Source organism: Sinohyriopsis cumingii, chromosome 15, assembly GCF_028554795.1.
Source record: "Sinohyriopsis cumingii isolate HCF-2022 chromosome 15, ASM2855479v2, whole genome shotgun sequence".
Classification (NCBI taxonomy): Eukaryota; Metazoa; Mollusca; class Bivalvia; order Unionida; family Unionidae; genus Sinohyriopsis; species Sinohyriopsis cumingii.
Genome location: NC_142975.1, coordinates 60923423 through 60984370, shown reverse-complemented (window position 1 = coordinate 60984370; position 60948 = coordinate 60923423). Strand labels below are relative to the sequence as shown.

Below are 60948 nucleotides of genomic sequence, written 5' to 3'. Positions count from 1 at the left end.
TCTTCGAAAAGAGATCGTTTCGTCTTGACTATAAAAATTTAATTTGACTAAGTTTTACGCACTACTTGAACTCATACATTTACGTTGTAGGTGTAAGCCGTCGTTCTCAGTTTTCTGGAAGTTCGTTTTTGCGTTTATCAGATGTGATACTATTTTTTATGGACCGAACGAAATTTCTTTTGGCATGAATCAGGACTCGTGGTTTTGTGGCAGCAATGGAGAGCATTGATTAAAGCCCAGTTATGTCGTCTTCGAAATCGCTGACACGGATTTGAACTAACACTTCAGGTTTTGTGTGAGGCGATACGGTACATCATTGCCTTTTACTTCCTCAATGAAATCGTTTCATCTTATTGCAAAATTACATTTGACTAGGTTTCATGCGCAGCAGGTCTCTGTATATAAGGAGAGTGTCTTAACGTCAGAGTATTCATTCCGCTCTCAAACGATCAAAGATGGAAGAGTCAGCATAGATCGACCTGCTGGTCAAATATTTGCTAAAAGTCATACGAAAGCATAATTCACAGGCGAAAGTGGCAACAAAACTTACTCTTTTGATCGTTGATTTGATGAGAGTCATACGAAAGTGTGTAAGTGCTAATGAAGTTTGCTATATCTGCAAAGGTAAATGGGTATTTGTCTCCAGAATACCTGCTTCGTCTAAGAAAGAGAGACAAAAGTCAAGATACCTAATATCGTTGTCAGGAGAAAGGACACTGGAATTCAGAGTGCCCTACGAGAAAAGAGAAGAAACAAAAACAAGACGAAACAGAGAAGAGGGATTCAGAAGAAGAAGAAATTGAAGATGATGAAGAACTTGTGCCAGTAAAGACATGGAAATGGAAAAATTGACAATGTGAGCCGATGCGTTGGCCCTGATGTGAAATTTCATACTACCTTCTAAAAGAGAATAGACCAGAAAGAAAACGTAAGTGTCTCTTGGTCTTGACATTGTATAATAAGGATGGCGTGTTTTGTTTTTTACTCACACTTTATGAAATTGTGCTCTTTCACCTCTCTCTATCCCTCTGGATCATGTTTTAGTCAGAATTGAAATGGAAGGATGTTTTCCTTCACGCACGCTCTTTAGGCATGCAAGTCGGTAAACAATAGTCAGTCTATTCATCCATCATTTTGTGTCTTGATGTTTCTTAAATCACACACTGATGCCATAAAATAACGGGTTAAATGGGTTTTGTAGTGTTGGGAGTGGGGGTGGGGAGGGGTGGGGTGTAGGTGTTTGGCAGAGTTGGTCATTGCAGGTGAGGGCTTAGGTGCTTTCAAAAAACTTTTTCTTCTTCACTCTGTGTTGATAGTATATTTGGGGTTTGTATGCGTTCGCGTACGTTTGTGTGGATAGTTTATTTGGGGTTTGCATTATCTCCCTTCTGTGTTGATAGTATATTTGGGGTTTGTTTTTTCCTCTTCCCTCTGTGTGTGTGTGTGTGTGTGTGTGTGTGTTCTCGTACGTTGTGTAGATCGTATATTTGGTTGTTTTTTTTCTTCCTCCCGAGTGTGGATAGTATATTTGGGGTTTGTTTTTTTCCTCTTCCCTCTGTGTGTGTGTGTGTGAGTGTGTGTGTGTGTGTGTGTGTCTGCGCGCGTATGTCGTGTGTGTGTGTGTGTGTGTGTTGGTCTCTGTTTGTCCCTATAAAACTCACTTTATCCCTATCAGATGCACTCTACCTACCTACCTACAGTAGCGCGTATTCAGGTCAGCCACTTGCAACACTGTTGCCATTTATCCCCTAGTGTTCAGTACAGTGACGTCACTGACGCTGGAAATTTTGAGACTATAAATATCGACTTGGGGATTTCCACATTTTGTAGCTATACAGATATACTAGAATTCATAAACAGGAACGTCACTCAAGCTGAGGCTATAAAAAGATAGTGGGATTTTCCAAAGGAAAAACCCACAAGTTGGAGCTATAAATAGATAGTGGGATTTCATAGGAATTTCAGCTGATTATAGATACATAGGTATTTATCCACGATCGTCACAGAAGTTGATATTGTAAGTAGTTACTAATTTTATCCATTTTAGTCTAAACCATTGTAACTTAATTTTCGGGGATATGTTTATTTTCCTTTAAATTCTGGGACAATTTCGTCATTTTAACGTTACTTTTAGTCACATCCATTTTGTCGTTGAGCATTTCCTTGATTATAGCTATTTATAGCATCATTACAATTATGCAAATTTTTGAACACCCCAGCAAAATTTCAGGTCTTGGTAATGCTTTATATATAAATCCCACGCTTGTACTAGTGTATGTATGTTTCTGTCTCTGTTGTGTTTGACCCTCTACCATCATTGTCCCTAGATAGTCCCACCATGTTCAATTCCCCTTGACGCTATACAGATCCACCATGTTCAATTTCCATATGTTAAATTCCCTTGAGGCTATATCCCCCAGGGGTTTCCGTAATGTTAAATTTCCCATTGTCCCTAGACAGTCCCACGATCTATTCCCCATGTTAAATTTCCCTTGTACGTAAAGTGACCCACGATTTATTCCCATGTTAAATTCCCCTTGTACGTATACTGACCCACGATTTATTCCCATGTTAAATTCCCCTTGTACGTAAAGTGACCCACGATTTATTCCCATGTTAAATTCCCCTTGTACGTATATGTTCCCACGATTTATTCCCATGTTAAATTCCCCTTGTACGTATATGTTCCCACGATTTATTCCCATGTTAAATTCCCCTTGTACGTATATGTTCCCACGATTTTTCGCCATGTTAAATTTCCATTGTACGTATATGTTCCCAAGGGGGTCTGTAATGCTAATTCCCATTGTACGTATAGTATCCCCCTTCACTACTTACATTTCGCTCGTAGCTAAATGTCAACAATTATCAGCACAAAATGAATTTTGCTCGTAACTAAAAATAAACAATTGTCAGCACAAAATACATTTCGCTCGTATCTAAATGTCATCAATTTAGATTTGGAGGGAAGCTGCAGAACATACAAATTATTATATTAATATTGGATGCGTTGAGCAGATGGTTCACACGACCGCCATGGAAAAGTTCAAAGGGGCATGTTCTCACTTAGACTGAGCCAACGAAATAACTGTATAAATGGCGATTCAGGCTTACGAAGAATTAATTCTTTGCGCCAATCAGAACAGCTCTGTCTTTTCCATACAGGTAAGAATCGTCTGCGTTCGCAAACCTCTTTAAAGAATGGATACTTTTTAATATTTGAGACTTTAACGGTAAAGTTAATATTTTCCAACATGTTTTTGAGTTCTTTATATTTTATATTATAATATAATGGAATATTTAATTGTATTTGTGGTGTGTATTATTGGAAAAGATGAATTCGCTACCAACTTCACGTTTAGATTTAATTTGGAAATAAAAGATTCTTTAGTAATATTGAGTAATGTTTAGTAACCTATTCCAAAGTAGTATCCTATTTTATATTTAGCACGATACATTTCTTCAAAATGATCGTTGCATTATTCGCAACTATTGAATTTTATACTCGTTGGAAATCATTAAGTTAATCGAGATTTAACTATCTATATTACATTCTAAAAGTTACCGATCAATATATACAATGAAGTAGGTAAGCACGGTGGGAAAGTGTAAGTTTATATGTATTTCTTGTATTTTAAATATAAAGTCTTATAAATGTATCTTCAGAATTTAGCACTATATATATAAATAAAGAATTCGTTGCTCCAGTCAGAACAGCCCTGTCTTTTCCTTACAGCGATTCCGTACCACATTCCCCAAGATGTAGTCATATCTTCACGATTGTTGATGGCACCCTTGTTAGAGAGCCTGAATTCCTTCTTTTCTCTCTCTCTCTCTCTCTCTCTCTCTCTCTCTCTCTAACCATTGGCAAAGACATTTCTTAACTTATGAGTAATCCCTTCTCATAGCAAGAGATGAGAAGAAGATTATGATGAAAACCATATCATAAGAGATATACATCGTTACGTTTCCATAGCAAGTATAGCAGATAGCAGCTGTGGGTGTTTGGGGACAACTAGGAGTTTAAATTCATAAAAGAAAGCATCTCTTTTGTTGGCCAGCGCCTTAAGCAACATAAGTATGTAGGTTTTAACATTGTTCCATACGTGACTGCAGATAAAAGGAAAGTATTATGGTTACACACACACGCACGCACTCACTCACATAAACACACACACACACACACACACACAGATATATATATATATATATATATATATATATATATATATATATATATATATATATATATATATATACAAATCTATAAAGTTCTATCCATTTCATGGTTTACAGATATTAATGTAGGAAGTAGCAAGTTACGAATAAAAGTTTAATTTCACTTAGCTGCAATATTTGGTGTAGGTTTAACGACAGAAGAACAGGTAAGATAAATATCGTCATGTAACATCAGATGTCTTAAACCAAGATTATACAGATTCCATAGAACAAAAGACCTCTTTTAAAGGAACGTTTCCTGAAATGCCATGTACAAGAAAAATGTAGTGGTCATACTAGTGGTTAGTGCATTTTATTGCCATGCAATTCTTGTCGAAAATTCGATGATACAATAGTAAAATAAAACATAAAAACCTCATAAAATCATAGCGTCATTTTACATAAAAATTACGTTTCTTAAAAGTATATTATGATTATTTTCCGTATGTCTTTTCGGTGGCTAACGATCCACCAAAAGAAACATACATGAGGAAAACGCATCGCAGCTTGACATAAATTTTATCTCATGCAAGAGTTGTAACGAGTCATTATCAATATAGAAAATGGAAGAATTTTGTTGTGCCATAATCAACAAGAGACTTCCATATTGTTTCAAGTACGGCTTTCATTTAGCAAGAAATCAAAATACTTTAAATTAGAATTATCTGCAAGAGTAATATAATATATCGTGAAATTGCATGCACGAGTGGGCACGCGCATGAGACTAAAATGATAATTATGTCACTCTTCCATCAGCGCATGGGCGACAGAACCATGCTTTAGTACAACTCGTCATTTATTAAAGGTAACAAACTTAAACAACAAAATTAATGTTAGATCAATACGCAGAATGTCTCCCAAATAGTAGTCTCATAGATCCAGATTCGTCATTGTAAACGATAGCAATAAAACAATGCGTGAATAAAATGGAAATGTAAGGCTAAGTATCCCATCATAAAACGCAAACCCAATCAAACTCTACACGTTGGTATGAAATAATATACAAAACAGACATTCAGATCATTACTTCATGTTACATGGACTTTGAATTATATATAGAAACTCGACAACATGCATATTGATTGTCACTTGAATACTGATGAGCACATCAATTTTTATAGGTCGTGAATTATATTTTCAAATCACAAAAGACTAAAGTATCAATAGGGACTATATGAACCTATATTCGTAAAAAAGCAAATAATAATATAGTTAAGTATCACGTGACTTTGATATTTGCCAGCTGGAGTAACAAAACACTTTAAGTGGATGACCGACCGACAGACATACAAACGGACATCAGCTTTGTCCGAAAAGCTGGCGTTGTGAAATTTTCAATTTAATTACACGGATATTACTATCGAGAAACCAGCGTAAGACGTATTTGTACAAAGCTTGATAAAAATAAATAATGTTGCAGACTCATATCTGAAGCAGATATGTTCTTTGCATATCATTGTAAGAAATACACGATAATTCGGTCAATAAATAAATAAATAGATTAAAAAAGAGGTAGTCCCAACACAGAAATAACACAAACTATACTGCTGAGTAAGACAACTACACCATAGACTGGTTCAAACAAGATTGTTTCGTGATCTTCATCATTATAACATTGTATTGTCCACACATCTGTGTTCCAGATCATTATAAAAATACATTTATTGTCCAGGCTATCATTTTAAGGCACATCATCTTACTGTTCATGCTTCCATGATCAACATCATTATAAAACACATCAATTGATCTTCCATGTTTCCGTGATCATCCTAATTATAGAATAATCAATTTAGTGTCCCCGTTTCCATGATCAAGGTACATCATATAGTGTTCATAAATCTGTGATCCACATCATTACGAAATACATACTTTTATTCTTCCACGATCCACATCCATTTATTTTTCATACATTCGTGATCCACATCATTAGAAGAAAAATTGGGCAGTGCTTCCTTGCTTTAGTAACCTGGCAACCCCGTTGTCATGTAAGAATTTAGCTTTTGGTTACAAATGTCACGTTCTCTCCTCAGTTCTCGTATCAAAGTTCTCAAGGATGTATTGTCAGACTCAAGTTTCTGCGTTGTCTGAAGTAAAATGAAAAATGAAATGGTCATGTAAAGTCACTCCATATCTATCTATCTATCTATCTATCTATCTATCTATCTCTTACATACAACATAATTATTCGATTCAAGTTATTTGACGATATTGACGTTATTACTTATGAATCAGCCTTCCGCATCATTATCCTCGTTGTCCAGTTGAGGTTATTATATCATGATGAATCGGAAAACTCTTGTGCAAGCCACAAACTTGATTTTAAACAATTTTCTAAGGAAATTCCTGCTTATTACCAAATTTATTTTCACCATTTTAGCCAGGTTGATGTGTTTCAGTAAATCGCTAATCTGTAGAAAATTTTCTCTTAAATAAATTAAAATCTGTTCTCAGTTTAAGGTTTTGTCCCTCGTATTTGTTTACACTTTGTCCGAAACATATTTAGCTTGATACATTCATAAACCTCCCCATCAATATTCTGTCTTTAAAACTACAACTTACCTTTTGCAATTTTGCTTCTAGTGTCTTCTCCTTTTCCCTAAATCTTCTTGCAGCCAGTCTGTTCTGATCTCGTCTCCTTTCCACCTTTACTTTATGTTCATCTGTCAACTAATAAAAATATATTATATCAGATAGTGTAACGTTCTGCAAGAGAGGATATGTTGAAATAGTTTATATAACTAAACCATGAATTGGTGTGGAAAACTGAAACGGTTATTAAATATCTGATACGGCGTTTATTTTATAGCTAGGTTCAAAACAAAATAAAAGAAGTAAGAAAATTCCATTAAAAGACTTCAACACCAGAATATGTGCATGACAAATGTAAACTGTCTCTTAACATTGCATACAGTTAAGATACCTCAACTTTCGGCTTCTCTGGAAAGCCTGCCGTCAGCTCCTCCTTTCCCTCTGTCGTCCTCTTGAACTGAATCATGTTTTTCAATTCCTCCTTTATTATAGGCATCATGTCGTTGTTTTCTATCGCCGTCATTGCTGCGGCACTGACACCTGGGTCAATTGTACTGAACCCCGTAAACACGGAGAATTCGTGCAATATTAAAGGCAGCGCACTTGCTGGTAGTGCTCCGGTGTCTCTCTTACTGTCCATATAAAGATTCAAGTTCACAACGGAATGAGATCGTTCGTACATGGTTCTGGCTGAAACAAATAAATAAATATTACATAAACCAATCCATTGCTCAACTGAGAAACCAATACGTAAAAATAGTAATAATAATTGATCAGAACATCTAGCAGGGAAATATATTGTTACCTTTTTAAACTTCAACATGTACGATTTTTCTCTTGCTTTCATCCTTGTTTGCTGTCTCAGTTTTCTTTCTCTGTGCCAAGAGTCTTACAACACACGCACAGCTGATTTAGCCTCTTATATTGTATACAAATCGTATTGACTTTGATTCGTGAGTCCATTTTTCATGTCGTACCATTGTTTTTGGTAATTTAAATGTTTTTAGTTTTACAAAGATATATATTTGTCTTATTTGTGACCCGAACCAAGATATATATTTGTCATTTTTGTGACCGAACCATAATATTGAGACAAAATTTAAGATACAAAAAGGGATTCACTGATTGCAAGGACAGTGTAAAGAAAGAGAACAATTGACTTTATGCCTGCAGAAACGGCATTGGGTCCATCTGAAATCAAGTGAACCTGAAACAGTTATTATGGATTATTTGCTGTATGTACATATATTTAACTCTTTCTGTCTGTGTGTGTGTGTGTCTTTCTCTCTCTCTCTACATATATACATACATACATACATACATACGTCGTTTTAACGATTTATATGACAATTGCTCTCCGCTCTGCTATCAGATAACATCGTTAACAACTCGTTCAGCTTTAAAATTATAAAGTTAAAATACAAATATGTAAATTTAGCCAACTTTTCAAACATAACCATACTTATAATTTTCACACGTGTATAATTCTGTATAGAACCACAACCCAGTTCATATGGATCGACTGATTTTGGCCGCCTAAGTAATAAGCCTCGTACTATGTTGTATGTCAATTGACTGACAATATCGAAGCTATCAGCGCTTTTATACCTGGCTTGAATCTAAATTTAGCCGGTTACGTACAGTCACGCCACTCTCTATATATAAGAAAGATCAACGATATCAATGCGATAACATGTAGTCAAATGATGGAAAAAGTAAAGTAATGGCAGCCGTAAGCATGTATATGTGCACGTATTCTTCTTATTATTATTCTACGTCTTCTTCTTCTTGTTTACATTGTCTCTGTTTTCTTTTTATTTTTTTCCTGTACCTGATGGATTATTAAAGGACACGTGCTATGTTACTGGGAATGTATAACATTATATAGATGTAATATTTAGGTTTATTATGTATTGAATCAGGCATCCGTCAGTCTCACGAGACTATGAACCAACGCCGATGGATGTTGACATTTGTTTTGCAGTATCTATTGTGTTTACATAGTCCATTACGACAGTGGCAGTCTCTGCCACACTTGATGCACTTGTGATCTGTAGTTATTTTATGTTTTGGTGCTGGACCTTTCTGTGGATTCTTTTTTTCTTCTGCTTCCCGCCTAAGATCCCTCTCGTACTTTGTGAGTCTCTTCTGTACTGCCAGGGGCGCTCACTAAATTATTGGGGGGGGGGGGGGGTAAACATATAGAGGTAATCCATTAAGAGTTACCGAGGTAAGCCAAACTATGTTAAAGTTGAATTCTGGGGGTGGGGGTAATTGCCTTCCCCCGCCCCTATTTGCGGACTTCTATGTGTACGTCATGTTGCAAGTCACGTATATCTGAGGAAACTTCTTCACAAGTGTCTATTGTAATGCCAAGTGCTTTTAGGGCACGTTTGCGTGTATCTTTATAAAGTAGAAGAAATAATTCAATCGGTCTGTTTACAATTTCCTGTTCCCCATTTAGGTAGTTCTTTGGAATGCGGCCGTCCTACATTCTGGACACGTGGCCCAACCAACGCAAAGGTAAGGTTTAATAACTTACTTTAGCACATGTATTTCCTTTTTTTATAAATTGTACGCCATTTTAAATAGACATTAACTCTCTGTAAACACGTAGTAGCTTTAGCTGACTTTATATTTTCTAAAGATTTATACCGTACTCCTTAACATATTTTAGTCCTTTCATGATCAAAATAGACTTTTTTCCTTCAGCTTTATCGACATGTTCCTGCAAGAGAGAGAGAGAGAGAGAGAGAGAGAGAGAGAGAGAGGTGGGGTGGGGTGACGTGGGCTTTGTACCAGTTAAATAGTGCTTAATATTCTGCACTTTATCTCTCTTACCAGGTCAGTCCTTGTCCAAGTGAATTAACACACTTTGGTACAACTGCCTTATTGTATATCAATGCTTTATTTAGAACTGAAAGGTCATCCTCCACGACGATGTTGGCTTTGAAACCCAGCAGATACCCCTAATAAATAAATAAATTACCAGACATCAATAGTTGATAATTATTTAGGAAACAATAAACCTTTATCGTATTTCTGTTATCCCACATATTCAAACTGGATCAATTAACACACCATCTTGTTTTTACGTCTGATTAATTCACTTCAAAATAATATAGGGAGATGAATTCTCTCACTCATAGCTATGTTTTAGTCAATCGAGATCTCGAATTAGTAAAACAGTTTAAAGTGCTTTGGCGTGTACTTGCTTGTGTGATAGCATGTATGGTATGTAACGAATGGTTCTGAATTTAAGTTTTAGCATTCTGTTTTGGTACCCCCAATATCACCTTCTACACACCCTATTCAATGAAACCAGTTTGCTTTTTGTACATCGTGGCAGATGGCAGTTCGTGAGACATCCGTGTCCGATTGTAAACCTTTGTAGTCTGAGTTGGTGAATCTCGCCGTGTGGACTAAAACGGGTCTGTACGATGCATTATTACACGCGAGATGCGATTGGATACGTTGTTGGTTATGAGTTGTCCTCTTGTGTCGAAACATATATGTGTGATTGTGTGATGCATTATGTTGTAGGTCAACTTACCTGCGACGATAAGCAGTTGATATATGTAAAAATAATAAAGTAATTAAACAGTTAGAAGTCTCAAGGAAATATAGAAATATTAAAGAGATCATTTTAAAATATAGAGACAAAAAGGAACTATGGGAAAAAGAAGAAAATCTAACATATAACTGGATTAGAGAAGAAATTACAAAAAATATAAAGAGCACAATAGAAAAAGAAAATATATATGATAATTGGGATAGGGCATGGGGCAATTGGACAAAATTAGGATCTTTGAAAATTCAAAGCCTCTGCTTCAAATACATGCATAATGTATGATTGACAGGAGAGGCTGCAGTGAGACAGCGTATGGTCAGAGTACCGCCGAAATGTCCACTGTGCAAAATAGGACCTTTTTTCTAAAAATCATGTTATACTACAATGTAAAAAAACACTTGAAGACCGTATAAAAATAATAAATGAAATTCAGAAAACTAATGCATATGGGAAACAGAATATTCTATATCTAGATGGTAAATTCACAAAAAAGACATTGTATGAAATTAGTAATTACATTATAAAAACAATGAGGGCCTGCGGTCAGGTGATAGTTATTGGGACTTAAGGCGGAGGGGCGAGTGCAATGAAAACTATCCATCGGATAGTTACCTTAAAAGGACTTGCACTCGCACCGGCTGCCCCTACCCCCCTCTACGCCCCCCCCCCCCCTTTTATTTTGTATACGGACACTGTTATAAAATCATATCCTGGAAAACTTTTGACTTTGGAAATAAAGAAATAAATAGAAGTAACCTATTCGAGAGAGTGAAGTATAAAAGATTAAGGAAAATATGGACCTCTCTCGAACACGGCTAAATTTATACAAAAACCTGCGAAGGACGACACATATATAGCACACATCAAAACGCTAACAGTATTTATTTTGAATAAAATGTAACACACCGCCACTTCGCCTAAATTCCAAAATGTATTAAATTAATTTTTGAATAATTTTATAAGATCCGATTATGAGGATCATAAGACAACTGGGTATGATGCGACATAAGGCTATCTTCACATGAAAACATGTATAGCACAAACAAACATATAGCATAAACACCTATAGCAGACACGGGATATAGGGACCTCTAGCCAAGGTCACAAAATAAAAATAGGAGCGGGACTCCAAGTTAGGTGATAGAAACCTACTCGGAAGAACAAACCTACAGAATACACTAGGAAGTTAAAATACCCCGTCAAAAATTCATTAAATTCTGAGCGAAATTCTTTTTATAAAAACACATTGCAACATATCGGGGGAAATCAGTAACACATATAAACATTTACTCTTTGGCTAGGTGGTGGTGGTGGGACATCTGTCTGGTGCCCCCTCCCCCCAAAAGAAAGGATAAGCAGTTGACATTGACAGGTCTTGAATCCAATGCCAACTTACAGCTTATAACATCTGTGTGGTAGTTACCAATGACTAGCAGTGAATATAATTAGGATTAGGAATATGTTTCCCAGGAAGCAGTTCAGTTCAGACTACACCATATAGATATCTACTTAATTTTAAATGGCATTCTCAACATTTAACACATAGAGACATCGTTGAACTAGATATTGAAGGGGCTCGGGAACACGGAGTCGGAAATTTTCCTCTGGGCAAGATATTGGTCAAAGAAGCACACCATTTATTAGAGGCAGAGGTTACACCAATCTTTCCCTTCAATCAGGATGTGGTATTGTGGCAATACACAGTACAAGTTTTTGCACCAAAAGATTAAGCTAATCGTAATTTATGACACGGTAGAAATGCAAACCAATGAAAACAATGAACACCACTTCGAAATTTTGAACCACCGAGCCAACCTTTGGTATTATTCTATATCACAAGTTAATAGATAATATGTTTTCCTTTAACAAATTGTATACTCCAGTGCCGAGGGCGCCACAATGAGAGTGTAGTTTGGTGATGGTAGAGAATGCTATACAATGGGAGTGAGTGTAGTTTGGTGATGGTAGAGAATGCTATACAATGGGAGTGAGTGTAGTTTGGTGATGGTATGGAATGCTATACAATGGGAGTGAGTGTAGTTTGGTGATGGTAGAGAATGCTATACAATGGGAGTGAGTGTAGTTTGGTGATGGTAGAGAATGCTATACAATGGGAGTGAGTGTCGTTTGGTGATGGTTGAGAATGCTATCTTAGATGAGGCATGAATAATGCTCACTGAGTGTTGTGCTGGTTACAACCTTAAATGTCAGTTTTTAATGATACACAAATCTTGTACAGGCATGCGACTTTTAACTTTAAGACGTATTTAAGAATGTATAAGAATAAGCCTTTTATCATGTCAAATATGTTGCTTTTTTCATTATGGACACACCGTGCAAATGGTAAAGTGCTATACGATTCGTATCATGTCTATTTGCATTATTCAATTATCTCATTTTTTAAAGTTATTTTGGTATATATATATATATATATATATATATATATATATATATATATATATATATATATATATATATAATTTGGGTCTGAAATATATATATTATTTGGAACTGAACCATGACTATTAGAAGTAATCTTATCTTCAAATACTTATTTGACTCAGTGAAATAAAAGGCAGAAAGGGAGTAGAAAAGACATATTTTGTCCGCAGCGGGGGTCCTTGGGTCAATTGCTTCCCAAAGGTACTGAAAACAATACATTTCCAACAATATTAGGATTATCATGGTATATGTATGGTGCGTGCCGAGTGTTTAATCTATATATGTGCTCTTTTCTTCAAACGCTCTGCTATCCGATGCATTTATTGCGACTGATTTGGATTGATTATGATAAAGTCAGAAACCAAATTAATAAATTGATAAAATTCAACAAACTCTTTGTATTGTCTTTTGAATCTGTTTTTCATAGACACCCTGCCGAGTTCGTATATATCCGAATTTTTAGCTGACAAAGCGCACGTGTCGAACACTCTTTTATAACGTACTGAGTGAACATAATTGAAGCTATCTTACCTGTACATTTTATAACAGACATTATCTAAATTTAGATCGTTACGTGTATTGACGTCACTATCACATACCCAAATATAGGCCTCAACTATCTTTCGTCATGAGTTACTAGATATTAACAAACTTAACAAGAAGATGGCGGTTATGGCTTGTAAATGGAAGAGGCAAAGACTGTGTTTATTTGAGACATTTTTGAAATAGGTCTCACACAAGAAAGATATTATAAAGGTACACAGAGTTGTGAGGATAAAGTCATTTGTCGTAGGGTGACTATGTCGTAAATGTCATATCTATTTTACCTGTGTAGATTGTTGCAGGGCAATAGTCACACAATATATTTTTCATGTATATGTTCTTTTGCGTATTATTATTCTAATTCTCCCTTTGCAATTATCTCTGCATTTGGAGAATGATTTGATATATACCATACTATTTAGGATGTATTTAATGATACATTCGTTAACTAGGATGTACTGGTGTATTGACAAGTAGCATATTATATTTGCTGTTCTAATCAGTTTACAAGGTGTAACACCTGTATGATATTACTATGAAACAGTAGCACAGAATAACCGCTCCGATGGTCTATTCGTTACTGAGTTTGGGTCGGATGCGAGAGGTCGTGGGTTCGATCCCCGGCTGAGTCATACCAAAGACTTTAAAAAATTGTACTAATACCTGCCTAGCTAGGCGCTCAGCATTAAGAGGTTAGTGTTATCACTGGTCGGCTTGGTATCAGGATAATGTGATTGGATGTGACATCATGCTACATGTCTGCGACATGATGACCAAGTGCTAGACATCATTATAAACTGCCACACTGCAGACATTGTAGCGATGTGACTGAAAAATTGTTAAAGCTACGTTAATAGTCCAAACCACACACACACAGACACACACACGCACAGTGAATTTATCAAAGAAAAGATCGCCATAGTATAGAATACCCATAAGTTCTATCTAAACCCCTTTTAACTTATGCTGTTTATATTTCTATCGGATACATTTGTATTTATTTGATTTATTCTGTATTCCTATTGTAAGTTGAATAAAGACGGTGTTCAAGCACATTTTCTTCCAGACCGTCTTTCTCCTCTTCCAACTGCAGCGAGGGACATTTTTAAATAGAGCATGAAGCCCGAACCAAAATACCTATGCTCAGCACGAAAAAACATATCCCCATCATGAAAATAAATATGCCAAGAATGAAAATACATATACCCAGCCTGAAAAGTGATGAAAAATATTATACAGAAACCTTATCCAGAATTTTAGGTCCATCGGTAGCTTGAAAAATTATTGATCCATTGGAATTCTTAATATTTCTGCATGTTAGTCTAGCCTTTTATGTACGTCTCAAAGTTGTACTTTATTCTGCTTTGTCCTAAGTCTGTCTATTGATAAGGCAAACGATTGTGACATTATTTTCAGTAATGTCCCTATTCATCTATCCAGTGCAGCGCTGCTTGAAATTCACAGGATGCGGCGGCTTTTGCACAGAAAATAAAATGCAACCTTCGTTGAACAGGTTAGATTTAAAATATAAATTTTTACAGTATATAGTATGTAGTCCAGAATTGTTGAACCGTAGATGATGAACGATGCTATAACGACGGTATCGATTTTGCCGGTATCACACCATCTTGAGAGATACACACACACACGTACAGAAAGTACGGGTTTTAAGAGGTAGAAATTACAACAATATGTGTTATTTCGCACTTTATGCCAGCAAGCAACTCTCTTTTGTCATATAATTTATACCTGACCTTTTGTATAACGTCACATTGCTAACAATTCACAATGTCATCTTTTACAATTATTAGGAAACCAAACCTATAAATATGTCTACCAATAAATGGACAAATAAATAAATAAAAAAGAAAGAAATGAATACAATAAATTAATAAATAATTTAACGTCGTTAGTTGTCCCTTTTTAAAAAAGAAACTGCTCAGTCGAAATATTAGATAAATGAAATTTAACTAATACGTTACATTATTATCCGCCCATAAAGCTAGCTAGCTAGCAATATATATATATATATATATATATATATATATATATATATATATATATATATATATATATGTATAGCGAGAGAGAGGGAGAGAGAGATTATATATAGATGGATAGATAAACATAACTGAAAACACTTAAACAGGAACATTATGTTCATCTCAAGTATGTATATATGTATATACTTCACTCAGATTCATATCTGTTTCATTTCGCTGAGTCACGCTAGCTTTGTTTTTGGGGTTTTGTGGGGTTGTCATAGTTGTACTTTAAAAAACTCCCATTGAAAGAGAGGGATGGACTCATTATTTCCGTAATTATCATTGATTGATTGATTCATTCATTCATTCATTCATTCGTTCATTCATTCATTCATTCATTCATTCATTCATTCATTCATTCATTCATTCATTCATTCATTCATTCATTGGTTCTCGTGTTTTCATGGTTTCAAGTGGACATAGTCACACCTATTAATTATCAAATTATTAGATTAATAATATTTATTTGTGCATTTCACTTTCTTATTCCTTAGAACTACTGCTGTATATTAAACTAATATATTATTCAATCGACATTTGCACTATTTTACTATTTGTTTCAATTAGTATTAGTCAAGAGAATGATTCTTGATTTAACGATTCGATTATTTGATGTCCGTTGTCATTGAATTGGTCGTTACAAATCTTGCTTGTGTGTAGATATAATTTACTAAGAATTAACATATCTGTTTGAAGAAAGAGAGAAACGTGGTAACATAAAATGACCGGCAAACTGAGCAACAGCTAACCAAACAAGTTAATCAGTCAGTCAGTATTCAAATAAATCGGTAAAATAATTTTTTTTATATCAAAGAGTCTATCTAGCAATTTAACTACCCAAACATAGTTGTTTTATAATATTTGCTCTTGTCTTGTTGTAATAACTTGGTCCTTCGACACCATGAATTCTGATGAAATCTATATTACAGTATTCGGATAATTTTATATTACGATCCATGTCAGTAACAAAATATACCCTACTTACAGCCATATGTTCCTGGTGTTTCAGTAAATGAGGCTGGAAGATAAGAGCTAGCAGTTTTGCATTATTCTCTCCCGTGGCCCATGATTTGGAGTTGTCTCCTGGGATTGTTTTCAGTGGTTTACACAAATATATAAGCGGATTTAGTAGTGACCGTGACTGCTGATATTATAAGTTCTACCATATTAGTCATTTTTTTTTATTCATTCACGACAAATTATAATAGTGATAAAGAGTTCAGCGTTTAAGTTGGTTATTTCAATTTCTCAGCATAGAAGTTTGTTATTTCAATTTCTCAGCATAGAAGTTGGTTATTTCAATTTCTCAGTATAGAACTTGGTTATTTCAATTTCTCAGCATAGAAGTTGGTTATTTCAGTTTCTCAGTATAGAAGCTGGTTATTTCAATTTCTCAGTATAAAAGTTGGTTATTTCAATTTCTCAGTATAGAACTTGGTTATTTCACTTTCTCAGTATCGAAGTTGGTTATTTCAGTTTCTCAGTATAGAACTTGGTTATTTCAATTTCTCAGCATAGAAGTTGGTTATTTCAGTTTCTCAGTATACAAGTTGGTTAATTCAATTTCTCAGTATCGAAGTTGGTTATTTCAATTTCTCAGCATAGAAGTTGGTTATGTCTATTTCTCAGTATAGAAGTTAGTTATTTCAATTTTTCAGTATCGAAGTTGGTTATTTCGATTTCTCAGCATAGAAGTTGGTTATTTAAATTTTTCGGCTCCGATTGGGTAATATTAATAATCATGTATTGACCATGACCTACAGAGGTGGTATAATACTGGCCGTCATGTATAGCCTATCATTTGCTGAAAAATGGTGCTAAACCCTACAACAACAGAGGTGGTATAAAAGACAGATATATATATATATATATATATATATATATATATATATATATATATATATATATATATATATATATATATATATATATAATGGGGTCTAACGCTTATGATTGTTTTCGCCAGTGCAACAAATGTCATGTGTCAGTGAAGTGTTTTTTCCTTTATGTTTGTCGAAATGTTTAATACTATTTGATAGGTTCATCTCATGGTTGGATCATTATCGAACAGTTAGAATTCAAATAGGTGCATTTCTTAATTTGAGTATTGACCTTCCATTTGTTCTATATCTTTGTCCCTGTCCTATATTCAGACGAACATCCTTCCTAAGACCCTCCCCCGATCCCACTCTGTTTTCGCTCAAACTAGTTGCACACTTTTGTATCACAGCACGGGGATGTATAACCTTCCGTTCGGATAAATATTATAAAGTATGTATTAACTGTATGATCTATCTGTACCCTGTCATCAGGGAACGGTCAATCGATCGAGAAATCTAAGCGAGTATTATAATCAATAGCATATCTCATATATTGTCTAGCTTCTGTAAATCGGCTAAATACACTATATATAAACAAAGGAATGAGAGTCAACAATCTGTTGTATGACACTATTGGCAATATATTTGCAAGTTATAATATCAAAAGTAAATTGGGCTTGCAGGCACTGAAGAGTTTACGTCATGTAAATACCATGACAGTGTTACATCCAGTTACTTGCACACAACGAAAGGTTTATGTCATGTACCGACCATGACAGATTTACCTCCAATTACGTGCACACAACGAAAAGTTTATGTCATTTACCTACCATGACAGATTTACCTCCAATTACGTGCACACAACGAAAAGTTTATGTTATTTACCTACCATGACAGATCTACATCCAATTTCTTGCGCACAACGAAAAGTTTACGTCATGTACCTACCATGACAGATTTACATTCAGTTCCTTGCAAACAACGAAAAGTTTACGTCAAGTACCTACCATGACAGATTTATATCCAATTACTTGCACACAACGAAAGGTTTACACAGTCTACTTACCTTGACAGTATTACATGCAGTTAAATTAATGCGACTTGTCTCGTTCAACAATCGTATCGAGTGTTTCGTTTACAAATTTAACATTTATTAGTTGTCCAGTTACATATGTTGCGAGAACAAAATAATGCCAAGTATATTAAATAGTTAGTATTTCCGGTGTCCGGACAAAATGGTAGCGGACAAAATGGTACGGACAAATTGGTATGGACAAATGTTAAGTGGAGATAATGGTATTGGACAAATTGGTATGGATAAAATGTTAAGTGGAGATAATGGTATGGGACAAAATGGTACAAGGATTAAATGGTATAGACAAAATGGTATGGATAATATGTTGCAGACAAAATGGTACGGGACAAAACGGGATACAATGGTACAAATATTAGAATTTTGCTTGCTAATTAAAATAATAATTAGCTAAAATCATAATATAATTTAATTTTTATACACATATTAAAATATTCACGCATCCATAAACTAACTGAAAAAGATACCAATACAAATGATTTTTTTTATTAAATTAGTGTAACTTCGGAAATGTTAATTGTATTTTATATTTTTAAAAACTCAAGTGAAACTGCAAATAACTTATGCCGCATCTACAAAATGCAACGATACCAACGAGTAATTCAATGCAATTCTAATGACTGAAAAAATTCGCAATAATTAAAAAAGCGATTTATGTCAATATACATGTGCATTCAACCCAGACATAAACTAATGGACAATGGTTATTCATATCATCTGAGATAGAGTTTGTGTTGGTCTCATTTTAAATCAGACAACTAAAAAGAACTTTATGATGACCTTCATCAAAAAGGCTTTCTGGCATTGAAATAATGTATTTACCATGAAGCCTAGGAATAACTTGATCTAGTGTTGTGTCTCGCTTCCATGCTCTTCCTTGCCTTTAAAAAGGCTTTCAAAAAGTCATTTTTTATATAAAATTTGTTTAGTTCTTCTAACTACACTTAATATTTGGTGTCCCGTCGTTTGCGCGCCTATCAAAAACGCGCTGACAATATATTGCAGCAATTTTGACATTTGCGATCAGCGGAAAAGTGACATCCTAGAAAGCCTGGTAAGACTTACGAGACCTGTGTATACTGCGTATATTTAGTGACGGTCTGCCGTGCAAAAGTTTCCAAAACGAGCAACCTTATCACGAGATGTACGAAGGCATCGTCAAATGGCTGGACCGAACCATCAACAAGACATGACGGTTTATTCTCAGACACAGAGCAACGGACCATTCATCCGTGCCATCCGAGATAACATGATCATTTTTGCAGCCGACAATGATCAGGATTTCCTTTCGAGATGCCAATATTGCTTTGCCGATGGCACATATCGAGTCAGCCCGAGTGGTTAAAATCAAGAAGAAGAAAACATATGTTCGCATCAACCAATCAATTCACACCACAATGGTCGATTACAATAACCGAGATCCGGTTGTATATTTGGGAGATATTGCTAGAGTGCTCACTATAAATGTTAACTGACTGCGACTAGGTTAAAAAAAACGTTTGATCTATTTCTAAAATATTTTATAATAGTCAGATGTTTTGTACTTGTCTTTAGGTAGGTAGCTTTATAGTTTGCGCTTTATATTTCTTTAATTGCTTTTTTCATTTTAAAATTTAATTTTTTTGTTGTTGATTGTATAGGTAATTATTATAAATCATCCAGGGTCAATCCACAATAACAACCTATTAATGTTATTTAGTAAAAACTTGTCTGTTGATTTTTTACATTTCGTATTAATAAAATTGTAGTCGTTCCATTTTGTCTGTACTATTTAATCCTAGCACTATTTTGTCCCATACCATTTTGTCCGTACCATTTTGTCCGCACCATTTTATCTATACTAACTTGTCCTATACCATTATGTCCACTTAACATTTTGTCCGCTACATCTTTTCCTAGTACCGTATTTCCAATTGTATTTTAGCAGCCTGTATTTTAGACTGTCTGGAATACCATCTGGCAGATTTACAAAATCTTTTGATCTTCCTTTTTAATTTGTCCTTTATATTTGTTGTGTTCAAATGGCTATTGTATTCTTCTCTAAGTATGACTTGGTTTCCTTTAATCTTTCAGACAAACGATGTAAGGGATCGAGGCGATGAAACAGTGGCAAAGAAAAATCTCCTTTCTTAGAAAATTAGTAATCTATCTGTAAAACGAAAGTTTTTTTTTTGATTGTGCACTTATTATTCCATAATAATACAAAAGGCTTGAAAGCCTCATATTTACGCCTTGAGCTGTTTTATAATTCCAGTTTTTGTTTTAGTTTCTTAGAAATTTAATAATTTGTTTAATGATGTCTTGAATTAACAAACAGAGGTCATTCTGCTTTTTAAGGGTTTAGTATGTTCATTCAGTGTTTTTGGCTGTATGTTTACTAACTTTGTACATATGACCTACCTTATCTTGAAAAAACAAGAACAGACACAATACACAAGGTCGCGTGAGCAGCGTAACTCAAATAAAATTCCCCACAACATTGGGGTTTCATATATTTGGGAGTATTTTTCCGCTGGTGTAATTGCTAAAAAGACCAATAGAAACTCGAGGGAAAACGTGCGATAATAAGTTATGTGTGTATTCCCAAACGTCGTGAGGAGTGGAGTGGCATGCTAATGACTCACCTATGCTTCGTACCCCCCTTTCTATGTCTGTCTGTCTGTCTCTCTCTCTCTCTGAGACATATAATGGTAGCAATTTGTTATTGTCGATAAGATGAAAAGGTGTAATTTGTGTGTGACATCTGGACAGTGAATATTGCAGTACAACTAAATACTCACCCTTAAACGAGATAGCCTTGAAAGAGACATGCTACGTTGAAAATTTCACAAATATATATACATAAATAAAGAATTTAAATCAGCCCCAACCAGGAAATATATTTTTTAGGAGTCTTTTCGTTTTACCTTATAAAATAACCAAAATTTTATTGAAACAAAGGAAATACACTATTAAAACTAGGAAAGCTCAAAAAGATGGTAATGCACACTCTTTTCAAAACAAATTTCATTCAACAAAAGCACTCCATTTTCTTCTGTTGTTTTTTTTCTCCTTCAAGATTTAAAAATTCTGAAAAGCGTTTGAAATGTGATAATACTTGGTTTGGCGAGTTGATATATTTCAAAGTTTAAGTTTGATATGTGAGTGATAAACCAATATAATATAAAAACATTACAAAGATTACAGTCAAAATTTTAATCTTTGAACCTTTTGCGTTCGCCATTTCCGCAGGTCTTTGTGAATTCAATGGCTACATATCACTGATACTACAACATTCTATTAGTCCAATCTTTATATCTTCGATGATCTATACTACATCGGCTTTCAAAATGAAGGATGCGTCTAAACACAATCCACTATATTATTATTCTCTTGGTTTGCACTAAAACACGTCAAGGTCTGCTGTTAAGTAACGATTTATCTTTATATCTTTATTTTGGGCAGTGACTTTTAATTATTATTGATAATCTTTCTGTTTATACATGTTTTGAGACGACTCTTGAAACAACCGTTTCTTCTCAACAATTTGGTACGCCATGCTCAAAAGAATACAAGTTATCAAGTTTAGGGTACTGAAACACGTCGGTATAATAGCACATAAGTCGCCTTCTTTATACGGAAGAAAACCACTTAGAAATGTCGAACTACCGAGTCAACCTTTCGTAATATTCTATATCACAAATTAATAGATAATATCATTTCCGTGAAACAGTTGAATACCCCAGTCGAGATGTACATTTAGTCACGTGTGCAGAGGGCACTACAATGGGAGTGAGTGTAGTTTGGTGATGGTAGAGAATGCTATACAATGGGAGTGAATGTAGTTTGGTGATGGCAGAGAATGCTATATAATGGGAGTGAGTGTAGTTTGGTGATGGTCGAGAATGCTATACAGTGGGAATGAGTGTAGTTTGGTGATGGTAGAGAATGCTATACAATGGGAGTGAGTGTAGTTTGGTGATGGTAGAGAATGCTATACAATGAGAGTGAATGTAGCTTGGTGATGGTAGAGAATGCTATCTTTGTTGAGTCATGAACAATGCACACTTAGAGTTGTGCTGGTTACAACCGTGAGTTCGAGTTTCTAATGACACAAAAACGTTTTACAGCTATCCGACTTTTAACTTGAAGACGTCTGTAATTTTTTATCGGAAGAACCTCTTATCATGTCAGATATTTAACTTTCATTTATTATTGACATGTCGCGCACAGAGTAAAGTGGTATATCCATACATTTATCAATCTTTTTAAAACTATGTCAATGGTAAAAACTGTGTCAGTAGTGAATGGGGATACCGTAGCCTCAATGGGAATTAACATTACAGACCCCCCCCCTCTCGGGAACATATAGCCTCAATGGAAATTTAACATGGAGAAAAATCGTGGGAACATATAGCCTCAAGGGAAATTAACATGGAGAAAAATGGTGGGACTGTTGAGCCTCAAGAGGAATTGAACATGGGAATAGGGGACTGTATAGCGTCAAAGGAATTTAAACAGGGTGGGACTGTATAGCGTCAAGGGAAATTGAACATGGGATTTTTTTTAAAAAAAATTTAAAAAAAAAAAAAGGGTAGGCAATCGAAAGTCATTCTCTTTTCGAGACCTATGAGTGGCCCTGAAAAGGGCCTTTGGGTTTATGTTAATATTAACATAGATGGCATCTGTCACATCTTCTTCTTAAACTCCTTCTAACTGCAGGTCCATACACAAGTACCCTCTTGAGACATCCTTGTCTTTCTATGTAAACTCTTCTCATCCATAGACTAGTATCTGTCCTATCAACAACAGTCCACTTGGACCGGACATACATGAGCATGTCCGTCCTAAACATCATTGAAGACACAAGGGTGGATGATTCAACTGTGGTCCACATCTTGAGGCGACGAGAACAGGTGAATCAATGCAGTGAACTGCGCTTATTTATAGGTAGAGGAACGATTGAAACGGATTGAGTTCATTCACCAATCCGAACACGCGTTACAAAATTCAGTCAGCCCGCATCCAATCCGAAGAGAGCAGTCTGTGACGTCATGTGGTCTATATAGATTCGCTAGCGCCTGCGTGCAGTCAATCTATGCGACAGTGATTCAACATGACGGAAACTCAGAAAACGATCCATTGGGGTGCACCAGCAGTGGAGACCGCCCAAGGGAACCCGGACTTACTTTCAGAAGAGGTAAATTGGGATTTTGTGGATTTTCTTACCTCGCAAGAATTTGTTCCGGAACCTTCGTTACCTTCTTCATTACCGCAAGTGGAGAATGGAAGCGGAACAAGCTTTTTTCCTGCAGCAACAGCAACAAGAAGAAGAGATAAGAAAAAAACAACAACAAGAAGAAGTAGCAGCAAAGAAACAAGAGGGTGAAAATGAAACGGTCACGGTACTGTTGGACATTTTAGCGGAGTTAAGGAGTCTGAAACAAATGTATCAGACTTCTTTATTACGACCGAAGAGAATACGACCTTCCCGAGCTAAGCACGTCAACCCTGTGACTAAGCCTGTCGTACCACCCTTAGTGATTTCAACCAAATCATCATCATCAAAAGTACGCAGTCCAGAAGTAGGCCTTGGTCGTGGCAAAGGCTTAAGGCAGTTAAAGTTGATTGCTTAAACTCACCCCTACACCAAAAAAGGCCCTTTTCAGGGCCATCCACTTCTCTCGAAAAGAGATAGCCTTTCAATTTGCCAATAACTCAAAAAAAAACAAAACAACATTTTACCCTATAGTACGTGTCTGTGTATGAGTGCGTGAGTGTACGTTCTTATTTTAAAATCAAAACTCAAAGACACTTACCTTATATAATTAATTTATTCTTTTATCCATAGTTACAATCCAATTCACAATTCATAACAGAGCACTTTAAAAAGTTCATTTACTTCTTCTGTCTCTTTGTTTAGTCTCTCTGTTTTTTAAATTTCTTCACAGTCACAGGCTTTTCCTCTTCTTCCTCCTCACTTTCTTCTCTTCTTCTTTTCTTCTCCTGTTTCTTTTTCTTCACCTGTCTGCTTTCTTCCTCTGAAGAATCCCTCTCTTCTTCTGAACAATCCCTCTCTTCTTCTGAAGAATCCCTCTTTTCTTCTGACTCCTCTTGTTTCTTTTTTGGGCAATCTGGAGACCAATGTCCTTTTTCTTGACAATAATAACAGGTATCTTGATTTCTGTCTTTTCTAGCCCCTGTTATTTTTTTCTTTTTTGACGGTCTGGACACTCTGAAGACCAATGCCCTTTCATCTGACAGATATAGCAAGTATCTTCACTTTTATCTCGAAAGGAAGGAGAGTAGTCCGTCGGCTGGTCTGAAGAGAATTTTCTAATGACCCCTCGCAAAGCTCTGATGAAACGTTCGATTTGGCTAGTCTCTTTCATCGTTGTGCTCGGTTAGAGAGTGAAATGAATAGTGAAAGGACAAGACACACACCCTTTTTATATACGCTGGTCTGCCATGACTATAAATTAGTCCATGGTGTTTAAACTTGAGTCATTTGACGTTTTCCACTCAAGATGAAACGATCATATTTATTCGAGAAGAAAGAAGAAGAAAGTAAGAAGCAGAAACGTGATCTATCGCCTCGTACCAGAGCTGAAGTCTTGGCACAAATTCATGCCAGTGATTTTGAAGAGGACATGAGTGAACCAGAATCCGAACCCTCTAAACCAAATTCGCCACCCTTAGTCAACCCTGAAAAATACTATTCCATTCGAGAGACGGAAAAGCGCTCCTCTAGAAAATTTAGAACCACGGCTTACAAATACACAGTGAAGTTTAAAGATTTCAAGTCCGAAGTACCATTAGAGAAAGCAGAAGGGTTCATCACCGGGGTGTGGGATTCTTTGCTCACCGCACTCAAGCGACAATGTCAACCCAAAGAAGACGATCGCTTGAGACTTTCCATACAACACGACGGTTTGAAATCCCCTGTTTGGATCGAGTTTAGCACCACTGCAGAATTGACCGCTTCCAAAGTCATGGACAAGATTCAACACGTGCAACAATCCAATGACCAGTTTGACATCACCGATGGAAAAGACACACTGGACATGACCCACGTCTCTCCTCCTCAAGGGACTGGACGCAAAAAGATGTTATTGGTGAACGAGCTCAGCAGCATTAAGCGTAGCCTCGTCCAAATTCACAATTCTCAAGACGAGATGTGTTTAGCCCGTGCCATCGTGGTGGGACGAACCTATGCCAACAAGAACGACACGGTAGAATGGAAAAGAGCCTGGAAAACTATTCGACAATCGGACCGAGCCAAACAACGAAACGAAGCAGAACTGCTGTTGCAACAAGCCGACTTGCCCAAAGACAAACCCTGTGGCATTCCTGAGATGCAAAAATTGCAAGATGTCCTAGCTCCATGCTACACCTTGAAAGTGTACCCTCAAGAAATGCGTGGGCCTCTGTTGTTTCGAGGCCAAGATTTTAAGGACGGAAAATACATTCATGTCTATTATCACGATGACCATTTCGATACCATTACCAGTATCACTGCATTCCTGGGATACGGTTATTACTGTGAGAAATGTGACTATGGTTATAATAATCGAGAGCAACACAAGCATTGTGGATTGAAATGCTCAGGATGTTTGGCCTCTCCACCCTGTCTGAGCGAAGGACCAGTGCCTTGTTCAACTTGTCTGCGCACGTTTGTCAGCCCTACCTGTTACCAACAACATCTGAAGACGCAAGGTTCACAGCAGAAATGTGCTTGTCAACTCCTGAGATTGTGCCCTACGTGTGGACAAGGCCTACGTACCAAAAAAGCCAAGGCACACGTATGTTCAGGAAAGAAAAAATGTCACATTTGTCACCACATCGTGAACTTGGAACACCAATGCTACGTGCAAAAATACCAACCCCCACCAGAGAAAGAGGACGGTCACAAGAAGAAAGGCTATTTCATCTTTTTTTATTTCGAATGCATGCAAGAGACCGGTATTCACATTCCTAATTTCTGCGTGGCTCATCGAGCGTGCGAGAAGTGCATTCAGGAACCTATCTTCAGTCATTGCCCTCACTGCAGTAAGATTCCCGGAGGGCGCGAAAAAATCTTTCGAGGACCGAACACGTTAGCCGATTTTGCCCAATGGGTCTTAGACCCCATCAAAAAGACGTGGAGCCAAGAGGACATCGAACGTTACGGAGATTGTCATCGTCATGCCACGGTGATGGCTCACAATTTCTCCGGATACGATGGACAGTTTCTTTTGAGGTATTATACGGAACAAGGCACCGAGCGTCCTAAAGTGACTTTGAACGTAGCCAAAATCATTTTCATGCAAGTGGGACAAGTACAGTTTAAAGATTCGATGAGTTACTTGGCCATGCCTTTGAGTCGAATGCCTAAAACGTTTGGAATGACAGAAATGGCTAAAGGGTACTTTCCACACTTTTTCAATACGGAAGCCAATCAACACGCCGTTCTACCCCATTTACCTGAAGCTCACTATTACGACCTCGACAACATGCGTACCGAACAACGAGAAGCTTTCTACGCTTGGTACCAGGCTCACGCCTCGGACCCTTTCGACTTTCAGGAAGAAATGTTAAAGTATTGTCGTTCCGACGTGGACATTTTACGACGTTGCTGTGGAAAATTTCGAGAACTGTTCATGGAACACGGAGGGTCGATCCCTTGAAAGAAGCTTGCACCTTTGCCAAAGCGTGTTCCTTAGTGTACAGACAACGATTCATGCCTGAAAACACCGTGGCTGTCATCAGTCCTCAAACGACCCACTATGTCAAACGTCAATACTCGGTCAAAGCCCTAGGCTGGTTACATTACTTGTGCGACAAGAAAGACAAATGGATTCAGCATGCCCGCAACGGAGGGGGCGAAAAGACCATCGGAACGCATTCGGTCGATGGCTGGGACTTAGAAAACCCCAAGATCGTGTACGAGTTTAACGGTTGCTTATTTCACGGATGTCCCGTCCGTTACCCTGATCGTAGCACTAAAAATCAGTTTTTACAACGAACCATGGAAGACTTGTACCAGGCTACTTGTCAGCGACGCCTAAAGTTGGAACAGGAAGGATACCAAGTGGTGGAAATGTGGGAACACGAGTACGATCACCGTATGAAAACCGATCCCGAGTTTAAACGCCTCGTGGAAAGTTACCAGTTCATGGACCCCCTGAACCCGAGGGATAGTTTGTACGGAGGAAGGACCAATGTCACCTGTTTGCTGTACCAAGCCGACGAGGAGAAAGGAGAAGAAATCAAATACTTGGACATGTGTTCGCTGTATCCCTACGTGTGCAAATATTGTCGCTTTCCTGTAGGGCACCCGCAATTGTTAACGGAACACATCGACCTGAAAAACATTCGACAATACGAAGGCTTGATCAAGTGCAAAGTTTTGCCTCCCACGAACCTATACCATCCCGTCTTACCTCACCATTGTCAAGGCAAACTGATGTTTCTATTGTGCCGTACTTGTGCCGAAACGTGCAACCAAGACCAACCTTGTCAGCACACCCAGGAAGAACGGGCTTTGACGGGAACCTGGGTCAGCGTAGAATTGTTCAAAGCTCTGGACATGGGATACCAACTGTTAGAAGTGTACGAAATTTGCCTCTTTCCCAAGATAGAACAATACCACAAGGGTGACCCCAGTCAGAAAGGCATTTTCGCCGACTACGTGGATGCCTTTTTGAAACTGAAGCAAGAAGCCAGCGGCTATCCGTCCTGGTGTCACACTCCCGAAGACCAAATACACTTCAAAGAGAAATACTATGAACAAGAAGGCATCTCTTTAGACCACATCGAGAAAAACGAAGGCAGGCGATCGTTTGCCAAAGTGATGTTAAATTGCTTGTGGGGTAAAATGGCACAACGACCGTGTTTACCCAAGACGGAATATTTGACAGAACCTTGCCGCTACTTCCAGATGATTCACGACAAAACCAAATACATGAAACACGTGGACGTCGTTCGCGAGGATTTGATCTTGGTCAATTACGAAGAAGATCTGGACTTTGTACAAGACGACCCCTTTGGAAATGTCATCATTGCGGCTTACGTGACAGCTAATGCTCGCTTAAAATTGTACGAAGCTTTAGAACTGTTAGGGGAACGCGTCCTGTACTTTGACACGGACAGTTGCATCTACATCCATCACCCGAGTCAACAGCACCCTGACATCGAAGGAGACCGTTTAGGAGCCTGGACAGACGAGCATCCCGACGACAAGATTCTAAGTTTCGTCAGTGGCGGTCCTAAAAATTACGGCTACGAATACCGGGACAAACAAGGAGAAGTGCACACGACGTGCAAAGTGAAAGGACTGACTCTGAATTATCGTACCAGTCGTGTGGTCAACTTTGGGGTATTGAAAGAAGCCTTGCAATCAGGAGAGGATGCAAACTTTAAAGTGACCACCTATCAACCTAACAAGATTGTACGTTTACGCACTCACCACATCGTCAGTCGACCCTTGGAAAAAGTCTATCAAATCGTGTACCAGAAGCGAGTTCGACTTCCCAATCATTTCACCTTACCGTATGGACACGTCGGTATTGGTCTGTATATAAAAAGGAACCCTAGACAAGATCGATAGTTCATTGTGACTACCAAGACCGAGCGAACAAGATGAATACTTTCAGAGAAACAGAAAACAAGTTTAGACAGGCTCAATTCAAGTGTGAGGCTTCTGAAGTGGAATGCGATTGTGAGCCTTGCGATGGGTACGATGCTGTACGTTGTGACCTTAGCGATGCTGTAAAGCATCGTGGGAACTTTGTTCTCACTACCCCTATCATGGAAAGTGATGCTGTGCGTGTCAAACCTGAGGGATGCGAAAGCGATGCCGCTCGTCCTCTTGGACATTTTACTGGGTTTCGTTTAAAAGGGGAATGTTCACCTTCACGTCTACCCCCCTACGGATGTCATCCAGCCCTGAGCAAACTCCTGCCCATGTCACCCAAGCCTCATCGAAACGAACCTGTGAAAGACGAATATTCGTTTCCTGTGCGTTTGTCGGAATACTGCGACTTTGAAAATCGTCTTCAATCGTTCAAAGGAAAATGGCCTAAGTATCTGGGAGGACCGACCCCCGAAGAATTAGCCAGAGCCGGATTGTTCTACTTGGGCGAAGGAGATAAAGTCAAGTGCTTCAGTTGCGGTGTGTCACTTCATTACTGGGAACCGCAAGATTCGGCCTACGTAGAACATGCTCTATGGTCACCGAATTGTCATTACTTACCCTTAGTGGGACCGAGACATTGAAGTACCTTACCATAATCTGTTCATGGATACTTTACACGAGAACATTCGTGCTTTGCCTGTGGAGTTGAGAGAACGCATTTACCGAGAGCTGGTCAAAATACAAGTGAAACGTAAAGAACAATTGCATCCGTTACGTCACCGGTGTTTGAAGCACTGGTACCTGAATGCTATACAAGGACTGATTCAGTCGAAAGTGTTCCATTGGATAGACATTGATCAACGACCCCCTGGTTTTAAAAAAGAATGGTTTGGTATTGACGATTCTATCTACTACATTGTAAACTTACTGCATCGAATTCCAGAGGAAGAGTTAACGAATTACCAACATCTTGTACACAATGTCAACTTAGTGAAAGAGGAAACTTCTGAACGAATTGTAATGTGTAAATTAGTAACTAAACGATTTAAATTCGACACTGAAGTAAAACCATGTCTGTGCAAACGGTACATTTCTTGTGTCAGACAAAAGAGGATTTAGTATGACCTATTCATGGACACTTTGCTAGAGAACATTCGTGCTTTGCCTGTGGAGTTGAGAGAACGCATTTACCGAGAACTGATCAAAATACAAGTGAAACGCAAACGCAAAGTTATTCAACCGTTTTTAAATTATGCTCTGTTTCAAAGTATAAGAAGACTGATTATGAGTGGATATTACATCAGGCACAAAGGTAAACGAGGCTATTGGCCACCACCCAAGGATTCCAAAAACAGTGTATATACTTATGGATACTTAACAAGAGAACATTTTGGGCTTGCCTGTGGAGTTGAGAGAAAGGGTTTACCGAGAGTTGGTCAAAATACAAGTCAAACGTAAAGAACAATTGCATCCGTTACGTCACCAGATCTTTAACCACTGGTACCTGAATGGTATAAGAGGACTGATTCGTCAGAAATATTTTCAGTGGTCAGACCTTGTTGAACACTTTCAGTTTGTGAATGATGAACTAGACGTTCGTAATTTTGGTTACTTCGAGATTCACCTACTGCAACGTATTGAGGAAGACGAGTTAAAGGATTACCAACATTTGTTATGTGGAATCTGCTTAGAGGAAGACGAAACATCTAGACAAACTCTGACGTTTCGGTTACAGTATGTAACATCCCTACTGGAGAACGAACATGTCTAGTTAGAAATTACCTTTATTGCTTCCGAAACAAAGAAACTATAAAATCAGGCTGCCATGCCACGGATTATGTCTCATATTATTGAACAGATTCCGTGGAAGGAACTCAATGACCATATTCAAACCGTGGATCATTATCATCGATTATTACAAGAACTGTATCCATTCAATTTGGGTCGACAAGTGGTGTGTCTTAGTGACTTGTTTTCTGGGATTTCGTTTACCAGCCGATTCTTTGTGGACTCTTTACGATCAGTACTTACCACCTCAATGGCCTTAAATGGTCACGAAAAACTCCTTTTGCTCAAAGCCTTGCGGTTTCATCTGGATACTTCTCGACCTCTACGGGAAAAAAAGATTCGTCAACTTTTAGCTACCCAAGACGTGTATGACGATGTGTGTGTAGCTTGTGACTTACACCCACATTGGACAGATGTCCGTGCCTGGAAAGAATGGGATTTTGAGGCTTGGACCCAAGACGTGGCCCAGTATGCACGAGAGTTGTTCAAGGAAAAAGTTACTTTTCAACCTGTGTTAGTGACGGTACCAGAAGAACCCGTCACCCAGGACGGGACTGTCGTGGACAGACCTGAAAGACCCTTTCGGGAGGACACTTTTGTGACCTTACCCCCTATAGAACTGGTCAGAACTTTACCCAAAACATGTTGTACAGACACTTGTGTTTATTCCACGTTAATGGTTATCATGTGCCTTTTATCCTCGTACTTAAGCCTTTGGCTTTTATGTATTTTTGTCTTTCGTATTAATGTTTAAAACATTCAATAAACGTGTTCTGAAAAAAAGTATATAAACTCTCGTCTTGTTTGTTTTCGTGTCACAAGTGACATTCCTAACACTATGGCTACCTCTGCTGTCGCTGCTCCCTCTTCCTCCACTGTCAAAGTCATCGACGAACACTTAGATCGTGCCAGTTGGGAGGCTTTGTATCTTCGCCATCCCTTTAACATGCTCATTGCTGGAACTAGCGGTTCAGGCAAAACCGAATTCGTCAAACGTTTGATCGAACATAAACATCATTTGATCGATCGACCACCTCAGCGGATCGTGTGGTGTTACAAAGAGTGGCAATCGGCGTACAGCCCCTTGCGAGAAAGTCAAGGCGATTCCATCGTGTTTGTGGAAGGCATTCCTAAAGAAGACGACGGCATCGTCTCTGACTCCCGTCAAACCCATTTAGTCATTTTTGACGACATGTTAGGAGAAGACGAAGAAGAAATTAAACTGTGGTTCACGCGCAAAGGGCATCACCGTAATGCCAGTGTCGTTTACATCACCCAAAATTTGTTTCAACAAAGTAAAGCCCATCGCACCATCAGTCTCAATGCGCATTACGTGGTCTTGTTTAAAAGCCTTCGAGATAAATCGCAAGTGCAAGTCTTAGCCAAACAGTTAGGAACGCCTTGGCTGACTCAGGCTTACGACGATGCCACTCAAACGCCACTTGCCTATTTACTCGTCGATTTGAAACCTACGACCCCCGAGGATTTGCGATTTCGTACCCACTTGTTTCACCACTGGGGCCATGACGGAGGGCCTGTCCTGTACACGTCTCCGTCCTCGACTTAACTTCACTCCACAAAAAAAATCTATAAAAACCTCAGACCCTTTTCGTCTGTCTCACACAAGGTCAACATGACGTGCCTTCAGTCGCATCTTCCCGTCAAATTGATTCGTGCCTTGTATGGCATCAGTCGAGAAAAAAATCCACAAATACGAGCTCGTGTCTTAGAAGCTAGTCTCAAAGAAGTCTTACGATGGTTCACGGTGACGGCACGTCAATTACTCCAAGGAATCATTCAGATTCCTCATCAAACCAAACGCTTTTTTGATCGAAACAAAGTCGCTTTGACCCAACTGGCCGATCCCCGCATCGACACTCAAACCAAAAACCAAATCATTTTGAAGCCTGGAGGGAGCGGTACTCTAGGAGGGGTCATCATTTGCTCTCTCTTAAGATGGGATCCTAATGCCCCCTAACTTCACCCCAAGAAAAAAGTCAAACGATGCCCCAAAAAGAAGAAAAAGGCCAGGTCCCCAAGGAGAACTTCTCCAGTGGCGGGACCCTCCTCTTACCAGACACCACCACCCCGGAAAAAGAAAAGAAGCCCCCAGAAAAAGAAACAGAGAAAAAGTCCCCAGAAAAAGAAAAGTCCACAGAAGAAAACTAGTCGCAAGAGAGGCACTTCGGCCAGGACACAACTTTACACTCGCAAACCACGACCTGCCACGGCCGTGACCGTGTCTCCGGCAGCCTCACGTTCATCCCCTTCTCCGTTGATGACACCAAGAACTGAAGAGTACTTGGAGACGTTGATCACACCAAGAACTTCTCCGTTGATGACCCCAAAAATTACTTCCCCAGTGGCAGGACCCTCCAATTTAGTGGCAGTGGCTGCTGCTCACAAAGTACCTTCTCCCAAAATCAAAGTCCAAGAAAGATCGGGCATGTTACAAAGTTTACTGGATTTGTCCAAGCAAGAACTGGCTCGATTTAGTCCGTTGCGTACCCCTGCACGACGTGTCATGCCTGTCCTCAAATTGATACGACGTAAAGACAATCAGTGGCGACGCGTTCCAGTATAAAAAAGGCCTGTGACCAAGTCGGGGGTATCAGTGTTTTTTGGTGCTCCTGAAGACTCAAAGATATCACCCTCCAGAAAACATCCCTCTTCTATACATCCCCAAGGAAAGAAAAGGAAAGGGCTGCCTCCTCGTTTAGTCAAACATGGGGACATGTTTTCTGTCCTGTCCAAAGCTTCTTCACCTCTACGAAAAAAACTCATTCAATCAGTCTCCAAAGAGGTCATCGATACCGTGTGCGAATGCTGTTTGAACGTCTTGAAAGGCACGATCCCTTTGTCCAAACACCAGAAACAATGCTTAGGCAAACATCGTCACGTTCTTCGCCAAATGGTTCAAAACAAAATTCCCCTTCGTCAAAAGAAGAAGACGTTGGTCCAACGTGGAGGCATTTTACCCCTCTTGTTAGGTCCCTTACTGAAAGGAGTCTTGGGAACCATGTTGGGAGGACTAGTGGGAACAAGATGAAAAGGCTCTCGGAAGTCCCAAGATCTCAGAATTGACCCTTGACAGCCCCATGGAAGGACGAAAACTAGCTTTAGTGCCTTACAAACGATGGATGGAATACCATCGTTGGCAAGAACAACGCACCCCGCATTTACCTCCCAATCCCCATTTGAGCGAGATGTCCCAGTTACAACACGAACTGCAGTCCTTGATGGATCGCCAAGATTTGTCCGAAACAGAAAAATCGCAAAAGTACGGTCAACTCTTGCAAGGACTGCAACTTTTTCACCAGAAAGCTTTAGACGAAACAGCTCTATCCATTCTGAAAGGTTTTAAGACCTTGATGAAAAGTCCAGCACCATCACCAGTACCAGTATCACCACTACCAGTGACCAAGACAGAAAAAGGAGAAGAAGAAGAAGAAGAAGGGTTTCAAAGTCCACCAGAAAAAGTACGCAAGTTAACAACACCACCTACCTCCAGAATTGGATGGATTAAAAAGATGATGATCACCCCTTCTTCATCACAAGAGAAAAAGAAAGTGAAGACAGAAGTGAAGACAGAAGTGAAACAAGAACCGATATCCCCCGCTCAGACATCCTCCTCGACACCTATTGCCGGTCGCACACGCAAAGCATTGCAATCCAAGAAAGTACCCCAAGAGAAAAAGAGTTGCATCTTCCACGAGTGGGTGCCTTATTAATACACAACAAAAATGGAAAAAGTCTTAGCCAGCATTTACTACGATCCCTCGCATCCTGCAGGTTACGCAGGAGTTCAAAAATTGTATCGTGCTGACAAAAGTCGACTGAAAAGTCTCCGTTTACCTCAAGTGCAACGATGGTTACAAGAATAAGCTATCTACACTTTACACAAACCCATTCGACGCAAGTTTGCCAGAAGTCGCACCCGAGTGGAAGGCATCGATCATCAATGGCAAGCCGATTTAGCCGATGTCTCTCATTTGGCCAGCTACAATCGTGGCTACAAATATTTGTTTTGTGTCATCGACGTCTTTTCCAAATTTGCATGGGTCGTGCGCTTGACTTCCAAATCCAGCAGCGAGTTAGTGCGAGCCCTGCAACGAGTGTTGAAACAAAGCGGTCGTCACCCTCTTCGATGGCAAACGGACAAAGGCACCGAATTTCTAAACCAAGCTTTCCAAAAAGAATTAAAGAAACGTGACATTCATTCTTTTACCACCGAGAATCCCGAAACCAAAGCCAGCATCGTGGAACGTTTTCAACGCACTTTGAAAGAACGCATGTGGAAATATTTTAAGCATCACCACACTCTGAAGTACATCGACATCTTACCGCACCTGGTGCAAGCGTACAACCAATCTTACCATCGAAGCATCGGACGTGCGCCGCAAGAAGTGACTCCCGACAACGAAGTGTTGGTGTTTGAGCGCCTGTTTGGTACGTCCCCGACGAGGGCTGTCCCCAAGAAAAGTGGAGAGTTGACCGTAGGAGATTGGGTGCGCATTGGCAAAACCAAACGCACTTTCGACAAAGGTTACTTACCTAACTGGACGACCGAATTGTTTCGTGTCACTGGACGAGTGCATGGCCGTCATCCTGCCGTCTATAAATTTGAAGACATGAACGGAGAAGTGCTCAAAGGAACGTTTTATTTGCCCGTGTTATAACGTGTCACCAAAAAAGAAGACGACGTGTACGACATCGAAAGCATTCTCGAACGCAGAACCCGTAAAGTGGGCAAACGACGTGTCCAAGAAGTCAAAGTACGTTGGAAAGGATATCCACCCAGATTTGATTCTTGGATCGACGCTTCGCAAGTCATCGACTATAAAAAGAAGTGACCATCATGCCCTTTCACACAGACGCAGCTACGTCGACCACTCCTTCACCTAGTTCTTCTGTGCAAGATTTACAAAAACAACCTTTGTGGGTGTGGTGTGGAGAACGTGTGCCTAAAACGCAAATCTTCTTTTTCTGCCAAATCTTCGTGGTGTATTGTGTCATCGGGGCAGCCATTGCCAATTTGAGTTTGCAACAAGGAGACAAACAATTGTGGACCATTTTATTGAGCAATTGCATCGGTTACCTGCTTCCCAATCCCTCCCTGAAATTCTCTTCCAACGGGAACCACGGGAACCTTGTGTCCAGCGCCAGTGCCAGTCACCACTTCAATAACAACAACCACAACCTGAACCCCATTTTGGGCGGAGACACGCCTCTGACGTCCAGTAACCCCTCGGACAGCCACAGAACTCTGGAATTATGAGTCACCAAAACCAATTTTACTTAACCTTACCCAGTGACAGTTCCATGGAGGTGTTTCCCCACAACACGTTGTGCTGTTACACGGCCAAATTACCTCAGGCCATCCCCTAAGATCACGAAGCCCATTGGGAAGTGGCTTTGGTAGAAATGATTTACCCAACACAATTCAAAAACATCACTGAAACTCAAAACACTTTTTGACATCGAAATCCTGGACCCAGCAGTGCAGCAAACCATGACGGCCACTTCTCAACATAAATTACTTCCCAAGGCCGCAATACTCAGCAGTGACACTTCTCCTCCTCTTTACGTTTATCACTTTAAAATTAACTCAGGCCATTATTTTAGTGGTCAACATCTGGTGGAGGCCATCGCTGACAAATTCTATGCAGCATTTGACAAAGTTCTGACCGGACTAAAAAAAAGTGTCACCATTGAGTACCACAAACTGTCTCACCGTCTACTCATCAAATTTGAAAGTGATGAAAAAAGTATACGTATTAAATTTTGCCCTGGATTGTATGACATTTTGGGTGGAGACCTCAATATGGTCACGGATAAGCAGATCAAAAAGATTCACATAGCAGACATGGACAACAACGGGCATTTTGCGAGGTATTTTCGTTTCCCGGTAGAACTGAACCAGGGACTGAATTTGATCTTTGTGTACTCCGATGTGGTGGAGTACAACGTGGTGGGACACACCTCCGTGCCGTTACTGCGTGTCATTCCTTTCAAAGTAAATTCTGCCACGGTCACTGACGAGGAAGGTGGAAACACTTATCACGTCCACCGCGAATTTGTACATCCTCATTATTTGCCTGTCAGCAAGTCGTATTTGGACACGGTCAACATTGCTATGAAAGGAGATTTGGGACAAAATATTCCATTCACCAAAGGAAAAGTCACGGTGAAACTCCATTTTCGAAACGGTTCTCTCACGACTCGTAAGTCATGTATCCAGTGTACCGAGGGGTTGCTCGACAGCGAGGACACGGTTTAGGAGATATGTTAAAATCCGCCTTTCGTTCGGTGGCCCCGGTGTTGAAACCGATGGTGACACGCGGATTGCACGCCTTGAAAGATGCGGCACTGACGCAAGGCAAAGATTTTCTCCAAAATGTCATCATCGACAAACAAAACCCCAAAGAAGTCTTCATGACGGCAGGCAAAAATGTCTTGCTGCAAACGGGTAAAGACCTTTTGGGCCGACGAGACACACCTATAAATGCCCTGGACGCTACCGAGTCAGGCATTCAGCAAGGACAAGGCAGAAAGAGACGACGAAGAAAACATCCTTTCCCCAGACTTCACACGTCTAAAGCTAGAAAGGCCAAGAAAAGAAGAACCGTTCGAGACTTAGACGTTTTCGATTATTGAGACACAGCAACAAAAAAAATGATGCACCGAGAGTCTTGCGCCTGTTCCAAGTCGGAACTGGATCTGTTTGCCATGCCCCCCACCATGATGACCATGCAAGAATCCCAATGGGTGGAATTTCATCCCGTCTCCTCATTGACAGATTCCGCTCCCATCGAGTTTGAAATCAAGGGACAGCCCGAAGATTACATCGATCGATCTGAATAGCAGTTACTTGTACTTGAAAATCAAAGTTCTAGATAAGGATGATGGTGCAGTAGAAGACACTGAGAATATAGCTCCCGTCAAGAATTTCATGCATTCCTTGTTCAGTGGAGTGGACTTGTACTTGAATAACAAACTGGTCAGCGGCAGCATGGATACTTACCCTTACCGTGCCTACCTGCAAAATCTCTTGACGTACGGAATAGATGTCAAGAATACTACTGCTGGCAATCCTAAAAGCAAAATCGAGGACGTCAAACTCTACTTACGACGCGTGGAAGTGTTACCCAAAGTGGGAAATGACATCAGTCAAACGTTGAGCAGAACGACCGCCAAGTATCCCATACGACGCGTGGAAGTGAAAACGTTCACCATTCCCGCTAGGCATCATTCCATGATCGAAGATCATCTGTTTCAAGGGCAGTTACCCAAACGTTTAATCGTTGGTATGGTCCTGAATTCAGCCTTCAACGGAGCGTTCCATCAAAATCCTTTCAACTTTCAACACTTTAAGGTGAAGAAAATCGAGGTCAGTCGCGATGGCAAGACCTTGTGTACCCGACCTTTCGAACCTGACTTTAGTGACACGAAGATGAATTACTTGAGATCGTACTTGTCCTTGTACGAAGCAAACCGGCCAGTTAGGAACCAACACCAGTCACGGCATTACGTACGAAGATTACGCAGGAGGCTATGCTTTGTGGGCTTTCGATTTCACTCCAGACCAAGGCAGCGACGAGGGACATTTTCACCCTATAAAATCGGGTCAGATTCGTGTGGAACTTCAGTTTGCAGAACCACTGGACAAGACAGTGAACGTCATCCTGTATGCAGAATTCGATAATACGATAGAAATCAACAGTTTGGGAGAAGTCATTCTAGATTATTAGAAGCCATGGAAGACTGTTATCCCTCTTTACCTAGTGGAGAAACTTTAGACATGGAATGTGAGGAGACCGTGGAAGGAGAATCCCAAGACAAAGACGAAGAAGTTGTCATGATGAAGTCTAGATGGCCAGAACAAGAAGCCCATTTAGTCTCCTGTTTTGCCAAACACTTGGTCGAAAAAATGACGGAATTGATCAAGAAAAATTGCTAGGGATGTCAAAACGATCATCCCAGTCAAATTCAACACGATAAATGCCTGATGTTCAGTGGTATAAAGACTTGCGTGAACATTCTTGTCCACCATTAACCACTCAAGAGATCGATCGTATCGAAGCTCTGCTGAATCAAAGTGAGGAGACGAAACGAAGAAACGGTTATTTGTCAGACATTTTCAAGCAAAAAGTCAGGATCGAATTGATGACTTATTATTACCTGTGAAGAAGAAGAAAAAAAAACACACAAAGCATGGATACTTGGGAACTTTATTACCTTTTGAACCACAGTTCGTATACGGCTTCTTGGAATCCTGTCGTCTGTGCTAAAGATGAACACCCTCATCGCAAACCTCAAGACCATCTAGCTTATGTCATCAACACGGACGACAGTCATCTCCCAGGAACCCACTGGGTAGCCGTCTACTTTCCTCAAGAAGGATGTGTGGAATATTTCGATTCGTACGGATTGCCCCCTTTGGAAGACGATATCATTGACTTTATGAGAAGAAATGCTCAGACCACCCGATTCAATAATGTGAAATTAGAAGGCACAGATTCCTTGGTGTGTGGACAACATTGTGTGTATTTTCTGCATCATCGCAGCCTGGGCTATTCCTTAGAACATTTAGTGACTCATTTTGATCCTCGTTCTTCTTCTAGAAACGATGTGAAAGTAGATCGATGGTTTTGTGACCATTATGCTTATCTTTTGTCTCAAGCTAGGAAACGTAGTGTCCATCAATGGCCTAATGACTTCCAACAGTGGAAATCACAATTTCATTCACAACGTTGTCAGCCCTGTTAAAAGTAGAGTATGAAATGAAAAAAAATGTTTGTCATTTGAAAAAAATGTTTGATGTTATATGGTGGGATTATTGTTAAAAAATGTTAGAGTTGTTGGTTAGTGTTAAGTGATTTTTGAATAAAAAATGTTGTGTTTTGAAAAAAATGCCTTTGTCTTTTGTTTGGGTATTGGAATCTTGATTCATGCTCTTTGACTTCTCTCTATCCCTCTCATGACACTCATTGAACGTTGCGGCTCGAAAACCGTGTGGGGATGTTTTCCTTCACGTCCGCGCTTTGACTTTAAGAACTGGGTTGTTTCCAGTCTAACCATCCATTGTCGACTCATCCTCCTACGAAGATGTGCTCCAAACTAGCAAAGCTAAACGAAGCCTACGTGAATTTGCATAGGGTCAGACACAGTCTGATACCGAAGCCAGAAGAGATAGAGAATGTGAGAATGTTAAAAGTCACTGAAGACCTGATAGAAGAGCTCTTCAGAGAAGAAGTGAACAGGGAGAAAGAAGAATGGACAGAGAAGTACAGACTTCAGAGACAGCAGCAGCAACAGCAACTACAACAACAACAGCAGCAACAACCTGAACCTGATAGAGGCTTTGTCGATTGTCGTATCGACACCAAAGAGTTCTTCTTCTCTTTCCGAAGAAGCAGACCTATCGCCAGAAAGTCTATCCTCAGAGGACATCGCATTCTTAGAAACTAAAAGATTGCAATAGCTACCCCAATACTCTAGAAAAGAAATAACCATCGATTTGCCAATGTGTGTAGGTAGAGTAGTGTGAATATAAACACTCTTTTTTATAGTGTGAGGGTATGTGTTTGTGTATAGGATTGTGTGTTTGTAAGTGCTCACGTAAGTTGGTGTGGATAGTAGATTAAGATGATGGGTTTTTTTGGCTGTTTGAGGTGTGGGGAGAGTAGATTTGGGGTTTGATTGGATTGCTTTGCGTATGTGAATAGTATATTGAAGTGATTAATGAAAAATTTTTTAGAATAGGAATGGGTAGTATAAAAAAGTGAGTGAGTGTTTCTTTTAGGTCCGCGCGTTGTTTTGGTCATGATCTAGGTAAGATCAATTTTATGTTTTTAGGGGGATGTTTTCCTTCACGTCCGCGCTTTTAGTATAAATTGAAACTCGTTCGGCAGTCCACTTACCCTTGTTGATTGATCAACACCAGAATGAACACCAGACTAGCGAAACTGTTGGAACTTCATGTGCATCTGGAATATGCCAGGCGCCTGTTGAACGAACTGGCCGCGGAGGCCATTGTCGAAGAGGGAAGGATGAGAGAGGAGGAGGAAAGAAGAAAAAAAGAAGAGGAGGAGAGAAGATATAAAGAAGAGGCGGAGAGAAGATACAAAGAAGAGGAGAGAAGAAACAAAGAAGAGGAGGAAAAGGAGAGAAGAAATTTCAGAATCCCAGAGACAGAAAATTGGGATTCTGAAGCTATTTATCCCGCTTCTGCTCTCTCCCCCAAAAAAGTAAAAAGCAATTGGGGAACAAGATGTGTATGTGGCGCCAGGCCTGGAAGGTGCCATCATTAACCAGGTGTCCATGAAGTTCAAAAAAAAAAACAACAGCCCTTTTCAGGGCTACCCAATACTCTAGAAAAGAAATAACCATCAATTTGCCAATGTGTGTAGGTAGAGTAGTGTGAATATAAACACTAACTCTTTTTTCATTGTGTGAGTGTATGTGTTTGTGTGTTTGTGTTTGTAACGGCTCAAGTAAGTTTGTGTGAATAGTAGATTATGGGTTTGTTTATTGTTTCTTAGCGTATGTGGAGAGTATAGTTTGGGTTTTATTATATGAAATGAGAAAGTAAGGGATGTTTTCCTTCACGTCCGCGCGTTGTTTGGTCATGATCTAGGTAATATCAATTTTATGTCTTAGGGGGATGTTTTCCTTCACGTCCGCGCTTTTCGTATAAGAAACCACAACGTTCGTCGTTCGCACCATTCTACGGAATAACAGATACAAGATGGAAGTGTCGGCGTTGTTTAATGATTTAAGAAATGTTTACTTTTGGATGATGGATGGAGAATATACTATTGAAAGGATAGAAAGAGAATGGAGGTTGAGAAAAAGTCTTGACTATGTCAATGAACTCAAATTAGCGAGGAAGATGATAGAGGAGATGATAGAGGAAGAAGTTAAGAGATTGAGAGGATTGATTCAACCAGAGTATGTAAGAGTGGGGACTATAAAAGAGTCTATGGACAAGGTAAAAGCAGTGAGATGCTATTTAGAAGAGCTAGAGAAATGGTCAGAGTGGAAGTTTGTGAAAAGGGGCAGTGAACAACTAAAGAAAGCGGAAGAAAAGATGAAAAAGATAATGAGGAAGAAGTGCAGAAAATTAAGGACAGGTGGGCAAAAGATAGAAAAGAACAAGAGAATAGAAAGAAAAAAGAAGAATATGAGAGACTGAACAATAACTGGATAAAAATCCAACAGAAGTTCCGAGCCATGGGTCACCCGGACTGGATACCGGAAAATGAAAAGAAGAAGAAGAAAGGAATGATGGAAAAAATAAGGGGATGGATAAAGAAGTGGAGGAGTTAGAAGCAGAAGAAACCCAAAGGCCCTTTTCAGGGCCACTCATAGGTCTCGAAAAGAGAATGACTTTCGATTGCCTACCCCTTTTTTTATCTTTTTTAAATTTTTTTTAAAAAAATCCCATGTTCAATTTCCCTTGACGCTATACAGTACCCCCCCCCCCCGTTTAAATTCCTTTGACGCTATACAGTCCCCTATTCCCATGTTCAATTCCTCTTGAGGCTCAACAGTCCCACCATTTTTCTCCATGTTAATTTCCCTTGAGGATATATGTTTCCACGATTTTTCTCCATGTTAAATTTCCATTGAGGCTATATGTTCCCAGGGGGGTATGTAATGTTAATTCCCATTGAGGCTACGGTATCCCCATTCACTACTCGTGTCTCCCTCTTGATTTTCATAAACTAAACGCTATATGATTCGTATTATGTCTATATGTATTATGCGAGTATCATAAATTTAAGATAAGAAAAGATTTCAGACTACAAGGTCCATACCTTTAAAAAATATAGATATCAATTAAAACATTGTAAACATAAAATAACATATATATCATACGTACAAGTATATAGACACATCTACAACTATTAACTGCGCCATGCATTATTAAGAATGACATTAAATGGCACATTTAAAGAGTAATTTGTTCCATCTACTAATAATATGAGAATTTAAATGAATATCATAGTTCCAAAGAGATTTCAATATACAGTTTTTACTATTAGATATTCTTGTCATCATTGCGAATACATACTTTCTCATTATTTCATCAAAACTGATGTTCTACATAATAGCTGACATTTCCTTAAAATAATATATGTATAAATATGTTGAATGCTGCTTTTTAAAACCAAAATGATTATTGGAGATTGTGACTACACATTTTTGCAGTATGATGCATTCAAATATTTTTGAGATAATAGTCGTAAGAGCTATAGGTCTGTAGTTCTTTTTGTCTGCCAGGTTACCAATTTTGCTCTTTGGTTGCGGTATAATGGTATCTTTCGTGAAATCATCTGGTACAAAGTTATGCACAACCATACAGTTAAATAAAACCATCAATAGCACATGAAGTCTAGTATCTGAAAATTTAAAATGTTCCACATATAAAAAATCTGATCCTGGACATTTACCACCTGTTTGCCTTGTTATTGCACTTTGGATCTTAGATAATGTGATTACCTCAGTACGAGCAGAAGGGGTATTAAGTGCTGAAAGCACATGCTTCTTATTCGATTCATTTTTAACACTATTGAGTAAGTCTTCAAAATGATTTTTCCACATGTTGCATATATTATTCTGACCATGGTTCCCATCGATACAAATTGGTAGTTTATTGGAAGTTGTCGTAGTGTTTTGTTTAACTTGCTTCCAGAATTCACGTTGGTCGACATTTTCAAATGTTTGTGCTAGCGAGTCAGCTCTATGTTTTACTTCCTCCTTCTTACATAATCTAAAAGCATATTTAAATTGTGCTCTTGTTCGACGCATTTGGGAGGTTTACCGTTATCACGCCACATAAGCATTTCGTGCGAAGTCGTGTAATTCTTTGACACAGTCGTTCCAGCCTGGTATAACCCGGTGACCACGTTTGGATTTACTAGTCAAGCTATTACCGGAGTTCGACAAAGCTTTACTATATCAGTGTATAATCCATTTATCTGTTTTATATGCACATGGTTAGTGATCGCAACACAATGTGGGATCTCAATCTTGCTTAATAAGAATGCAGATGTCTGAGTATAATTCAGTTTTTAGTCAGAAGTAAGGTCTGACCAATTGATGTTGTATTTAAAGTTTAAGAGTTCACTGGGGCAAGAATCAAATCTGGGAAGTAGATCAGTCTTAATAGTCATTAAAGTAGGACGATGGTCGGACCCTACTAGGGTGTTAAGTATTCTCATATCACTTATAGCGGAATGAGCAGACTGTGTAGAGACACGATGATACAACCAAGACACTGTATTGTGTAAATCACTGACGTAAGTAAAATTTGTTGTGTGGTCTACTGTTAGTTTTAAGTCCGATATGATATATCCATATTCGTCACAAAATAGGCGAAGTTCATCTCCAAAGAGAGTGGATTTTAGCGTGCTATCATTCCAATCTCCGACTACATAAGCATTTAGAGTGTTAGTATTTTCTACAATAGAATTAATTTTGCCCAAATAATCTACAAATTCCCAAAAATTGTCATCAAGATCACAAGGTAATTAGATATTGACAAAAAGCAAGGAGGAATCCCCCGTATGGATAGTAATAACTATTAATCTGGGATCATCGAGTTGTTGTACTTCAACAATACTTGCGAGAGATCTACGTTATAGTACCCCGACACCTCCGTAAGGTCTACCTGTATAAATATCGTTAGAAGATTTAATCGGCGATTCCCCTGATCCATAGAACTCGTCGTGTATGGATGAGAGACAGTCTAACTCACTATCGAGAAGGCACACTTCTTGTAAGAAACAAATATCGGAAAAATCACATAAAGTTCTTACATTTTGTATATTTGTTGTTAATGAACGACAGTTATAAAAAGAAATGCGTAAAGTATTCATCATGTATATTTGAGTCCGATTCGTGGAGATGATGGTTCAGTTTCGACTTTGAGAAATCATTGCAGGCGCGGACGTGATTGAAAACATTCAACCACGCATTATTCTATTTTGTACTCTGTATTCATTTTAAAAAATTTTGGTATAGCTCTCGGCAAATTGAAAGCTATACTGTGAAATTACTCCATTGTTAAAAAGCATATTAGTATCTTAGTATCTCAAAATAAAGTTGGATTTGTTATAGTGCTTTCTATTATTTTGTGTCGTGGCGCAATACCGACCATGGCATGTATCTTCGTTTTTGATTGGTAGATTTGAGTCTCTTGTATTTAGACTCAAATTTCACTGTTTGAAGGCAGGATGTACATTCCAGTGATTTGTTTGGAAATTTGTATTTAATTTTTAAAATATTTGTATCATGATTGAGAGTTCAAGAACAGAATCTTTATTCATACTCTCTGCTTGAAACCTCGGTCACATTTTTCCAAGAATACGATTTCTTGTTCTGTATTTCTTAACAACCAAAGGTTATAAGGTTAAAATATGTAAAAATTTGAAAATCAAATTTTATTTGTTTTTCTTCTTGGGTTATTAGTGGAGAGGCACATTTGGGTCCTTTTTAGGTGTCAGATGATGACTTTCCCTTTTTGTACTCCTTTTTGTACTCCTCCACTATATTTTTGTATTTATACAATTTGGGCTAATTTAGGGTCCATTTATAATATAGTTTATTTCAATTCTATCAAAGGACTTTTCCTGGGCAACTACCTTGTTTGTTTTTATAAAAAGAAATATCGAAATGAACATCTTGATCTAAAGTATCACTGCTTATATTGATCTGTTATTATTATTATTAGTATTATTATTATTATCATTATTATTATTATTATTATTATTATTATTAGTAGTAGTAGTAGTAGTAGTAGTAATAGTAGTAGTAGTAGTAGTAGTAGTAATAGTAGCTGTTCTCCATTCTCAGCGAGAGGTGCATACGCTGGATTGGCCATCTCAAGAGAACGGACCCAGGCCGCATTTCCAAAGACCTGCTACATGGTGAGCTAGCAGATGTTGCACAACCAACTGGACGGCAATGTCTGCGTTACAAAGATGTCTTCAAGAAGGACACAAAGACGGCCAACATCAACGTCAACGAATGGGAGATCTGTGCTAACAACCGTTCCACCTGGCACCTAGCGGCCAGACAGGGCGTTCAAAAAGCCGAGGAATACAGGAACATAAAGCACGCTGAAAAGTGAGACAGGAAGAAGGCTAAACAACAACGTACTCTAAAGCTACACCATCATCTCCCGTAGACGGACGGATGCCAAGAGAAGAAGAGTAGTAATTATATTACTAGTAGTGTTCACTTACCTTGTCTTGTTAGATGCAAATTATGAAGAAAGACAGACACATATCTGTATTATACATGTGTGTTCTGGCTAGTCGTTGACTAAGTGATACTGGGTTGATACAAACATTCGAAATCTATTGTCCTCCTTTCAATTGTTATTATGGGATCTCGTTATGAAGTATATCGAACAAATATATTCCTCACGGCCAATTTGCAACAAGACTCCATTTATTTCAAATCCTTTTGTTTAGTACTCATATTTCCTAACTTTTCTACGTCTTTTAACCATGTAAGTAACTATTTATCCGTTTTGCTGATTGACCTTTAAAAGCAAGTGCCAGTTAAAGAGTCATATTGTATAATTGATGACTTTTTTTAAGACTACCAAAAAACCCCAAAACAACCCATGATATTTACAGACTGAATTGCTAAGGTCACATGCAGTGTATAAATGTTGAAATCAAGAACAATATACACAAAAGTAAGTTTGCACGAAACAATTTTCGTTCTGACCTGGGAATGTGTAATGACAATACAGTATCCAAAATAATAAAATCACTCCGGTACAGAAATATTAAAAACATTCGTGATGCATCGGAAAGGGTTAGCTACAGTTCTGATAAAATATCATTGATGTTAATGTGGAAACTGAAACCAAACGAAACCACTTGGAACATTAGTAACTGATAGGATCAATACATTTCAGAATCGAAACGACAAGAGACGAGTTTAGTATGTGATAAAAAGAGTCCACACTCATACAGCAGATGAACTTCAAACGTCAGATAATTGCAGTTTAAACATAAATGCGACGCAGGTGGTTCGCCTTCTAAATGATGATTATAAAAAAGGCAGTGGAACGAAATTTTTTAAAAGTATTAAGTCTGAAATGATGTCAACTATCGTGAAAATTCCAAGGTAAACTAAATACAATAACCAAGTCTTTCTACAGTGCAATGATTTATAACGTTTACGATCATACTATCAAACGTAAAGACGCTGCTCAACCGTGTTAACGGGTAACAATTCCGAAAGCCAAACCAGAAAAAACAAATGATGAAGACGCTGCTATATATCTCTAATAATGAAACATCTTGCCATCACCAATAAGTACAGGAAACGTTAGACATTCCATGAGAAAGAAGGTATGCCAACGTGAAATAAATAAGTAAAGTCACAAATAACATTAAGCAAAATCAATCTCTTGAAATACTTGAATTCCCAAAGGAAGCCGCTGTGAGTCATTGGTTAGGGTACAAGAGTCATGACCTAAAAGGGTGTGGGATAGAATCCTGGTGTTTCAGTGGACAAGGCACTTTACTCAGCACTAAATATTAGTATCGCATTTTGCATGCGTGTACATTAGCAATGGAGATTTATTTTGTTCTCACAGTAAATGCAGTATAACTTATATTGACAGCCATTGCTTCCATGGAATAACATCATGTTGAAACTCAGTTACATATATATTGCTCTTTTTGTTGGGAGCGGGCGGGGGGGGGGGAGACAGGTAGAACAACTACTAAATATGGAACACAAAATAATATCTGGCAAAGTAATATAGACCTATATTAGGGTATGTGATAGTGAAGTCAATAAACGTAACTATCTAAATTTAGATAATGTCTGTTAATAAATGAACAGGTAGCTTCCGTTATGTTCAGTCAGTACGTTACAACAGAGTATTCGACACGTGTGCAATGTCAGCCAAACTTTCGCATACACATGAGCTGGACTGTGTGTCAATGGAAGAAGAAGAAAAAAACACATTAATATGACACAACAATATCTGGCAAACACATTACAATGATGAATGTATATTACTTTTCTCCACCTTCAACAATTAAAAAACAATGACAAATACTTATATATAAAAAAGATTTACGAAAGAGCAGTAAATACATAAAAACAAATCTATTTTAACATGGCTATCGTATTTTGAGAATGGTCAGTTTGTTTTTGTTCTTTCCCATCAATTATGTGCACCCTATTGAAACTTTCGAATAGATTTATGCATGTTATGTACATGTTTTCCTCACACCACATGTTGACCGTGTTAAACGATTTAGTTAGATAACCAACTGCACCACGGGTGGGCAAACATCAATTAAGAAAAGAGGAATTACATGTTGTGTTAATTATTTACAAATTTGCACAGTTGAAAGATTGAACTACATAATTTAAACATGGATGGGTAACCGGAATTGCAGAATTTCTGCATTTGGTCGGTTTTGACAGGACAACTAATCTGAAAATCAATGCATTTCTATAAGCAATGGCTTAAAATAAGATCCAAATTAAAGCATCAATGAGTTGTTTTGTCTTGACAAGTTAGGTACAACCAGGGCCGGCGCTACCATATAGGCAAACTAGGCAGCCGCCTAGGGCGCTGATTTCAGGGGGCGCATTTTTAATTTTTTTTTAATTGTTTATAAATTTGGAAATTGATATTTTCCGGGGGTGGGGGGGGGGAGCGCCAGAATCTAACCTTGCCTAGGGCGCCAGATAGTCTGACCGGGTCTGGCGCCGGCCCTGGGTACAACATCATATTCAGAAGGTTTGAATATTGGTATACATTCGCCACATTATTTTCAATCCAAGACTAACATAATTATTGATATATGATATAAGAAAATAACAATTGCTCTGCAACCGGTTTCAGAGAGAGAGAGAGAGAGAGAGAGAGAGAGTGGGGCGGTGGATAAATGATATACTGTACTGGAGGGTTTTAAAACTTTAGAACGTGCCACCAAATGTCCTAATTAGTTTAGCAAAGTACACTATGGTCATTTTCTTAATCGCTGTTGAAATCAGTTTTTGTATTGGGTAAAACCTTCTTTGAGGAAATTGGAACGGAAACTATGTGTTTGTATATTTCTCCATTTCATTTCGTTAAGATCATTTGACTAAATGATATAATACGATTAAAAATGACTGATTGCAAACATCAGCTATAAACAATAAACAAATAGAAAACATAGGAAATACAATATAACAAAATCGGAAAGACATGGTTTAGCATCAACGTGATCCTTTGATCTGAATTAAGTTTTATTGCTTAAACAATACATTCAATACCTCGCTCTGGACTGATGCAAGCTTAATTTCGTAAACAATACACACATACATGTTTCCCGACTGTCTTCAAGTCATATTGCTTAAATTGCTTAAGCAATACACCCAGTACATCTTCCCGTAATGAGTTCAAGTTTTATTGCTGTAATTATTTTGTAAATACCCATTTTTAGAATGAGTTCCAGTTAATTTATTTAAACAATACATTCGATACATCTTTCTGGGCTGAGTGCAAGCTTTATTCCAAAACAAATACGTCCGACACCTCTCTCTAAACTGATTTTAAGCTTTATTGCCTAAACAGTACACTCTGTACATTATTCCGATGTGAGTGCAAGTTTTATTTCATAAATAATACACTAAAAACCTGTTTCCCGACTGAGATCATTTTTTATTACACAAGCAATAAACTCAATGTATCTTTCTCTACAGAGGTCAAGCTTGTTTTTGCATAAACGATACACTCAGTATATCTTTCCAGACGGAGTTCAAGCTTTGTAGAATAGACAACTAAATCATCACCGTTTGCAGGTCTATCTATCTATCTATCTATCTATCTCCATCCATCCATCCATCCACCCACCCACCCATCCATCCATCCATCCATCCATTCATCTATGTGATTAGTGTACTCGCCATAAGTGTTTTGTGTACTGTTTACAATTGTCATGGTACCTATTAAAATCAAATGAATTTCTCAAAGCTAAATTTAGATTTTGATATTGAAGTACTGAGTTCTCAAAGACAAATGTTTTTTAGACACATATCACATCTACTTACGTGTTGTATTAATTTCGAAAACTAAAACAATAATATGAACCCTGTGAAATTATACATTTACACATTTCTCACATCTTGCTTTGATCGGCCGATGTGGTTATGTATGAAAGTTTTCTAGTAGCTGTGCGTGTGTATGTCTGTGTATGTGTGTGTCTGTGTGTGTGTGTTAGCCACTACGCATGAAAATTTCTTTCTAGGGCATATAATGACATTTCGCGGCCACGTGTATTTTAAGAAATGCTATCGTTTCTGAATATAAAGCATTTTATTTAAATATAAATACAACTGATTTTAGTGCATAATTCAGCAAAGTTTTGACGTTGGATATTTCTTCGTTTAACGTTACTTTCTGCTATGGAGTCGTGTTGTTTTAAGAAATTTGTTTCTCGCACCTTTGCTTATCGAAATTAGTTTTCAAAAAACGGCAACTGACAATTGGGGTTCGACAACGTATCTTGTTAATCTCGCAATCTATCAAATTTTAAAGAACGTTTATGCAATCCAATTCACGGTCCAATGTATGATGCTTTTGGCAAACGTAGCCATACTATCCTATGCGCTAAACGTGAAAAGGGATAGAGCCCTTTCAAATGCGTCCATTATGGAATGAATTTTGTTTCTGCCCATCCCCACCTATCATTAGTTCTACTGTCCTTCATTTTATTTTCAAAGATATCAACACTTTGTTTTAATCAACTCACCGTTGTAACTAATGCTATTGTTGGAAGATGACGTCGACGTATATAACAAAGCAACCGCTGCAATATTCCATTGTGATGAAAAACCTTCCACTAATCAACACTGCTTTATTACTTACATTTTGTACATCATGAATTTATAATAAAAAATAAAATGGATCTACAATTGTGGCTGTAACCAGTGAAATGTCTTCTATTTTTCGTTTATTAATTGTTAAGTTATGTGTGATTGATATTCAGGGCAATAGACAATTTTTATCTAGAAGTAAAACAATTTTGTGAGCTTGTTGTACCGACTGTAAAACATGAATTAAATCTTAACATGGTCAATCACACATTGAGATACATGGCAGCACAACTAAAAAATCTTCTTACACGTTTCACAATATCCAGTATTGTACATGCATATGCACTTAAATGCATATATATCATGCAGCTACATGCATACATACATACATACATACATACATACATACTTAAAGACATACATACATACATACATACATACATACATACATGCATGCATGCATGCATGCATGCATGCATACATACATACATACATACATACATACATACATGATTATAATACCTACACATGTGCCTGTGTTTTCAAGATTTATAAGGTAACTACTACTACTACTAATACTATGTCATATATACAAATTTTTGTGTATATTTTCGCAGAAAATTTTGTCGTGGTCAGCATTACATGTAACCATTAAGGTTTATGTATGGGTTAGGCTCGCTAAAATTGGTAGCTTGCGTTGGTTAACCTTTGCTCTGTTTGGGGCTTAATTGGATTTTAATTAGGACCCGCTAAGACAACGGTCTGACAGATATGTTAAGGCAGTGTCAAAAAGAGGAAATGACAAAGCTAAGACACACCAGACACAAATTGTTTTTGGAAGTCTTGGATCATTGGAAACAAGGGTCATAAAATGAAATTTTCGAGACTAGTTATTATTAAAAGCAGACTAGTGAGATTATTCCAAATTTTGCGGTTAGATGAAGTTACTCCTGATTGGCTAAGCTAAACGAGGTGCGGGGGGTGGTGTGTTTCATTGACGAAATCAACGTTTTAAGTAATTGCGAAATTCTGCAGTCTAAGTGTTTCTGCCGAACTCTTAATCTGAGGGACTCCGAGGAAATTAACATATGCATTTTCGCGTTTAATAATTCGTCCAACGGGCTGGGGTCTGGAAGATATTGAGAGACTCGGAATCAGAGAGAGAGAGAGAGAGAGAGATTCGGCTACATAGAAAAAGATAGTATCGAAAGGGCACAAGGAGAAAAATAGCTTCATACCTGTGCCAGACAGTGAGAAGGAGTGTAGACTGCAACCAAGTTATAATTGATGAGAGAGAGAGAGAGAGAGAGAGAGAGAGAGAGAGAGAGAGAGATTCGGCTACATAGAAAAAGATAGTATCGAAAGGGCACAAGGAGAAAAATAGCTTCATACCTGTGCCAGACAGTGAGAAGGAGTGTAGACTGCAACCAAGTTATAATTGATGAGAGAGAGAGAGAGAGAGAGAGAGAGAGAAAGAAAGAAAGAAAGAAAGAAACAAAGAAACGAAATTTGGAAATGCCGACCAGCACTTTGAATTTGATCATTCACTCGATTAGTTTTGTTTTATTTGTGTAATTCTATATATAAGAGAATGTGTATCATTAAACTGTCATGTTCAATTTGATTTTCCTTATATAACTGATTCAATTGTTGTATTTTACATACGGGGGTGGGGTCGAGTTGCTCTGTTTTATATATTTCCTCAGATCTCTATTATTCTATCCATTAGTTTCATATTTTATTTTATTGTTTGCTCGATCCGGGCAATAAAACAGTGGTCTATCAACTCCTAGATAACGATAATGAAAACACCATAACAGGTGGGGTATTATGTCTCACCTCTCCCTCATCTACTACTACTACTACTATTGCTACTACTATAAATAATAATGATAATAATAATAATAATAATAATAATAATAATAAAATCTCCCTTATCCAGGCTTTAGACATTCCACACAGCTTAGATAACGATACCATAACAGGTTTGAGATATTCCACACCCCATCTTCATGGGGATTTTTTTTATATATGACCGTATAGCTGCGACACATAGTAGTTCTGATCAAACACGGAAGTAGCATTGTATTTATTAAATAATGTTAGGAAGAAAATAAAGCAGAGTGAAAAAGCATGTCACGAAATATTGAAAACATAAAGAGGAAGTGCTAAATCCGTATGAAGCAATAGATACACAGCAATAGTGATACTGTGATGGGGGTTACTCGTAGGAGACCACACTTATTAATTTGTCTCTCAATGAAGCACACATTTTTCTCGTTTCTTTCCGAATACATTCTCATATTGTAATTATTAATTCACATCAATTATGTCGTGCTAAATAAAGACGTGAGGGAACACGTGTTCATCATATGTGGGGGCACAATGGCGAGCGCAAGAAAAGTAAAGGAACCGGCAAAGAGAGTAAGGGAACGCCGTTCCCAGATAACTACATCCTTGAATAACGTTACAAATTTTCTGAAATTGAACACTTCAAGATAGTTGAATGAGATCGGTCCCACTTCTCACTTTTTAGCATGGTGCCATCTGCATTCGTTTTAGTGTTCTCTTAGAAAAAGACGGGGCAATGCCAATGTTGAAAAGCTTTTCCTTTCTCTATCGAAATTTTCACCACGTTTTTCTACCTCTTCTATTAAATAGTCTCCAATCTGTTTAATTTCTTACATTTGCATGGATATATTGTCCACATATTCTTAAGATGTTGAATCACTATTTGCACTATTTGAATAGATCCACAAAGTCGCATACCTCCACCCCCATTTCAAGTTCTCAATATGGCTTAAATACAATATATAGAATTAAAGCACGTGCCAGCCTTCAATTTCCAGACCTAAGCATTCAGAAAGTAAAAACTTTTCACTGCGTTAAATGTGTTTTACATGAAGATTGTCGCGGTAAGTTGAAACATTGAAACGTAAGGCACACACACAACATATACACCTCATAGAGTAAACTTATACAGAATCAAAACTGTTTGAGATGTAAGCTGGAGTTTGAATTTGTTTTAGGTACTCCATTTCAAACATAACTCACTATTCGGTGCGTCAAACATTAGCATGTATAGTGCGATAACATCGGCCAATGTATTACAGGATCGTAAAGCATTTCCAACGATCACATGTCTAAAAGTTGTAGAGATTCGATGCAGGAATTGAGTTTCCTCTTGACTTTGAAACTGGGCTGAGAGCAGAAAAAAATTCTAAAGGCAGGTGACTTTTCGTGTTTAAGAGGTAGAAAGTAATTTCACCCTAGTGAAAACAACAGCAATTGTAAATAATCAGAGAACTGCTCTGTCAAATAGTAGTCATATTTAGCAAGAAAAACGTCAACATTGAAAATGATCACAGGAAATTTTTAATTACTCTAAGTAGGGCAGCAGTGCACACCGTGGGGACGGTGGTGTGCTCATCAAAAAGGTACAGTACGGCAACCTAATATTTTTGCCTAAATATAATGCTTTTGTTATATGACTATGACTATATACCGCAGGATTTGGCACAAATGTGAAAGCATTACTATTTTCATCCGCCTCCATGTAAATATTGCGTAATCATAAGTGTGGGCCCTAAACACATTTCGGTTATCCTAGTCAATCAGTAGGCTTGCTCTTTCAACACTTGTGTTTCGGAAGGTGTTAATGTCCAATGTGACGCTGATGCCAGCCTATTGGCGTTTCTCAAGATAATCTATAATGACACGCTGAAGAGAATATTAAATTGACCAATGAAACCTGCAGGAAGAACAATATCATATCATAACACAATGATTGTTGTTTAATAAGAACGTACAAAACCTAATTACTTCTACCACGTCTGAAACGCTATTAAATCTTCATTGAAAATAAATATAAAATTTAATCGACTCTTCCAAAACAACAACAACAGCAATAATAATAATAATAATAACAACAACGGCGACGACGATGATGATGATGATATAAATAATAATAATAATAATAATAATAATAATACAACGTGTATAATTGATGTGGACTATTTCTGAAATATGACATAATGACATAGAATGATGAGAAAATATCCTTTGGCTTACCATTATGCATATACATAAAGTGTTAATTACTTTATATTCATTGCAGCATTAACGGTACATTTTACCGTTGCAGTCGTCTGTTCAGGTACACATTCTGTGTAACCGAGTCGTGAATTTAATTAAAGTATTAATTTCAAATATTAGAACAAACGAACTGTGTAAAACTGGAATAACTGAAACGAAGGGTGGGAGAAATTATGAACTGTAACTATCGCAAGAATCTCAATAGCATTGTAAACAATCACGAAATTTTTACCAAAACTGCTGATGAATTACATATTTGGCAATTCGGTGTGGAGTATATACTCTACAAGTTGATATTCACGCTTTCGAACACTTATATTATGTTTGGTTAGCCCAGATGCTAATTGAACGTGAAGAAAAAGTGCGATGCGTGTAGACAAAGTTTGTGTATCCATAACGAACTTAAGTTTTATTATTTCTTCCATAATATGTATCCAATCATGTGACCGATCCAGCTTTGATAGTTATTCCTGCCATAAAAGTACGCCTTGTACAAATTGTGATTACCTTGTTAAAACTAATAGAAAGAATCAAAATACGTGGAGCAGCAATGTAAGTTGAAGGGTGAAACCTGACTGTATGGTTGCAATGGTATCCACAACATCGTTGGAACTGTCTGCAAGTTTCATCACAACACTAAATTTGTTGATGAGTCAATAATTTTTGCATTTGCAACGGTATAAATATATTGCTGCAAAGCTAAATTTGTTGATGCAACGTTCATTTTTGTAGTGTGTGCCAGTACAATATGGCGTTGTCGTTACAACATTATTTATTATAAGAGCAGCATAATCCACAGGCTGTTGCAACGATATTGAGATGACTGCGATACGGCATTTCTTGTAATACACATATATATTTTTTGGAGAGACGACTGCAACGGTAAAATGTACCGTTAATGCTGCAACGAAACAATTTGCTATTACATCATTGTTCGAACCGTTTCGAGGATAAAAATACCGTTACAAAAATATACACATCGTCTTATCGATGTCTGAATTTTGGCGAAGTGGAAATAAATACCACTGCATCAGTGTTAAAAATTAGGTTTCAAATGTAAATTTCATCGTTACAATGGCAAACATTAAATCTACGGCAACGTAATTTAGCGGTCAATCGATAATTAAATATCATTACAACTATATGTGTATATGAAGCCGGTAATGTTATCCCATGTCTCATACTCCAGGTAGGATGTTCAACGTAACATTTGTCTGATTCAATAATTTCCTGTCAAATGTTCTTACGGAATAATACACCTTTTGCATCGGAATATAATGTAGCTTCATTTCCTGAGCGACGATGAAATGACAAGAATGTATTTAAAATCCCCTTTCATCGCAGACTTATTTAAATTTCGCGAGGCTGGGTAAATCTATTAAAATTAACATGGTTAATAAACATCCCCGTGTGGTCTAATGAAAGAGTATTTGGTTTGAATTTTGTTCATCACCTGCACGCCATCAACCGCTGACCAATACAACAAGAGATTTCTGTCGAGTCCACCGTCTGACAAATAGCAGAAAAAATCAATCGCTTTTGGGGTACGAAACTGGAAAAAAATAAAATTATACTGAAACTTCTAGTTAACATACATTTATTAAACCATCCATCTCGTGTATGGATACAACTACACTAAAATATAATTTATATTCAATTCTAGCGAATGCAAAATCATTACAACTTCTACTAGACATCATCATTTGATACAGTAGAGAGATCTAATTGGTCATGTAAGGCAAATCTCTTAGTTTGCCGAGGGGTATAGACACACTATTGCGAGCTAAATGTATGTATACAATCACTTCAACATATATACGTTTAACAACGTTTTACAATTAAAAAGCAGCGGTGATACATTTTTAAAGGGGTAAACACCTTTTATGACGCAAACGCAGCATGAATCAATAGTGTAATGCACGTGCCAAGATAAGATGCATTATACTTGAGTCTACGTCACAATAAAAAAATTGCATTGTTTCCCACCGGAAAATAAAATGAAATACCTGAATAAACAGAATTTAGACAGAATTATCACTAAAAAAAATTAGAAATTAAAATGTCTTTGAATGTGGATTTCACGATGGTGACTATCAAAATTTTTTTTAAGATTTAACGATATCTTATCTGTATTGGAAGACAATTTTTAGTAGAAAATTTGACAATTTGGTTCTGTGAAAGCTGGATTCGATTCAGTCATCACACTTATTGGAGGACCCGTTAGATGTCATCAGAGTAAAATTTAGATAGATACAGTATTTGCTTGGCAAACCTGCACTAAAGATACAGATTGTAAAAAAAGACGAAAACTAATTTGCAGTTTCCGTAAATGTCTTTGAAATATTGGATTTAGTTGGCAGGGGAGCTGTGCCAGAGACAATAAATTAAATCAGTTAGAGTAACTGAAATAAAGAGAAAAAATATGTGTTCACATGTTTTCAGTGTGGTTTTCATAAGGACTGAAACAGTGCCATGTATATTTGCGTCGGGATATGTCATGTCCCGTCAAAAATATGGAAGAGGAGTGTTGTATTACCCATGTATATCCGATGTCCTTGTCGCAGATTGGTTAGATATTTTAGGGAGAGGTGGGAGTAGTGCTGCATGTGATTTCTATACAACATACTGCAAGTTTTCCAATTGTACTCTATTTCCCAATAGATACATAAAGTGCATCATCGTGTTGTCTGCAAACCTACTGATACAAGCGTTCATATTCATGTTATAGTGAAACGTTTAAATTTACACCAACAGGAAAAAGAAATAGATAATAAATAAATAAATAAATACAGAAATAAATACATAAATGAATAAATAAATAACATATTGGAAGTCATGTTTGTTCTTGTCATGTTGAACATGTTTTGAAGTAGATAATGATCAGCAGCAACTATTTCATTTGGCTAAACGTAAAGCGAAGATTTCAAAATTAGGAACTTATGTGCGAGAACCAAGTGAATTTTGCATATAAAAAAATTAAATAAAATCCCCAAAATGTAAACTTTTATATTAAAATGTCATTGCTGTATGTTTGTGGTCAACGCTTCTATCTAGTTTCGCTAATACATTGACGATTTAATACTTGCATGATCATCGTTATATCTAGAAGGCAACGAAAGGCAGCAAAACATATTTGAACAAGCGAAAATACTCTTATTAATGGTAGGTGATAGAGTTTCCTGGCGTAAGAAAGGTGTGATAAAGTTTCCTGATATCAGAAAGGTAGAGTTATTTTTTTTACGATACATTCAACTGCTCTAGAGATGCTGTTATTGCTCATGTGCTTTACAGATGGGATGTTAACATTTAGTATTAAGATATTTCAAAACTTTTTTCAATAAAGCTTATATGACAATACCATTTGGGAGCTTTAATCATTATGAACGACGAGGCTAAATCAGGTGATTATCATGACCTCTACAGAACAAATCTTTGATTTGTAAGTTATATAAAAACATTTCAGTTAAAAGCAAATGTCAGCATCCTTATTGCTTTATAGGTAATTAAATTTGCGTGCATTATACTAATGAATTAGCAGGGCTCTTAAATAATGTCTTTAGAATCTTTCTTGAGGTCGAATTTGTTCTGCTTGCAACTGAAACTGTCGTAAGTGTGTGTCTGTGTGTGTGAGTGTCTCTATGTTTCACCTTATACGGTTGTCTCTCCGTCCCTCTATCCATATCTTTATGTAGGTAGGTAGGTTGGTAGGTAGGTATATATGTTGGTATGTATATACGATTGTATGTAAATTGTGCATGCAGGATGAGACTTTGAATTTCTTTGTACACATCTATATGAAATGGCGTCTAACAGTTTCTCACGTTAGACCAGGAAGTTGACTGAGATAACGTATTCGATCACGGGATAATATTTACTAATGTAAATGGTTCTCACTTAACAACAAAATCATATTGCGCACTGAGCAATAAGACAGAAGAAGGTAAATCCAGGTAGATCAGCTTATAACAGCTAAATTCCGATTCCAGTGTACAAAAAAGTCTTGAACTGGCAGAGGAGAGTGGAGTGATGGGTGTGAAAAGGGGAATCTTTAAACCAAAACGTGAAACAGCTTTGGTAATTTGAAGGCCAAATTAACGGCTTAGATTATTATAAAGTATCGACATTATAGAAACCTAAGTGAAACTAATCCTTGACTTTGATTATTTGTCTAACAGAATGCACGTGAATACTATGTATGCAGATATTTTATTGCTATTAACTCGTAAATTTTCAGTTTAATAAATTGGTGCGAAAAAAATGTATTTTAGAATGGTGTTTAATTTGTCACTGCCGATTATTCAGACTACAAGAAAACGTAACTAGATGAACATGAAAAATAAAACGAAAGCAGTATGTATGTATGTATGTATGTATGTGCGGATATTATTATTAGTAGTAGTAGTAGCAGCAGCAGTAATAGTAGTAGTAGTAGCATATACTTAAGTGAAGAAATTAAAAAGCATGCACATGTCTGTATTCACCTTCCAGCAAACCCAACCCATCTACTCCTAAATGTCACCCATCCCCAATCTGTCTCGTTTCAGGAGTGATTAACAACACACATGTTAATATACCACTGAGCCATATCAGTGCAGGAATCAATGTACCATCGATTTGTCCAATCATAATGCAATTTGTAGGTTCCTTTCTCTTTTTAACCTTCCTGGAACGTAACACTTGACATATCTAATCGGTTTGCTGACTGTTGCCACGTTATGTTTTGGGTGGTTTTACGGGCATTCATATAGTGTCAATATCTAAGCACTGAATAACATAACTTGCAACGTCAACACATATTATCAACAAAAACTTCCTAGATACTTTTTAAGTACGAGCCAATTTGAAGAGTTCACAAATTTAAACATTATAGTCAGACAGTCTTAAATTTATCTGTTTGTTTGTTCGTCTGTCTTTATGCATTAAATGCTCTCTGTACGTTTGCCTCCTTTTCGTTATGCATATTTTACATGTATGTATTCTTATGTTACATGTTTAGGTTCGAATAAACAGTAACACAAGAAAGAATGAAAACAACAAGCTTTGAAAACGATAACAAATAATTTATTTCCCTAGAAAAATACTGTAAAAATGAAGGGGAAAAAATAACTTATGATTTTACGAATAAAATCCAAAAGTAATCCAAGAATAATTCACGAATAAAATTTTGGAAGTCCTAATATTGAAATGTTCCAATGAATTCAAGTTCGAGACGGACGAAGAATTCAAGATGGAAGACGAGGACATATGTTGAATACTGTTCAATGTTGTTGTCTAAAGTTTCTTGTAGAAACATAATAAACAATCCTCCAGTTTAGGAAATCCAAATAAAATTTTTAAGAAATATATTTGTTCAAGAATTATGTAGGAGGACCAAAAATATTTTCAGAGAAACGAATTAATTTTTTAGAATCCGAAAGAATTTAAAATAAAACTAAAAAACTCAAAACTGGTCACAACAGGAGAAAACAACTTGACATCAAGCGTTTAGAGCCCAAACTCTGCGATCTCTCTCTAAACATCACTGTTGATACTAAGTAATGCGCAATTTTAGATATGCTTCATTGCGAAATAGAGGATCACGTGATCATGTTTACATATACAAATCACGTAGTCCCTGTATGTATTTGATAAGAACCAATCATTTTACTCCAAGAATAAAGGTTGTTTACTTGACCCTCAATCAAGGCCAGGAACTTAGTCAAAAATAGAAACAGTATTTATATTATTAAGTATTTATTGAAATATTCAGGTCATGCTGAATTTTCTGGAAAATATCGAACTCCTAGTAAACAAAATTACATTACATTGATATGTAAAGACAATAAAAAGATTCCAAAACCCACAAACAATCAAATCAATTCAAACATAAGTTAAATCAACTATACATTAAATAAAATATACGAAACAGTATGTATGTATGTATGCATGCATGTATGTAACTGATTTTCGTAGGGCTCCTGAAAATATACAACGACGGATTGTTAAGTTACTGTTATCATTGTCGTTATTGAAAGTGGTCACTGCTAATATCATCGTCATCTAAAATACGGCAAACTACTATTACTATACTATTAAAGCTAAATAATACTAATAGTTAATGATATTTTTTTCAATATTCTTACCTTCACAATAAATTTTAAAATGAACTATTCTTCTTGTTGAAAAGTAGATTTTTGTTTCGTACAAAATATATAACGATTAGACAGTGTCCATATTGCCAAATTACCGAAAACACTTTGCTCATCAACCAATCAAGTAGTAACACCTTTTATCATTTAGAAATAGCAAGTTTTACTCATCAACAATTATGTTTCCTAGGATCAAATTTAATTAGCGAAAATATTTTCTTTAATTCA

General features: G+C 37.6%; 2 protein-coding genes across 2 annotated transcripts; one reads left to right on the top strand and one right to left on the bottom strand.

The window, feature by feature from the left end:
- Positions 1–4343: 4343 nt before the first annotated feature.
- Positions 4344–8308, bottom strand: LOC149781908 (uncharacterized). Its single transcript, XM_089934800.1, has 4 exons — positions 8210–8308; positions 7139–7437; positions 6778–6885; positions 4344–6302 (listed from the first exon to the last, which is right to left on the bottom strand). Exons 2-4 carry the CDS (start codon positions 7427–7429, stop codon positions 6177–6179), a joined length of 525 nt encoding a protein of 174 aa, XP_089790926.1. The 5' UTR covers positions 7430–7437; positions 8210–8308; the 3' UTR covers positions 4344–6176.
- Positions 8309–8400: 92 nt separating this feature from the next.
- Positions 8401–47300, top strand: LOC149781907 (uncharacterized). Its single transcript, XM_089934799.1, has 3 exons — positions 8401–8479; positions 9212–9270; positions 45506–47300. The coding sequence occupies exons 1-3, from the start codon at positions 8471–8473 to the stop codon at positions 45780–45782; spliced, it is 345 nt and encodes a 114-aa protein (XP_089790925.1). The 5' UTR covers positions 8401–8470; the 3' UTR covers positions 45783–47300.
- The last annotated feature ends 13648 nt before the right edge of the window (positions 47301–60948 follow it).

Excerpts from the sequence above, each read along its gene's own strand:
- LOC149781908 (XM_089934800.1), bottom strand. The coding sequence starts at position 7,429 with ATGTACGAACGATCTCATTCCGTTGTGAACTTGAATCTTTATATGGAC. Across the intron at positions 6,886-7,138 it reads CAGAGAAGCCGAAAGTTGAG|TTGACAGATGAACATAAAGT; the intron begins GTATCTTAACTG and ends TATTTTTATTAG. Across the intron at positions 6,303-6,777 it reads TAGAAGCAAAATTGCAAAAG|ACAACGCAGAAACTTGAGTC; the intron begins GTAAGTTGTAGT and ends ATTTTACTTCAG.
- LOC149781907 (XM_089934799.1), top strand. Across the intron at positions 9,271-45,505 it reads GTGGCCCAACCAACGCAAAG|CGAGAGGTGCATACGCTGGA; the intron begins GTAAGGTTTAAT and ends CTCCATTCTCAG.